This window comes from Podarcis pityusensis (assembly GCF_964106645.2).
Source record: "Podarcis pityusensis genome assembly, chromosome: 3".
Lineage (NCBI taxonomy): Eukaryota > Metazoa > Chordata > Lepidosauria > Squamata > Lacertidae > Podarcis > Podarcis pityusensis.
In genome coordinates, this window is record NC_138026.1 from 115,408,743 (window position 1) to 115,480,831 (window position 72,089).

Here is a 72,089-nt window from a genome sequence, read left to right on the forward strand (position 1 = left end):
GCAAGTTAAAAGATTTCAAAAATATGCCCCCTTTCTGGAGTCATCCTAGGCACTTCTGTTTTTTTTTTTTTAATAGTATTTATTAAGATTTTAAGTTTACAAAAAGGCAAAAGAAAACAGAAAGCAAAAAAAAAAAAAACCAGATTAGACAATAGTAAAACAACACATCACAATAAAAAACAAGGAAATAAGAACACTTAAAAACAACATACAAAAAAAAGACAAAAAAGAAGAAGATAAATCGAGCCTTCCCATAACTTATCTTTCATATGCTTGTTTCCCTGACCGCCTCACACCTCCCTTTTTTGTATTCTAAGTCAATTATCCATTTCAGCAAATCCTTTCCCTCTCTTCAAAATTCTTATCCTGAAAATTTATCTTGATCTTACTATAAGTTTACTTTCCCTCTTTTTACCAATTAACAGTCTATTTTTCTTAAATCTTTGATACATTTTTGCTAAAATCACATAGATTCATTCCAACATCATTCTAACATTCATTAATTTTACAATGTTTCTGTAAATAGTCTTTAAATTTCTTCCAATCTTCGTCCACCGACTCTTCTCCCTGGTCTCGGATTCTGCCAGTCATTTCCGCCAGTTCCATATAGTCTATCAACTTCATCTGCCATTCTTCCAGAGTGGGTAGATCTTGTGTCTTCCAATACTTTGCAATAAGTATTCTTGCTGCTGTTGTGGCATACATAAAGAAAGTTCTGTCCCTCTTTGGCACCAATTGGCCGACCATGCCCAGGAGAAAGGCCTCTGGTTTCTTCAGAAAGGTATATTTAAATACCTTTTTCATTTCATTATAGATCATCTCCCAGAAAGCCTTAATCCTTGGGCATGTCCACCAAAGGTGAAAGAATGTACCTTCCGTCTCTTTACATTTCCAGCATTTATTATCGGGCAAATGATAGATTTTCGCAAGCTTGACTGGTGTCATGTACCACCTGTATATCATTTTCATTATATTCTCTCTTAAGGCATTACATGCCGTGAACTTCATACCTGTGGTCCATAACTGTTCCCAGTCAGCCATCATAATGTTATGTCCAACATCTTGTGCCCATTTAATCATAACAGATTTCACCGTTTCATCCTGAGTGTCATCCTAGGCACTTCTGCACACAAGGCATGTGGGCCAGGTGAACCCACTGTAGGTGTCTTCAGCCCCCTCAATCACATACCCTCCAAAGCTATATATAACCCACCCATCTGGCTGGGTTGCCCCGGCCATTCTGGGCAGATTCTAAAACATATGAAAACATAATAAAACATTAAATATTGAAAAACTTCCCTATAAAGGGCTGCCATCAGATGACTTGAGGTTTGGATAACTCCATACCCTCCAACAGGGGTGCCAAGTTGAATAAAATATTGTGGGGACCCAGGTAAGCTCTGCCCCACATTGATTGATCATGTCTGGTACGCAGGCTGAGACCCTATCTGCCCATGCACTGTCTTGCCAGAGTGGTGCATGCTCTGGTTATCTCCCGCTTGGACTATGTGCAATGTGCTCTATGTGGGGCTACCTTTGAAGGTGACCCAGAAACTACAACTAATCCAGAATGCGGCAGCTAGACTGGTGACTGGGAGCGGCCGCCGAGACCACATAACACCGGTCTTGAAAGACCTACATTGGCTCCCAGTACGTTTCTGAGCACAATTCAAAGTGTTGGTGCTGGCCTTTAAAGCCCTAAATGGCCTCGGTCCAGTATATCTGAAGGAGCGTCTCCACCCCCATCGTTATACCCAGACACTGATGTCCAGGACCGAGGACCTTCTGGCGGTTCCCTCAGTGCGAGAAGCAAAGCTACAGGGAACCAGGCAGAGGGCCTTCTCGGTTGTGGCACCCGCCCTGTGGAACACCCTCCCACCAGATGTCAAACAGAACAACTACCAGACTTCATCTGAAGGCAGCCCTGGTTAGGGAAGCTTTTAATGTTTGATGCATTATTGTATTTTACTGAAACCCAGCCAGATGGGCGGGGTATAAATAAATTATGATGACGATGATGATCATGATACAGTGCACACAAAACATTTGAATGGGAATGATCATTAACTTTTTGGGGGGTGTCATCCCTCAAATATTTTATTGTGGGCAGCGAAGTCCCATCAGCCCTAAGGAGTTGACTCTCATGCCCTACAGCATTTCTCTGATGACAATGCTATAGATACATTCTAAGGAAAAATGGGACATTCTGTTATCAAATAAGATATTGGGACAGCTTCTGAAAATCTGGGACTGTCCCTGGAAAATAGGGGCACTTGGAGGGTCTACAATATTTGTGGGAAGGAGGTTGTGCCTCCTCAGTGTTGAGGGGTGGAGGACGCCAAGCACGGAGCCGAGCATGGCTCAACTTCAGTGACCGGTTCCTTCAGAGCCCTTGACCTTCTACCACACAGTGTGATGTCTCATGCACAAGTTGCACGCCGGGCCCCCTGAATCTTGGGGGCAACTTGGTGCCTCTGATGTGGGCCTGTATAGGTCATCAGCCAAGTGAATCCTGAAGATTCCATCAGGTTAATGCACTGTTCAGTATTTCCTTGCTTTGGTACAATGTGTCTTCTTGAGTGGTTGTAGTCATGGACCACAATACCCAAAGCAGGAAATAATATATAGACAGAAACTTTCAAAACAATAAGTGCTATAGAACCATTGAGCTGAATGGTACTTTCTGTTCTTTGAATATTATGGCTTTCTGAAGAATTATGTTGAACCTATATGGTAATTAATTTTTTTGAGTTCTTCTTGGTGAATAGATTTTGTCATCACGTGTATCATGCCAGGTCATCCATGCAGAGGGCTTCCATGTCAGTATATCACAAATCCCTATAAATAGTTGGGCATTCACAAGACTCTCACCAGAGCATTCTGCCTCACTAATCTGCTCTTGCTGCTCAACTTGAGATCCGAGTCAAGCTTCAACAATGCAATTGCACTGGCTCTTCATGGTTGCCCTTCTGTTTTCTGGGATGATCGTGTTTTCTGAAGGTAAAACATACATTGAAACTAAAAACATTTGGACATAAATGACAAAACAAAAAAAATGGGCTTGGAAGTCATGTAGTATCACCTGGACCATCCATGAGGCAGACTGAGGTAGCTGCATCAGGTGGCATAATTCAACGGGCCCCTCTTTGGGCACCTCCACAGGCGCCTCCTGTGCCACTGGAAAAGCGAGCAGAAATGGCTGAGGAGGCTACTGGTTTCCAAAGAGAACTCATGGGGCTCCCATGAGATCTCACTGGCATGTGGAAGCCACAGCTGCAAATCCCAAGGCTTTGGTGGTGGCACACAGCACGGGATGCCTTCTTCCCTTTTTTGCCTCAGGTGGTGAAACAGTATGGGCCACCACTGTACATAGACACATTTCATAAATACCTGTAACATCAGTTTAAAAGTTATATTGAATATCTAGGACTGCTATTTTCCAATGTTTATATTGAACCTGGGATGTTAAAGCTTGAAGAGAGAAGTTTGTTCTTTAGAAATCCAGACCTCAATGCTCTGGCACTGAGCTATGGCCCTTCTCTGTAATGTGTGTTAAACTTAGGGGATCTGGGTAATTCTTCTTTTTGTCCTTTGCCTGATCACAGTTCTTAAGAGAATTGATGAATTTTTCTACTCCACCACATTCTCCACTTGCTTGTTTTTCACAATCTTATTATTTAACATTTTTAAATCTCAAGAAACAACATATTGTAGTCACACCATATAGGTAAATAGGCACATATTATAAATACCTTTAACACCATTTTAATCAGCATTCCAAATATCTTGTGCTGCCATTATTCAACAGTTATCTTTAATCAAAAATTCCTTGTTCAATCGAATAATTGATTGCAGGATTTTAGCACAACTCTGCTGTCATTCATAGCATTAGAATGCCCTTTGAAACACTAAACCTTGAAATTGTTGGGCCTTACAATATGCTCTACTACACTGAGGAATTTTATTTCTCCTTCCAGCTCTTTTCCATCAGCTTTTTTATTATTCCGCAAAATGTACATATATATTTTTTACAGTTCAGTAATATTTTGTTGATTCCTAGGAGAGCCAGTGTGGTGTAGTGGTTAAGAGCGGTAGACTCGTAATCTGGGGAACCGGGTTCGCGTCTCCGCTCCTCCACATGCAGCTGCTGGGTGACCTTGGGCCAGTCACACTTCTCTGAAGTCTCTCAGCCCCACTCACCTCACAGAGTGTTTGTTGTGGGGGAGGAAGGGAAAGGAGAATGTTAGCCGCTTTGAGACTCCTTTGGGTAGTGATAAAGCAGGGTATCAAATCCAAACTCTTCTTCTTCTTTTCTACTTGATAATTAATATTTCTATCTTGTCAATCAATTCATAAAGGCTCTCTCTGAAAGGCTCCCATAAAGGCTCAAGGTACCTGTGGACCTTGAGATGTTTCTGGAATATAACTCCCTTCATGGGCTTTGCTGACTGTGGGTGACAACAACATCTGGAGCTAGGCCCCATATTTTCCCATCTCCAGAGCTTTTTTCAGCTTGAACCCACCAGGGCTCAGGTCTAGCACCTCTCAGGTGGCCGCCATTCCCGTTATAACTTATAAGAGAACAAGGGAGGCATGCGTGGTGAGTTCCGGCACCTCTTACCCTAGAAAAATAGCACGGCGCATTCCTAAGCTAGATGAATCAGTTAAATATTTTTAATCATATAAGAATGGAGGATTCCACTTCAGAAGTTAGCATTTTTTAATTTGGGAAAAAGTCCTTGAGAATGTTTCCTCTAAGTCTAAGACAATATACTAAGTACATCATATACAGTTAGTGCATGCATGCTGACTTTGAATTTCCTTACAAGCAAATTTATTGAAATCCAATCAATTCTTCGTCTAAAAGTTACACAGTGAATTAAATTTCTTCAATTGGGTGACAATCCTAATTAAAATAATTATAGAAAATAAGGAAAATACTTCCGTCAACTAGTAATAGGCAACTCCAGTGCACTAGGCAGCAGGGTCTGATTTGGTGACAGCCCAATTTAAAATAAATGTGGAAAATAAGGAAAACAATTTACAGCAATAAATCTCTCCATGCTATCTCACTCTGTTAATTTTCTCTCTTCCAGTCACAGCTTCTCTCTTCATTTGATCAGCCTGCCTTGCAAGTCAGTATCTCATTCTCTTATTTATCTGTCTTAATTTCTTGCCATTTACTCCTCTTACAGGATCCAAAGGAAAGGCTTGTAAACAACTGGGAGGCCGTTGCATTCCTGTCAGGAATAAACAAAATTGCCGCACTAAAGAATACATTGAAGGTTCAGACTGTCAGAAGAATCAAGTGTGCTGCATGAAAGGAAAGACGTGTAAACAACAGGGAGGCAATTGCATTTCTCAGACAGGAAAATGCCCCAGCAACAAATACATCAGCAAAACTGACTGTGGTGGTAGTCAAGTGTGCTGTGTGAAAAAATGATGAGTGTTGGTGCTGACCTTTAAAGCCCTAAACGGCCTCGGTCCAGTATACCTGAAGGAGCGTCTCCACCTCCATCGTTCTACCCGGACACTGAGGTCCAGCACCGAGGGCCTTCTGGCGGTTCCCTCACTGCGAGAAGCCAAGTTACAGGGAACCAGGCAGAGGGCCTTCTCGGTAGTGGCGCCCTCCCTGTGGAACGCCCTCCCACCAGATGTCAAAGAGAAGAACAACTACCAGACTTTTAGAAGACATCTGAAGGCAGCCCTGTTTAGGGAAGCTTTTAATGTTTGATGTATCATAGTATTTTAATATTCTTTTGGAAGCCGCCCAGAGTGGCTGGGGAAACCCAGCCAGATGGGCGGGGTATAAATAATAAATTATTATTATTATTATTATTATTATTATTATTATTATAACTCCAGGCCAGTGCATGTTTCTTATCTTCGACTACCTGAAAAAAGAGATGGATCTTCAGTCGGGGAAGCCAAGAAAGCTTATTTCTGCTCAACACAGATAAAGCAGTGCATTTTACTCATTAAGAATATGTAAAAAATGCAGGTGTAAAAGTCATTGCGTGGACAGGCAGAGCCCCCCTAACCCCAGGCGACCCCCAAGCGGAATAATGACTCAAGACAACGTGCTATGGGATTAAAATTCGCCACAACTTTATTAAGTTTCAGATGTAGGGAGACCTTGCCTCAGGCATTGGGTGTTTATCCTTCCCAGTCCCCAGTTGGGGACATGGGAGACTTCAGAGTTATCCAGAATGTGTGGGGATTGGGCTGGCTCTGGAGAACAGAGAGCCCACCCCCCCTGTTTTGCTGCCGTTGGAGGGGAGAGCAATGACGACCTCTCTGCGTATGGCCAGTGCCTCCCCTCCAGACTCCTTAAATTGGGAACCCTGGTATCACCACTGCAAGGGGGGCGTGGGCCACCGCTTCACCCTCACCGCCAATTTAGGAAGATAGACTAAAGGATTCCGCCCAAGGCCTGAAACTGCCAAAGTTGTGACGTTTTGCTACGGGAAAGGCAAAACCTGCCAATGCAGGAAAATTCCTTTCCGGCCCTTCAACAGCAACACTGATGTAGCAGCGCCTGCATACCTGTGGAGAAGAGGTTAATCTGCAAAAGAAGACTTAACTGAGGGAGGGGAGGGTGGGAGAAGCTCTGGAGCCGACTGCCACTTCGCAGTCCCCTGGCAACGCTTCCCCAGACGGGATTGGACGATTGGCTGAGGTAGGCGGAGACCTCCAGGTATCCAGCCTGGGGAGGATGAAGCCAGTCCAAACTACCAAGAGTAGCACTGGTGAGGCATCTGATCAAGGCTTGTATTTTAAAATGAGCTTAAAAGATATATTTGCAGATGCTTGTGTGTTTTATGCCAGGCATAAAGCAGCTGACTGGGTGCTTTGGCAGTTGTTTGTCTCCCTGCTCAGAGGCCCCTCTGATTTATAGCAGTAGCAGGAGACACGCTTCTCAAAGTTGTAAAAGGAAATTACAGGCTGGGAGCAAAAGGTCATATTGACCATACAAATTACAGAATACAATCAAGCTGCAAAAACACAATTAAGAGTTGGTAAATAGTGAGATTTATTGTTTAACAGAAATACCATGTGCCTCCCATCAGACTCGAGCCACATCTTCCTAAGGTTAAAGGGCAAGAGCTAATAGCAACAGCAGCTGGCTTGAAAGGGGGGTGTAAATTTAAGGGGTTGCTTTTGGAAACTGTTTTTACTAAGTTCCTTTCCTTCTAAAAAGCTATATATGTTAATGTATGAAATATACTGGCTTAAATGTAATTATGCAAAGGATTTAGAAAGTAAGAAATGTTAGATTCTTATGTTAGATTCTTATTTCATTGATGGTGTGTGAGAAGGTGAACCCAAGATCTCTGTTTAAGATAAAATTTAATGAGCCATCTGTTTTGGAGTGAATAGGGCAATAGGGCAATAGGGCAAAGATGATCTGGTAATTAAGGTGCCTGGTCGAGGCAAATATAAAATATATGGCTACTTGTCTGCCATTTATGGATAGAAGGAAATATAGCTCTTTGTCTCCCATAAAAGGTAATAGGAAATGGGTGTATCTTTTATGATGGGTTCTAGCAAACAGCCAATAGGAATTTCAACCAGGCTGATTGGACAGAGGCAGCCAAAGGAGGAGCAAGGGGGCTGGGCTGAGGAAATATAAGTGCTGGCCATCGGGGCTGGAGTGGGCAGAGCTTTGGTAACCATATACCACTGTGTCTCTCATTTATTTGTCTGACAAATAAATTATTATTTTAATTTCTCTATTGCTGCGTTGAATATTTCATTCCAGCTAAGCGTTAACCACAAGCAGGGTGCTACACTGGAATCCAGGGGGCTGCCCATGACCACGCAAAAGGCACCCCCATTTGAAGTGGGAGCGGTCATTTTTAAAATATGTCTTGCAAGATATGATTCCATCCCAACTACATTGTAGAATGTTCTTGAGAGCGGAGAGACGTGGAAACAGGAAGTCCGTCTTCCGCCGCCATTGAACTTGAAAAAGCGAATAGCTGGAGGAGTGGAGGCTGAAAAAAGAACCTTTAAACTTTACAGATCTAAGCATCCACTGAACCTGCAATCTAAAGTAAAGATTCTAAGTTAAAGATTTGGAATTATTATTTGTATTTGACTTTCCTCCTTTTATTGGATTACAATTAAAAGGTGAAACCCAGGGTCCGGAGCTGCCTGAGCTTTGAGAGACTGAGCTGTCAGTACTGCAGATTTGGATACTGTATATTGGAACTTGCAACAATCTGAGGGTATTGAGACCTTTTAATTTGAAACATTTCTTTGGAGACAAGTAAGCACTGTTTGTAACAAAGTGATTATTAATATCAACTCTGCTAAATATTTGTATCTGAAGGTTCCTGGATACTAAATTAGACTCAGAAAGACATTTTAAGCTCCCTCTAGAGGATTGGATTAAAACAGTGACTTTACATTTACTTTCGATTCCCTTGTTGTTTGCTTTCTCTGGGCCTTTCTATTCCCATGGGAATAACTCAGTGTGACCTTGACTGATAGATAACGTTGGAATGAGTGGCACAAGAAGAAGAGGAAGAGTTAGACAAACAACTTTGACAACTCTAACCTCAGCCTCACAGACACGCAGATCATCTGTACCTACTTTGCCTTCAGAAGTAGAAGTAGAAGAAGCTGCCTCGTCACAGGCAAAAGAGGGAGAGGGAGAAATAGAGCAGTTACAATTGGAAGATATGGCCTCAGGAGCATCTGCTTCTGTTTTAGACAAAATTTTTGAAAAATTGGAAGCTTTGGACAAGAAAGCAGATGAGCAATCAGCAAAGATTGACAAAAATACAGAATGCCTAAATAAATTAACTGTACAAGTGGCACAGAACACACAGGCAATTGGACAGTTAACGGAGGCCACAGCAGAAAATCGGAAATTGGCTGAGGATACCAGACAAAAATTAGAAAATTTAGAACAAGAGGTAAGACCACTCACCAAACAAGTTGGGGAACATCAGACCTATCTTTCTATGATAGAACTGCGAAATCGTGAGAATAATTTGAGGATTAGGTCGCTACAAGAGGCAGAAGAAGGAAATCTAGCTGAGTTTTTGACCAAAGAATTCTCCAAGTTCTGGAATTTGGAGGAAAAGGACTTTAAAATTGTGTCAGCTTTCAGACTTGGAAGATTTATAAAGAAGGAGAGGCCCAGAGACTGTTTGATAACATTGAGATCAAAGGAAGAAAGGGACAAGATTTTGGGTCTACACTACGGAAAGTCACTGGAGGTTCTGGACAGAAGAATTGAAATTTACAAAGATATTCCAAGACAACTGTTGGACCTTAGAGCCGCCTACTCTGAACTTGCCAAATTATTAAGGAGCAACGCAATTCCATTTAGGTGGGAATTCCCCCAAGGAATATCTTTTACCTTTAGAGGGAGAAAGGTTAAAATCAGAACATCGGAAGAGAGAGACAAATTTCTGTTTACACACGGAGAGGACCTTCAAAAAGGAATTGAACTACCTTCTGGGCCTGGGGCAACGCCAGTACCAACACCAGCACCTGGGGAACCTGAAGATTCTGTGAAGATACCACCCCTGGAGAAATAACCAGATTAATTCAGGATGTCTCTGCAACTGTTGAGCTGGAATATTAATGGTTGTAACATTCCGGAAAAAAGGAAGAAAATATTTCACATATTAAAAAAAGAACAACTGGACATTATTTGTCTACAGGAAACACATGTGACGAGGCTCCATAGAAAAGTGTTAATAAATAAAAGATTGGGCCAGGAATTTATATCGTCGGACAAAGTTAAGAAGAGAGGTGTGGTGATATATGCGAAAGAGAGCCTGTCACCTAAATTCTTATTTAAAGATGAACATGGAAGAATTTTGGCAATTGAGATACAACATCAAGGAGAGAAATTGTTGATATTAGGAATCTATGCACCTAATGAAGGGAAATCGGAATTTTACAAGAAGCTGCAGGAGACAATGCTGGATTATCTGGACTACAACAACATCATAATGATGGGAGATATGAATGGGGTCGTATCAACTAACATGGACAAGTCACAAAGCCAAAATGTTACAAAAGACGGCAGACTACCTAAAACTTTCTTTGAAATGACAGACAATATGGATTTGATTGACATTTGGAGGACAAAGAACCCACTAGGAAGAGAGGGAACATTCTTTTCTGAAGCCCAACTGACCTGGACAAGAATCGACCAAATATGGATATCTAGAGGCCTGGCACCCAAGGTCAGAAAAGTGGAAATCTGCCCAAAGACCTGTTCCGACCATAATGCAGTAAAAATGGACATGACACTACTACCAACCGGATCCTTTAGATGGAAGATGAATGACAACTTGTTCAGAGATCAGGAAATTACCAAGAAGGCCCAAAAAGTTTTGAAGGATTACTTTGAGATAAATATGAATACTACGGTGGAAAAAAGAATCGTCTGGGACGCAAGTAAAGCCGTAATGAGGGGATTCTTGATACAACAGAATGCAGTAAAGAAAAGAACACAAAATGAGAAAAAAGATAAAATCTTGGATAAAATAAAAGAATTAGAGAAGAAGTTAAGAGTGAATCCGAAGTCACAGCCAACTCTGAGAGAAATTAAACTTTATCAAACACAATATTCTAAACTGATAAATCAAGAAATTGAATGGAAGGTTAAACTAATGAAACAAAAAACGTTTGAGTCGGCGAATAAATGTGGAAAACTGCTAGCTTGGCAGTTGAAGAGAAGACAAAGATTAAATACGGTTACAAACTTAGAGGTTGAAGGAAAAAACATTCAGAATCCTGTGGACATTAGAAAGTGTTTCCAGAGATATTTCAAAAAATTATATACCCAAGGGCCGCAAGACAAGGTTGAGATTAAACAATTTTTGGCAAAAAATGGACTATCTAAACTGTCACAAGAAAATAGGACAATCCTGAATTCCAAAATAACACGACAGGAGATTGAACAAGCCATTCAGAACATGCAACTGGGCAAATCTCCAGGGCCAGATGGGCTGACCTCCAAGTACTATAAGACATTAAAAGACTATTTGATACAACCTTTGATGGAGGTCAGCAATGAAATTTTGGAGGGGAATAGGGCACCGGAGTCGTGGAAGGAAGCGTTTATCACATTAATACCAAAGTCGGAAGCGGAAAAGACACAACTTAAGAACTACCGTCCCATATCCCTTCTAAATGTGGATTACAAAATATTTGCAGACATTTTGGCAAGTAGATTTAAAAAAGTTTTAAATGAAGTAATCCATAAGGACCAGGCAGGCTTTCTCCCAGGTAGACATCTGTTTGCCAACACAAGGAACATTATTGACATTTTGGAACTTTTGCAAACAGATATAAACACAAAAGCAGTTTTAATCTTTATAGATGCGGAGAAGGCCTTTGACAACATCTCCTGGAAATTTATGTTGGGAAATTTAAAAGAGATGGGAGTGGGATGGGGTTTTGAGAATGGGATTGAAGCGATATATTCAGAACAGAAAGCTAAACTGATAGTTAATAATGTGGTTACAGAAGAGTTTAAAATTGAAAAAGGAACACGACAAGGTTGCCCTATATCCCCTTTGTTATTTATTTCGGTTCTGGAAGTGCTATTGAATATGATTAGAGGGGATCGGTTGGTGGAAGGAATTCAGGTCGGACAGAAACAATATAAATTAAAAGCTTTTGCAGATGACTTGGTTTTGACCCTGCAGAAGCCAGAGCCTAGTACGAAAAGAGTATTACAACTGATTAATGACTTTGGTCGGGTGGCTGGATTTAAATTAAATAAACAGAAAACTAAGGTTTTGGGAAAAAATTTGACAGATACAGAGTCAGAACGGTTTCAGAAAGAGACGGAACTTAATGTGGTTAAAAAAGTAAAATACCTAGGGGTAAACATAACAGCAAAAAACCTAAGTCTATTTAAGGACAATTATGAAAAATGTTGGGCAGAAATTAAGAGAGACTTAGATAGTTGGTCAAAATTGAAACTTTCTTTGTTAGGCCGAATTGCTGCTATCAAGATGAATGTATTGCCAAGGATGTTATTTTTATTTCAAACACTTCAGGTTTTGGACAAGACGGAGTGCTTTCAGAAGTGGCAGAGAGATATTTCTAAGTTTGTCTGGCAGGGCAAAAAGCCCAGAATTAAGTTTAAGATATTAACTGATGCAAAACAAAGAGGGGGCTTTGCCCTGCCAGATTTAAAGTTGTATTATGAAGCCGCAGCGTTCTGCTGGCTAAAAGATTGGCTACTTCTTGAAAACACTGATGTGTTAGATTTGGAAGGGTTTAACAATGCTTTTGGATGGCATGCATATTTATGGTATGACAAGGTTAAAGCAAATAAGGCCTTTAAGAACCATATTGTCAGAAAATCACTGTTTAATGTCTGGACAAAATATAAAGACTTGCTGGAAAATAAAACCCCAAGGTGGCTTTCACCTTTGGAAGCTAAGGCCCAAAAAAGACCCAATATGGAGGCCAAATGGCCAAAATATTGGGAAATTCTAGAAAAAGATGGAGACAATTGGAAACTGCAGAGTTTGGAGAAAATGAAGGATAAAGTGCGAGACTGGTTACATTACGCTCAGATTAAAGAAGTTTTTAAAAATGACAAGAAATTAGGGTTCCAGGTGGAGAAATCGAAAATAGAAACAGAATTGTTAGAACCTAAGAGTAAGGTACTTTCAAGGATGTATAACTTGCTGTTAAAATGGAACACACAAGATGAAATGGTTAAATCGGCAATGATAAGGTGGGCGCAGGACATTGGGCATAACATTATGTTTGAGGACTGGGAAAGGTTGTGGAGTACTGGATTGAAATTTACTGCATGTAACGCTTTGAAAGAAAATGTAATGAAAATGATATATAGATGGTATATGACCCCAGTCAAACTTGCAAAAATTTACCACCTGACTGACAATAAGTGTTGGAAATGTAAAGAGTGTGAAGGAACATTCTTCCACCTCTGGTGGACTTGCCCTAAAGTGAAGGCGTTCTGGGAAATGATTTATAATGAACTGAAAAAGGTATTTAAATATACCTTCACTAAGAAACCAGAGGCCTTTCTTTTGGGCATTGTCGGCCAAGGGGTGGTAAAGAAGGACCAGACATTTTTTATGTATGCAACAGCAGCAGCAAGGATACTACTCGCAAAGTATTGGAAAGCTCAAGATCTACCCACACTGGAAGAATGGCAGATGCAACTGATAGACTACATGGAATTGGCTGAGATGACCGGCAGAATTCGTGACCTGGGAGAAGAGAGGATTGAGGAGGATTGGAAGAAATTTAAGAACTATTTACAAAAATATTGCAACTTGAGTGAATGTTAAACAGGATACTAGATCAAAATAACTGAGCACCACTAATTTAGATGATTTTAAGAAAATAAGTGAGATTGAGAAAATATAACTCTTTTTGAGAACTTGAAGATTATGAAACATAGAAGGGATATAAGAATGAAAATAAGATAATAAATTGCTGACAAAATGTTATAACGATGAAAGTGGGAGCGGGAGATGTGAGGAAGTCCAAAGAAAATGTGAAATTATGTTAAGATATATGTTACATTGTTTATTATGTTTATTCCTATTGTAAAACCCAATAAATTTCTATATAAAAAAAAAATACATTGTAGAATGTTCTTGATGTTTCCTGCTCAGGTTTGAACTTTCTCTAAATCCAAGTGACAATTGTTATGGTCAATAGCTAATCCAAAATGCAGTTGGAAGCCTGTCTTAGCAAAAATAGTTTTCAAAGGCACCTCTGAGCAACACGCTACTGTAGTCCAATTTGGAGACTCTGTAAGTGTGAATGATCATTGCCAGTGTTTCGATCCAGACAGGACCATGGCTGAAAGATTGTCCCCAACCACATGTTGTCATTTATATCTCCACTGGCACAGCTGGATCCAAGAGGCCCCTTGAGTTGGTCTGAGAGGGTTCAGCCATATCCAGAGATGAACTCCATGACATTGGCTAGAAGAGTACTGAGATAGGTGCAGAAAAGGATCAAAGACTTCTGAGCACCAGAATTGCATAGAACTCATGGTCCTTCCATGCACACAAAACCACTCCTGCTTACAAAACAAGCCTATTTATTTCACCAGTATCACTTGGGAGTAATAATAATAATAATAATAATAATAATAATAATAATAATAATAATTTATTTATACCCAGACCATCTGGCTGGGTTTCCCCAGCCACTCTGGGTGACTGGTCCATCTTGTTGCGGAACGGTATATTAATGCAGAGTCTTCTTCATAAACAGAATAAAGACTTTACTGAAGAAAAAAAACTTGTTCATAAACAGCATAGTTAAAGAGCATACACAGAGTACTCATAACAGCTTTCTTAGTCTTCACAAAGGCACAGATCTCAGTTACTGATTAACTGTAGTCCTGGAGCCTCTCTGTCTTCAACAAGACACACATACTGAGCTGAGACACACACATTCGACAGACAGAGGCCCACAGAAAGGCTTGCTACTTCTATAGGGAACCCAAGATGAGTCACAAGTTACAGGGACACAGCATTTTACTGCTAACAGTTAGGCCTGAAAGATTTGTGTACACCTCATAGGTTGCAATGCCTAGGCCTTGCCTGCTTCTGCTCTCAAGAACCTTTGTCTCATGACACATCTCCTGCAAAGCATCCAGATCCAGTAGATCCATCCTATCTTCTACCCTCCCACTGCTCAATATCTGCAGCTTCACCAGACTGAGTTCCAATTTAAACCCTTATCCAGTTCATTCACAACTCAAGGCACCAGTGTAATACATTCACTGTTTCTCCTCAGGTGCAATAAACGTTGTTAGGCTATGGGCAACCTTCACAAGAGGCTTCTTGTTGAGAAGGCCAGGTGATGTCCTGTCCAGACTGGACATCTAAATGTACTGCAACCATGTTGTGGAAGACATGAATCTTTTAAATCGTTGAAATAATTGGAAAATATATCACAACGTGCCTCCAGGGCTTCACCCCTTGGAGGCCCAACAATAGCACTTGTCACCATTGGGACCTTGGCCAGTTGTGGCATTGCACAACAGCTTTTGCCTAGCCTGCCAAAGATCACCGAATAGTGTGACCAAATTCCCTAAGTTCCATTGCAGCCAAATACTCCCACAGCCCAGTCCAGCTGTTAGGGACAATCTCCTACTGTACCCCAATAACCCTCTGGTTGTACTTATGGCTTCTTGGAAATTTCATCCACCTTAAAAATAAACAAAAACCTTTTGTGTTGCCTCCCTCTTGTTGCAATGCAGATTTGCTCTCTCACTAGTACCATTAACTACTTGTGAGTCGGGTTGAAGAAAGAATCCAGAAAGTTTATTTACTGCAGTAAAGTGTTTCAGCGGGATTGCTCCACAAAGGCTGGAACACCACCCCAAAGCAAGTGTGTGTGTGTTACCGACAGGTATATTCCACAAAGCATTAAGATTTCCTTCAATCATGTGCATCATCACCTCATTCCAGGAAGTATACAAGATGTCGTTAGCAAGAATTTATTTAGTTACATTTCATTTTAGTGCGCCTGCGCTTCTAGCATAAGCATATTCGTATTCAGGTCGTATTCATTTGCTGACATCACTCAACATTTACTGTGCATAAGCATAACCTTCGCATGGATACATTTTGTAGCAAAAGCTCTTGTGCTTTGTATTGTGTATGCTGTGACCCTGCATGTTACATGTATAGTTGTGTGTATGGCTATTGTGTTTTTGCGTTAAGCGTTTTAGCTCTTCTCTTCCCATGGTGGGGGCTACTTGCAAAGTGACATGCTTTCTCAGCAGTTTCTTTAAAGGGATAGGCTACTTTGTCTTTAGTTTCCCATTCCAAAAGTATACCATATGCCTTTTCAATAATTTAGAATTATCATCTATAATATCCCTTTTGAATTTGGAAACCGTGTAAGTAAATCCTCTCTTATTGTCCTCTATAAAGATTTCATTTTGTTGCCTGTGATTCAACCAACCCTTTATCTCATCATAATCTTTAAGTTTTTCCTTTCCTTCTTGATCAGTTAATTGATCTCTATATGTTGGTCATATTCCTTTCTTTGTTGACACTTTGGATGATAATGCTTCAATAGGTGATAGCCCCCACTGGGTTCTAATTTCCAATACAGTGGTACCTCAGTTTACATACACTTCAGGTTACAGACTCCGCTAACCCAGCAATATTACCTTGGGTTAAGAACTTTGCTTCAGGATGACAACAGAAATCATGCTCTGGTGGCGCGGCAGCAGCGGGAGGACCCATTAGCTAAAGTGGTGCTTCAGGTTAAGAACAGTTTCAGGTTAAGAAAGGACCTCCGGAACGAATTAAGTACTTAATCCGAGGTACCACTGTAAATCTTTATATTTTCCCATCCTTTATGTACTTTTGCTTTTCCATACCATCCTTATACAGTGGAGTCTCGGGTAATCTTGCCTCCAGCTTATGTCACCCTCGGCTTGAAACCAGAGCAAACCCAAAGTACTGGAATGTGTTACTTCTGGGTGCATGCCGTTCGCACATGCGTAGAAGCACTAAATTGTGTGTGTGCATGCGCAGAAGGGCTAAATCGCGCCACACGTGTGCGCAGACGCGACACTTGGGTTGCGTCGTTTTCAGGTTAAAGTCGGGCCTCTGAAACGGTTCCCCGCAGTAACCTGAGGTTCCAGTGTATATCACCAAAGCTTTGGTAAAAGATGGCTTCCTTTTTCTGATGTGCCTAGCATTTGGTTCAATAGTTTAGCCAAGCCTTTGTTGCCCCTCAAGCATTTTCTGCAGGGGAAACCTCCCCTTCTTGCTAGTGCTTTGACTTCCTGCTTTGACTTCCTGCACTGTCTCTAGAGCTTGCAGCACAAAGTAGATGGCATACAGAAAGATATCCCAGATGAAATCCAGGAGAATCTTTATATCTCAGCAGACCTTTTGGAAAAGATACCCTACTGGCTAACCAATCTGATGTGCCTAATATTCAGAAGATTAGCCAAGCCTTTGCTGAAACTCAACAACTTTCTGTAAAGGAAATCTCCAGTTTCTTCCAATGCTTTGACCTCCCAGTTTTAATAAAATAATAATAATAATAATAATAATAATAATAATAATAATAATAATAACAACAACAACAAAAAACTGTTGTGCCAATGATTTACTGTGTCATTTTTCATAAATGCAATCAGGAAGGTAGTGGTGGTTTCTTTCTTTCTTTACTCTCTGGAAGGGTTGGGAAAAACCACTAAATTGCTTGTGTGCCCGGGACTTCTTCCCTTCACTCCTTACAACTGTATTTCCCCCATTTCCCCCAAGTAACTAGAAACAGAACAATAGCAAGAATATTAAAAGAACATAACAAATAGATTGTGCATGAATAGATACATTATCAGTCCCATGCTTTCAACCCTGTGCGAACCAGGCAATTCCTTGCAGGAACAACTGCTGGGGAATGGAGGTAGTAGCCGGTATAGCTATATATAACCCACCCATCTGGCTGGGTTGCCCCAGCCACTCTGGGCAGATTCCAAAATATATGAAAACATAATAAAACATTAAATATTGAAAAACTTCCCTATACAGGGCTGCCATCAGATGACCTGAGGTTCGGATAACTCCATACCCTCCAACAGGGGTGCCAAGTTGAATAAAATATTGTGGGGGCCCAGGTAAGCTCTGCCCCACATAAACGATCATATGATACAGTGTACACAGAACATTTGAATGGGAATGATCATCAACTTTGGGGGGGGGGTCACCCCCTCAAATATTTTATTGTGGGGGCCAAAGTCCCATCAGTCCCTAGGAGTTGACTCCCATGCCCTACAGCATTTCTCTGATGAAAATACAGTAGATACATTCTAAGGAAAAATGGGACATTCTGTTATCGAATAAGAAATTGGGACAGCTTCTTAAAATCTGAGACTGTCCCTGGAAAGTAGGGACACTTGGAGGGTCTACAATATTTGTGGGAAGGAGGTTGTGCCCCCTCAGTGTTGAGGGGAGGAGGAAGCTAAGCACGGAGCCGAACATGACCTAACTTCAGTGACCAGCTCCTCCAGAGCCCTTGACCTCCTACCCGACAGTGTGATGTCTCATGCATAAGTCGCATGCCAGGCCCTCTCAATCTTGGGGGCCACTTGGTGCCTCTAATGTGGGCCTGTCAGCCTTCCTAGTTGTGGTCATATTATTCCACTCAACTGTAGTGAAAATGCGGGAGACAATTGTATTTCGAGGAGTTAGGTGGCATGTCCCTTTCCCTTTGTTATGTACTGAGTTGAATAGGATCCAAAATGCAGCAGTCTGATTGGTCCTAGAACAATAGCATCCAAAATGCAGCAGTATGATTGGTCTTAGAACAATAGGATTCAGAATGCAGCAGTATGATTGGTCCTAGAACAATGCAGCAGTATGATTGGTCTGCAGGAGCCACCCAACCCAGCTCCAGATGGAAGTGAATCCACAACCTGATTGGCCTACAGGAGAATTCCGGAATTAGCCAATCACGTGCAGCCCATTGTGTAAATAATGTATATAAAGCAGATACTTTGGGGGAACATTCATTCCTCCTCACCACTATGAGCTGAATAAAGAGCATGAAATCCACTCTTGACTCCGAGTATATGTCACCCTTTAACATCCCCAGTTGGATTCTTGTGTTTCACACACCTGTCGGGAGTTTATTGGGTTCTTCTGTGTTGCAAGTGCTGGCTGGATGCCAGATGCAGGTAGTGGGAGACACTCAGCCACTCTGTATTAATCATGAGTAATGCCAGGTGCACATGATTACATCAATGCAGGCTATAAAAGCCATAGGTGGGAAGGGCCTGGTGAGCTTCCGCCCAGATCAAAGGACCTGATGCTGGGAGACCGATGGTCGGGGTCTTTCTCCTGCTGCTCTACCTGGGGATCCGGGCAGCTGAAGGGGAGACTGGGTGGCCCTTGTCGGGTATGTTTTGTGTTGTGCTTTGTATGTATGTTTGTTTGTTAATAAAACTGTTTTGGTTCCCCTTCCACCTCCTCATTCCTTTTGTTCTGATATTCTTGGAAAGAACTGCCGCATTTGGCAGCACATCAACCAAATAGATTTTACAACCCACTGAATCCTGAAGAGTCCATCATGAATCCCTGTAAATAGTTGGGCATTCAGCCTTCCAGAACTCTCACCAGAGCATTCTGCTTCACTAATCTGCTTTTGCTGCTCAACTTGAGATCGAGTCAAGCTTCAACAATGCAATTGCGCTGGCTCTTCATGGTTGCCCTTCTGTTTTCTGGGATGATCATGTTTTCTGAAGGTAAAACATACATTGAAATTAAAAACATCTGGACATAAACGACCAAACAAAAAAATGGGGTTGGAAGTCATGTAGTACCACCGGTCCCATCCATGAGGTGGACTGAGGTAGGTGCCTCAGGTGGCATAATTCAAGTAGCCCTTCTGTGGATGGAAGAACCATGTTTCCACCCTTGAGGATGTTTCCTCTAAGATAATACATATTAGTACATCATATACAGTTAGTGCATGCATGCTGACTCTGAATTTGCTTACAAGCAAATTTATTGAAATTCAATCAGTTATTCTTCTAAAAATCACACAGTGAATTAATTTCTTCAATTGGGTGACAATCATAACTAAAATAAATATGAAAAATAAGGAAAATACTTTAGTCAACTAAGAATAAGCGACTCCTGTGCACCAGGTATCAGGGTCCGTTTTTGGTGACAGCCCAATTTAAAATAAATGTGAAAAAACAGGAAAATGATTTACATCAATAAATCTCTCCATGCTATTGCACTCTGTACATTTTCTCTTTAAATCACCCCTCTCTCTTTGCTGATCAGACTGCCTTGCAAGTCAGTATCTCATTCTCCTTATTTGTCTAAATTTATTGCCATTTTCCCCTCTTATAGGCGCTTTCGGAAAGAATTGTAATCAACTGGGAGGCATTTGCATTAATCCCGCCTTCTCCTTAAAAATTTGCCTCCCAAAAAGCCATACATATAACGACTGCGCCGTTCAAAAACTGTGCTGCAAGTAAAAATGATGTGCAGCTCCAGGCCAGTGCATGGTTCTTATCCTCGACTACCTGAAAAAAGAGATGGATCTTCAGTCGGGGAAGCCAAGAAATCTTATTTCTGCTCAACACAGATGAAGCAGCATATTCTACTCATTAAAAACATGTCAAAATGCAGGTGTGAAATTCATTTTTAAAATATGTGTTGCAAGATTTGACTGCATCCCAATTACAATATAGAATATTCCAGAGGTTTGCTGCTCAGGTTTGAGCTTTCTCAAAATGCAGGTGACAATTGTTGTGGTCGAGAGGCTTCCAACTGCATTTTGGATTACCTGTTTTAGCAAAATAATTTTCAAAGGCACCTATGAGCAACACACTACTGTAGTCCAATTTGGAGAATATGAGAGTGTGAATGATCATGGCCAGTGTTTTGTTTGAGACGGGATCATGGCTGAAAGATTGTCCCCAACCACCTGATGTCACTTATATCCCCAGTGACACAGCTGGATCCAAGAGACCCCTTGAGCTGGTCTGAGAGGTTTAACCATATCCAGACATGAACTCCATGACCTTGGCTAGATGAGTACTGAGAGAAGTGCAAAAAAGGATCAAAAACTTCTGAGCACCAGAATTGCATGGAACTCATGGTCCTTCCATGCACACAAAACCACTCCTGTTTAATCAAACAAGTCAAATATATTTATTGCACCAGTATCACTTAGGAGTCCGAATCCCTGGTCAATCTCCTGCAAAGCATCCAGATCCAGTAGATCCATCCTATCTTCTCCCCTCCTGCTGCTCAGTATCTCCATCTTCACCAGACTGAGTTCCAATTTAAACCCTTATCCATTTCATTCACAATTCAAGGCACCAGCGTAGCACATTCACTATTTCTCCTCAGTTGAAATGAGCGTTGTCAGGTTATGGGCAACCTTCACCAGAAGCTTCTTGTTGAGAAGGCCAGGTGATGCCCTGTCCAGACTGGACATCTAAATGTACTGAATCCATGTTGTGGAAGACATGAACCCTTTAAATCCTTGAAATAATTGGAAAATATACCACATGCTTCCAGGGCTTCACATGGTCAGGCACCCCTTGTAGGCTCAATAATAGCAGTTGGCACCTTGGTTAGTTGTGGCATGGGACAACAGCTTTTGCCTAGCCCAACAAAGATCACTGAATAGCATGACCAAATTCCCTAATCTCCATTGCAGCCAAATACTCCCACAACCCAGTCCAGTTATTTGGGACAATCGCCCACTGTACCCCAATGTAGCTCTGGTTGTACTTATGACTTCTTGGAATGTTCATCCCCTTAAAACACCCCCCTACACACATTTGTGTTGCTCCTCTTTTGTTGCAATGCAGATCTGCTCTCTCACTAGTACCATTAACTACTTGTGAGTCGGGTTGAAGAAGGAATCCAGAAAGTTTATTTACTGCAGTAAAGTGTTTCAGCGGGATTGCTCCACAAAGGCTGGAACCCCACCCCAGTGTTGGGAATTCCATTCCACCCCTTGCTGCAGATAGGTGGGATTGTTACATGTCACATGTCTGTTTACATTCCAGCACGGATTGCTGGAGTCCCGTGAGCGGAACATCCGCTCTGTATTGCTTTTCTTTTCTCTCTCTCCAAGAACGATGACTAAGAGAGAGGCCGTGTTTTCTTTGTCCTGATTTATGTATAATAAATGCATAGTTTAGTATAGCATCCATGCCTCAAGCCTGATCTGTTGTGTGTTTACTCTGCTGAGTAATGAGTGCTCTTGCATGCACAGCAGCCTGAGTCGCAGGCACATGTCGGAGGAGGATGACTGATGCATCTCTGCAGCGGCAAAGCTGAGAAGGGAGACGCTCCAGCTGGGGCCAAACCAGCTGGCTTTCCATCCCAGGTTCCAACACCCAGAGCCGGGGGGGGGGGGTTATTCCACAATGCATTAAGATTCCCTCCATTCATATGCATCATTAGCTCATTCCAGGAAGTATACAAGCTGTCATTAGCCAGAACTTATTTAGTTACATTTCATTTAAGTGCACCTGTACTTCTAGCATAAGCATATTAATATTCAGATTGGTTCATTTGTTGACAAAACTCAACATCTACTGTGCATAAGCATAACCTTCGCATGGATACATTTTGTAGCAAAAGCTCTTGTGCTTTGAATTCGTGTGCTTTCAACCTGCGTGTATAGCTGTGTGTATGGCTGATTCTGTTCTTGTGATAAGCTTTTTAGGTCCTCTCTTCCCATGGTGGGGGCTACTTGGAAAGTAAAATGCTTTCTCAGCAGTTTCTTAAAGTGATAGGCTACTATATGTTCCTTTTAACAGTCACACTCAGGGGTGCTATTATTACATTTTGGGGGCCCTTGCCCCCCATTTCAAGCTACAGTTGCAGGGGGTGGGGTTTCCCCCGTAACTGTCAGCTTGAAAAACCTGGGACACTAGGTGATACAGCACAAATAATTGCCTCGTTAGCAACTCTATTTTTGCCCAGAGGGGTATAAATGCCGTTGCCCTATTCGGATTGGAGCTGCTGTCCGGTGTGCTTGGGGATTTGGAGGGTGAGGCCAAGGTAATTAAACTCTTTCATCCTCTAGGAGCAAAATCTTTCCACCTCCCTGTATCCTGAGCCTTTTTAAAGCAACCCACGTGGCCACCAGAACACTGCTTGGATGGGGTGATGGTGCCCCTATGGATTAGCACAATGTGGTGGGCGTCCCCTCCCATTCTCTTACACCTGACGACTCCTCAAGCTTCCCCTTCTGCATAGAACAACTAGCTTCTGGTGTGGTTGGGACGTCTCGTTGCCCGTGTCCTGACCCACTCCAGGGTGGGTCCAGACTCAGGGGTTCCACTGGTGAAGTTTTAACCTTAATCAGAGTCCTTAGCACATGTCCAGGTGCCTTCAGACCTTCTTATGCATCCGCCACTAACTGAAGTAGCTCAGGCAGGGAATCCTTGGTGCAGCGGGGAGGTCGTTACACCAAAAGGAATCCTGTACTGCCCCTATTACCCAACTTCCAGAACATGCACTCAGAAAACTGTGTCTTCCCAATAGGATCCTGGTGCAAGCTAATGACTTCCTAAAAATCACTGCAAATCCCCCCCCCCCCGCCCACAAGGTCTGGGTTGCTAAGAGAAACCTGGTGGACAAGAAGCAGCCTTTGACATGCCCATCTGCTTCATCCAACTCTGCTTCATCCAACTAAGTCTCTGTTACACATGCCAGGTCAAGTCCTCCATCCATGATAAAGTCATGGATGGCAGTGATCTTATGAGTAATTGACCTGGCATTGCACATCAGCACCTTCAGGTCATGTGGGTCTCCCTTGCTGATTCCAGTATCCATCCTGTCAAGACCAGACCCGGAGGCAGGGATAGTCCTCAAAGAGCGACTAAATAATGCTTCCTCGGTAATGACATGGTCTGGTCTTAGTGTAACTCCTCCTCCTACCCATGATCACTGAGATCGGGTGTCCCAGTGTATCCCCCCCCCCCCATGGAACCTGCCCCAGCCATTCTGTTGGCTGGGTCCCACTCCCAGGCAGCCCTGACCCCGCCCTTTAAAAGCAAAATACAACCCACACAAAAAACCAATAAAACAATAGAAACAAAAAATTATAATAAAAAGTTACAGTCATACTAAAATTAAACAAATCCCTAACCCCAACTCCAACATTTATCCCACCCCAAAACTAAAAAAGAGTAAAAGAATAATTTAAAAACATTTTTTTTAAAGAACCCTCTCTGTTGTTCAGAGGCCTGTCAGGTCCTGCCCTGGGCCAGGTGGAGAGAGGCAGGAATGGGGCCCCCAGGGAAGGCCAGATGTTGCCCTGTCCAGATGGGATATCTAAACCTATTGCATCCATGTTGAGGAGGATATGAACCTTTTAAATCCTTGAAATAATTGGAAAATATATCACAACATGCTTCCAGGGCTTCACATGGTCAGGCAGCCCTTGGTGGCCCAACAATAGCAGTTGTCATAATTGGGACCTTGGCCAATTGTGACATGGCACTACTGCTGCTTGCTACCACCACTGTTTAAGTCACTTGCTCACCCTGTTTACACCACAGTGGTGCTTGCTATGGGAGCTGAGCTAATGCTTTGCTCCCCTGGCTGCTGGGCCACCACTTTAGACGGAAAGCCACTAGATTCACAGCAGATGGGTGCTGCGTTGCAGATCACAGGCACTCTCTGTGCCTCAGCTCTTGCAGACAATGGTGCTATACTGCAGCAGAGAGTCAGAGCTGAGCTCTAGTTTCATTCAATAGCTGTCAAGAGTGACCTGGCAGTAATTTGCACCATTCAAAGTTGGAGTTAACCCTTTATCAGGAAAAACATGATCTGTGCAGACTTCGCTGAGTGTCAGCCTTAAGGAGAACAGCAGTAGGTCTTGTCCCATGGGCTTTTTTGTTTTTAAAAAACACAATTTTTAACTGGTTTTTAAACGAACACAAATACAACGACCATTAAACAATTTGCACTTACCTTGTTTAAATCCCCACGACTTTCCCCCTAGCAATTGGGTACTGCCCCTGCATGCCACCAATATGATGGGAAATATTACATTACATTATTATATCACACCTTACAAGAAGAAGAAGAGTTTGGATTTGATATCCCACTTTATCACTACCCGAAGGAGTCTCAAAGCGGCTAACATTCTCCTTTCCCTTGCTCCCCCACAACAGACACTCTGTGAGGTGAGTGGGGCTGAGAGACTTCAGAGAAGTGTGACTAGCCCAGGTCACCCAGCAGCTGCATGTGGAGGAGCCGAGACGCGAACCCGGTTCCCCAGATTACGAGTCTACTGCTCTTAACCACAACACAACACTGGCTCTCATGACATATGTCAGAGATGTTCACTTTCTGACAGATGGAATGGAATCCGAAGGGGAGGGGGGAGAGCCAGAGCTGACAGATAAAGAAGAACCCGAATTGGAGTGGGAAGAGCCAGAGAGAAGTCAGAATCTGACTCCTTTACACAGTGACAGTGAGATAAACTTATCTTGCTCAGGAATACAGGCTAGCGATTCAGAAAGTAACGGCTGAAAGAACAGGATGTCAAAGAGAAGCAGGAAGGGCTGGTAGAACTAGATTCCACAAAAGCCGCAGATTGAATGGTTTAGCCAAAAAGTGAATGACAGGAAAAAGGAGGGGGAAGAGGCGGGGAGTACCTTGCTTCCACTGGAAAAAGAGGCTAGATCCGGCAACTGACTCCAAAAGTGATGAATGAGTTAATGAAGCTCAGACTGCTGAGCCCATTAATTGCTGAATAAATCTGAAGTAATAAAACTGTCAGAGACTGTGTCTTGTGTGGGAGAGCCTACCAACCTGACTGCATACATGGTTCCCTTGACCTTTCAAAAATTTTCCTCACCCTGTGAGGTTGGTTAGGCTATGACTGTCCCAAGGTCAATGAATGTTTATTGTTACAGCAAAACAGCCAGCATAAGGTCCGTATAGTTAAAGATATGGTTTTCCCAGTAGTGATGTATGGAAGTGAGAGCTGGACCATCAAGAAGGCTGATTGCCAAAGAATTGATGCTTTTGAGTTATGGAGGAGACTCTTGACAGTCCCATGAACTGCAAGAAGATCAAACCTCTCCATTCTGAAGGAAATCAGCCCTGAGTGCTCAGTGGAAGGACAGATCGTGAAGCTGAGGCTCCAATACTTTGGCCACCTCATGAGAAGAGAAGACTCCCTGGAAAAGACCCTGATGTTGGGAAAGATGGAGGGCACAAGGAGAAGGGGACGACAGAGGACGAGATGGTCGGACAGTGTTCTCAAAGCTACCAGCATGAGTTTGACCAAACTGCGGGAGGCAGTGGAAGACAGAAGTGCCTGGGGTGCTCTGGTCCATGGGGTCACGAAGAGTCGGACATGACTAAATGACTAAACAACAACAACAACAAAACAGCCAGCATACTAAAACCAAAATGTATGCATAATTATTTACATAAACAATCAATATGGAATTTAACAATCAATATTACTAATTAAGTGGACTTGAAATACACGTCCAAGGGAATAAAAACACAATTAAAAGTTTAAATGAACAAGAAAATTTATTATTATGAGTTATGACGGTTTGTACAGCTGTACAATCTTTTGCTTTCTTTGACTAATGGCTATTGCACAAAATCTAGCTACATTTCTAGTAACATATGAATTCCAAACAGACAAGAGGTAATTTAAATAGTAAGGTAAAGGTAAAGGGACCCTGACCATTAGGTCCAGTCATGACCGACCCTGGGGTTGCGGTGCTCATTTCACTTTATTGGCCAAGGGAGCTAGTGTACAGCTTCCGGGTCATGTGGCCAGCATGACTAAGCCACTTCTGGTGAACCAGAGCAGCACACGGAAACGCCATTTACCTTCCTGCCGGAGCGGTACCTATTTATCTACTTGCACTTTGACGTGCTTTTGAACTGCTAGGTTGGCAGGAGCAGGGACCGAGCAATGGGAGCTCACCCTGTCGCGGGGATTCGAACCGCCGACCTTCTGATCGGCAAGTCCTAGGCTCTGTGGTTTAACCCACAGTGCCACCCGTGTATTCATCCATAAAAGCAGAGTTATGAGAGGGGCTCTGAGCTCTGAATAAAATCTACAGAATATGGCCCCCTGTTTCAATTTCACCATTCTTAATTGTCCCAACGTCACCGAGTGAGTTTCTTGGCTATGCCACTTTTTCTCAAATTGACAGGGGGACGGGGAGCATATCTTAAGTCAACTCTCAAGTAAAAAGGTGAAGGGTTTTGATGAGCTGAGTTCCTTCTAAATATGTATAACAGCATCCAGGTTTACCTGTACGGAAAGTAGTCTACTAAAGGAGGCTAAACCAGCCAATAGACTGTCAAAAATAATATATGTATAGAAACTTTTAAAACAATAGATGCTAATGAACTCTTGAGCATTGAGTAAATGTGCTTAATGCCATGACCTTTACTTTCTGTTCCTTGAATAGTATGGCTTCTTTAAGAATAACATGTAATGAATACAATAATTAATTGGGGGGGGGGGACGGCCTTCAGCTTGATGAATATTTTCTGTCATCATATGCCAAGTGGTTACGCATCAGTATATCATGAATTCTAATAAATAGGTGGGCAGTCAGTCTTCCAGAAGACACAGAAGTATCACCAGAGCATTCTGACTCTGAAGTCCACTCTTGCTGTTTGACGTGAGATTCAAGTCGAGGTTTAACCATGCCTTTGCGTTGGCTTCTCATGCTTGTCCTTTCTGTGTTGCTTCCCTTTTCTGGAGGTAAGATATGCACTGGAATTCAAATATTCAGACATAAATGACAGAACAATGAAATGGGGCTGGAAGGCATCTACTACCAGCATGGTTAGCTTGTGTTCTGTAGCTTTGTCTCCTTGCAGCCTGACATATTCTTAACAGAAAGGTTAGGAGTGATGGTTAAGGTGATGAGGATGGAGAATAGACTGTGTTTGCTTCCTTCCCACCAATGCCACCTGTTTGGGATTGGCCCCAGGTGTACTGCACCTGTAAGAATAGGTGACCCCATTTCAACAGGCATCATTTTTAAAATATGGTAGAATGTCCCTTTAAAAGCTGCAAATGGAAAGCAGTACATGTTCACTCTTGAGAAATGTCCCCTCAAAAATGATACACATCAGTGCATCATATCCAGGCAGATTATGAATCTTGCTTATGAACTATGCAAATTTATCAAAATACAATCAATTAATTATTACTCAAAAAACCCACTTTTAAAAAAATTGAGTGACATCTCTAATTAAAATAACTATGTAAAATATGGAAAGCAATTTACTGCATAAAATCTCTCTATGTTATCTCACTCTTTATCTTTCTCTCTTTCACCAGTACATTTTCTCTCTCCCTTCTCTCTGTTTCTCCCTCTCTTTCTGCCACTCTCCTTTTCATTTCCTTCTGTCACTCCTCCCTCTGGGCTAGATACACAGAATGAACTGGAATAAGGTAGCTTTTTAATGTGTTCATATGATTAGGTATTGTTGAACTGAGGGGGGAGGGGGAGAAATAATGATTCGCCTAAGCTCCAGAGGTGTTTGATCAGCCTGTCCTCCAAGTCACAATCTTATTCTCCTTATTCATCTGCCTAAATATGTTGTCATTTCCCTTTCTTCCAGGAGAATCTAAAGGAACTGCTTGTAAGACAATCGGAGGTAGCTGCATTCCTAAAAAAAACTGTCAGAAGATACATACTGATTCTGACTGCGGCAAGCGTGAGGTGTGCTGCCAGCTATAATGAGATTCAACTCCACGTTATTGCATGGTATATCTTAGCCTCAGTTTCTTGAAAAAAAGAGATGGATCTTCCATGGGAAAGCGAAGAGAGCTAAGTTGTGCTCATGTTAACACAGCGCTGTATTCCACTTAATAAATGTATGCCAAAAATACGAATTCGAAACTCATTTGCAGGTCACAAGGCACTGCCTATGGCCAGGTTTTTTACCTCTGCAAGGCAATGATAGTGATACACTGCAGGAGACAGTCCCGGCTGAGTCAGTGACCCCTCTGATTTCATTCACTGGCCTAAAACACAGAAAGAAAAGACGAGCCAGGAAGAATTATACTTGACATTTCTTTTCATAATATTTTTTCTCGGAGTCTGGGACCCTTCTGGCTGTTAGTCTGGTACATCAGCAGTGGTAATTGGTAGCCCCTGGATCTGGTGGGATGGGGTATGGCCAAGGTGGAGCCAAGTTGTTCTGGTTTTCTCCCAATTATCCTCTTTTGCAAAGCTCTAGCCACTAAAGCATGGCAGTTCTGTAAGTAAAGGTAAAGGTAGGTCCAGTCGTGACCGACTCTGGGGTTGCGGTGCTCATCTCACTTTATTGGCCGAGGAAGCTGGCATTTGTCCATAGACAGCTTCTGAGTCCTGTGGCCAGCATGACTAAGCTGCTTCTGGCGAACCAGAGCAGCGCACAGAAATGCCATTTACCTTCCCGCCAGAGTGGTACCTATTTATCTACTTGCACTTTGACGTGCTTTCTAACTGCTAGGTTGGCAGGAGCCAGGGACTGAGCAACGGGAGCTCACCCCGTCGTGGGGATTCGAACTGCCGACCTTCTTCTGATCGGCAAGTCCTAGGCTCTGTGGTTTAACCCACAGCGCCACCCGTGTCCCAGTTCTGTAAGTACTTAGCGCCTAATGAAACAGAAAAAGTATAACCTAGTTTTAGAAGGGGTCCCTGCCATTACAATTTTTAGTGTGGGTTACAATAACCATACAATACTAAGAAGTAACCCCACTAGATTCCACGAGGATGGCTTCTGGATAGGACAGGTTAGTCTTCATGGTATCTCACAGAACTTTTAACAAGCTTAAAATTCCTTACAGAAATAACTTGGGGCAAGAGCAGGGAGGAGGAAATTGGCAGGCAAACCCCAGGGAGAGCTCAATGATGAGAAGAGACCCAACACAGCTATACTAGGATCCTGGGACACCTCAATAGCTATCTGAAGAAAAGAGGAGGTTTTGGTGCTCTGACAGCACTCACAAGCTCTCAACAGGGAGAGATTTCATAATGAGAAGACACTGTCATAAGCTGACTCACAACCGTAGATGGAATAACACAGCAACAGATTTTTATATTTATTTGTTTGCTTGCTTTATTTCATACCTCCACCCTCAACACTAAGGTCCTTGGGTGAATTACAACAATTTAAAATATTGATGGGACCTGGTCGCCCAGAATGGCAGACAGGAGTCTTTCCAATATTTTCCTGGAGGCACTGGCGGAGGAAGAGGAGTGTGGGGGGAGCGCACCGTCCCCGGCAACACAATCCCGGTGGAGTGCCATTGAGGCTGCCCCCCCGCCCGTGCTGGGCGCCACGCCCCCGCAGACAGCATGCCATGTCCCCAGGACGCGTGCCATGCCCCTGCATATCCACCGGGATATGCGCTAGCCCCGCCTCCGCCTGCTCTCTGCCCCCCAGTGCTGGAGCATGAAGAAGAGAAGAAGAAGAGTTTGGATTTGATATCCCGCTTTATCACTGTCCGAAGGAGTCTCAAAGCGGCTAACATTCTCCTTTCCCTTCCTCCCCCACAACAAACATTCTGTGAGGTGAGTGGGGCTGAGAGACTTCAAAAGAAGTGTGACTAGCCCAAGGTCACCCAGCAGCTGCATGTGGAGGAGCAGGGAATCGAACCCGGTTCACCAGATTACGAGTCCACCGCTCTTAACCATTACACCGCACTGGTTCTCTGTCTGGAGGCATCCTGAACACTTCTACACCCAAGGCATGTGGGCCTGTATATGACAGCAGCCTCCTCAGGCTTCTGAGCTTCCCACTCAATTTCCATCCAAAAGGCATGAAACCAAATTTACCATCAACTGGATCCTGTAGATTTCATCAGGTTAATGTGCTGTTCAGCATTTCCTTGCTTTGGTACACTGTGTCTCCTTGTGGGGTAGCAGCCATGGAGCATAACAAACCAAAGCAGGAAATATTTTTTACAGTATGAATGACCTTTTAAAACAGGGGTTAGCAAGCTTTTTTCAGCAGGGGGTCGGTCCACTGTCCCTCAGACCTTGTGGGGGGCTGGGCTGTATTTTGAAGAAAAAATATATGAATGCATTCCTATGCCCCACAAATAACCCAGAGATGCATTTTAAATAAAAGCACACATTCTACTCATGTAAAAACACCAGGCAGGCCCCACAAACAACCCAGAGATGCATTTTAAATAAAAAGACACATTCTTTGTTGTTGTTTAGTCGTTTAGTTGTGTCCGACTCTTCGTGACCCCATGGAGCAGAGCACGCCAGGCACTCCTGTCTTTCACTGCCTCCCGCAGTTTGGTCAGACCCATGTTTGTAGCTTCGAGAACACTGTCCAACCATCTTGTCCTCTGTCGTTCCCTTCTCCTTGTGCCCTCAATCTTTCCTAACATCAGGGTCTTTTCCAGGGAGTCTTCTCTTCTCATGAGGTGGCCAAAGTATTGGAGCCTCAGCTTCAGGATCTGTCCTTCCAGTGAGCACTCAGGGCTAATTTCCTTAAGAATGGATGCGTTTGATCTTCTTGCAGTCCATGGGACTCTCAAGAGTCTCCTCCAGCACCATAATTCAAAAGCATCACTTCTTCGGCAATCAGCCTTCTTGATGGTCCAGCTCTCACTTCCATACATCACTACTGGGAAAACCATGGCTTTAACTATATGGACCTTTGTTGGCAAGGTGATGTCTCTGCTTTTTAAGATGCTGTCTAGGTTTGCCATCGCCTTTCTCCCAAGGAGCAGGCGTCTTTTAATTTCGTGACTGCTGTCACCATCTGCAGTGATCATGGAGCCCAAGAAAGTAAAATCTCTCACTGCCTCCATTTATTCCCTTTCTATTTGCCAGGAGGTGATGGGCCCTGTGGCCATGATCTTCGTTTTTTTGATGTTGAGCTTCAGACCATATTTTGCGCTTTCCTCTTTCACCCTCATTAAAAGGTTCTTTAATTCCTCCTCACTTTCTGCCATCAAGGTTGTGTCATCAGCATATCTGAGGTTGTTGATATTTCTTCCGGCGATCTTAATTCCGGCTTGGGATTCATCCAGCCCAGCCTTTCGCATGATGAATTCTGCATATAAGTTAAATAAGCAGGGAGACAATATACAGCCTTGCCGTACTCCTTTCCCAATTTTGAACCAGTCAGTTGTTCCATATCCAGTTCTAACTGTAGCTTCTTGTCCCACATAGAGATTTCTCAGGAGACAGATGAGGTGATCAGGCACTCCCATTTCTTTAAGAACTTGCCATAGTTTGCTGTGGTCGACACAGTCAAAGGCTTTTGCATAGTCAATGAAGCAGAAGTAGATGTCTTTCTGGAACTCTCTAGCTTTCTCCATAATCCAGAGCACGTTTGCAATTTGGTCTCTGGTTCCTCTGCCCCTTCGAAATCCAGCTTGCACTTCTGGGAGTTCTCGGTCCACATACTGCTTAAGCCTGCCTTGTAGAATATTAAGCATAACCTTGCTAGCGTGTGAAATGAGTGCAATTGTGCGGTAGTTGGCACATTCTTTGGCACTACCCTTCTTTGGGATTGGGATGTAGACTGATCTTCTCCAATCCTCTGGCCACTGCTGAGTTTTCCAAATTTGCTGGCCTATTGAGTGTAGCACCTTAACAGCATCATCGTTTAAAATTTTAAATAGTTCAGTTGGAATATCATCACTTCCACTGGCCTTGTTATTAGCAGTGCTTTCTAAGGCCCATTTGACTTCACTCTCCAGGATGTCTGGCTCAAGGTCAGCAACCACACTACCTGGGGTGTATGAGACATCCATATCTTTCTGGTATAATTCCTCTGTGTATTCTTGCCACCTCTTCTTGATGTCTTCTGCTTCTGTTAGGTCCTTTCCACTTTTGTCTTTTATTATGGTAGTCTTTGTATGAAATGTTCCTTTCATATCTCCAATTTTCTAGAACAGATCTCTGGTTTTTCCCATTCTATTTTTCCCCTCTATTTCTTTGCATTGCTCGTTTAAGAAGGCCTTCTTGTCTCTCCTTGCTATTTTTTGGAAATCTGCATTCAATTTCCTGTATCTTTCACTATCTCCCTCGCATTTTGCTTGCCTTCTCTCCCCCGCTATTTGTAAGGCCTCGTTGGACAGCCACTTTGCTTTCTTGCATTTCCTTTTCATTGGGATGGTTTTAGTTGCTGCCTCCTGTATAATGTTATGAGCCTCCATCCATAGTTCTTCAGGCACTCTGTCTACCAAATCTAAATCCTTAAACCTGTTCCACTGTGTATTCATAAGGGATTTGACTTAGATTGTATCTTACCGGCCCAGTGGTTTTTCCTACTTTCTTCAGTTTAAGCTTGAATTTTGCTATAAGAAGCTGATGATCTGAGCCACAGTCAGCTCCAGGTCTTGTTTTTGCTGGCTGTATTGAGCTTCTCCATCTTTGGCTGCAGAGAATATAATCAATCTGATTTCAGTGCTGCCCATCTGGTGATGTCCATGTGTAGAGTCGTCTCTTATGTTGTTGGGAAAGCGTGTTTGTGATGACTAGCTTGTTCTCTTGGCAGAACTCTATTAGCCTTTGCCCTGCTTCGTTTTGAACTCCAAGGCCAAACTTGCCAGTTGTTCCTTTTATCTCTTGACTCCCTACTTTAGCATTCCATTCCCCTATAATGAGAAGAACATCCTTCTTTGGTGTCATTTCTTTAAGGTGTTGTAAGTCTTCATAGAATTGGTCAATTTCAGTTTCTTCACATTCTACTCATGTAAAAACACCAGGCAGGCCCCACAAATAACCTGGAGATGCATTTTAAATAAAAGCACACATTCTACTCATGTAAAAACACGCTGATTCCCGGACCATCCGCTGGCCGAGGTTAAAAGGCGATTGGGCCAGATCCAAACCCCAGGCCTTAGTTTGCCTACCCGTGTTTTAATACAACCAATGTTACTGAACCCTATAACGATTGTTAAACCTTGTGCCTAATATCATAAGGTTTACTTTATGCTCTTAGAACATAATAGATTCCCGAAGAATAAAGTGCAATGTACCCTGTAATTAACTTGAGGAATATTTTCTGCTATCGCATGCATCACATCAGAATCATTCATGCACAAGGTTTACAGGTCAATGTCTCAGAAACTACTATAAATAGTGGACCTTCAGCCTTCCAGAAGACACAGAGCATTCTGCCTCTATAGTCTGCTCTTGCCGTTCAAGCTTCAACAATGCCTTTGCGCTGGCTTCTCATGCTTGCCATTTCTATGATGCTTTTCTTTTCTGGAGGTAAGACATCTACCCTGAAATAGAAAAACAACAACATTCTGACATAAATGACAGAAGAATAAAATGAGGTTAGAAGGCGTCTGCTACCAGTGTGGCCAGCTTGTGCACTGTGGCTTTGTCCCCTTGCACCCTAAGAAAGTTTAAATGGAAAGGTTATTGAGGGGGGTGAGGGTGGAGACGCTGTATGCCATCTCTTTGGAATTGAGCCAAGACTCCGATTCAGAGTCTTCCAGCAGCTGCCTCGGAGTTACTTCTGGCACTGGTGAAAGAATTGTGGAAGAGGGAAGGTTTCTCCTCATGTGTGACATGGAAGGCAGTCTGAAGGCAGTCCTGTTCAGGGAAGGTTTTAATGTTTGATGTTTTATTGTATTTTTAATATTTTGTTGGAAGCCTCCCCGAGTGGCTGGGAAAACCCAGCCAGATGGGCGGGGTATAAATAATAAGTTGTTGTTGTTGTTGTTGTTGTTACCCCACAACTTGCCGCCTTTCCACAGTTAAAACAATGCTCAAGACGGCTTACAAAGTTAATATCAGTAATATACTACTACTACTACTACTACTACTATATTTTTTGTACCCCGCCCATCTGGCTGGGTTTCCCCAACCACTCTGGGTGGCTTCCAACAAAGATTAAAAATACATTAAAATGTCACACATTTAAAACATCTGCCTTCAGATGTCTTCTAAATGTCAAGTAGTTGTTTATCTCTTTGACATCTGGTGGGAGGGCGTTCCACAGGGCGGGTGCCACTACCGAGAAGGCCCTCTGCCTGGTTCCCTGTGGCTTTGCTTCTCGCAGTAAGGGAACCACCAGAAGGCCCTTGGAGCTGGACCTCAGTGTCCGGGCTGAACGATGGGGGTGGAGACGCTCCTTCAGGTATACTGGGCCGAGGCTGTTTAGTTAGTATCAGTTAATATCAGTAACAACAGCAAAAACTCCCAACAAAACTTTTCCCCAAATACACCAGTCCTTGCTGGGCAGCAGCCGCAGCAGCAGTCCTTATGAGGCCTGTCAGGACTGGGTCCTCAGGCTTCCAACAGGGGAGTCCTCCTGGGTTCCCTCTCTCCTCGCCCCTTCACCAGCCAACTCTTGCCAGCCCCTGACATATTATTATTATTATTATTATTATTATTATTATTATTATTATTTATACCCCTTCTTTTTCATTGGCAGGGTTTCAAGGTAATACACCGAACAAAGGGAAAAAAGGTAATACAAATAAGAACAGTTAACTATGATTCTCTTTTTTTGATATAATATTTTTATTAATTTTCCATCAATAAAAAAATTCATATCTCACCACATTACAACTTTCACAAATTTTCACATTTTTAGACTTCCTTCAGCCTCTCTGACAATCATCCGATTTTTTCCCTGTTTACACATTTCCTAAATTTGCTATTGCCTTTTAACACACCCTACCATATCTATTTTCCTTTTTTACAATATTTCTTAGACCTTTACAGAGCTTCTTTAAATGCCACTAGCGTTATTTCTTTATCACTTATACCTTCCCAATACTCAACAAACTTTCCCCAGTCCTCGATGAATTTTTGATCTCATCGATATCTAATCTTCCCTGTCAGTTTATCAAGTTCTGCATAGTCCATCAGCTTCATTCTCCACTCCTCCAATGTTGGTAATTGTTCCTGTTTCCATTTCTGGGCGAGTAATATTCTTGCCGCTGTTACTGCATATTGAAAAAGTTTACAGTCCTTTCTATTTATCTCTTTATTCTCATCATCCCTAACCACTGGCTATGCTGGTTGAGGCTAACAGCAACATCTGGACCCAGGACCCAGATTCTCTATCCCTAAACTAGACCAATCAGTTCAATGGTTTTAATCAGTTAAAGATAGATGACTGCACTTCCACAGGCAGCATTTTTTTAAAAAAAATATATAATTTAGTATAACATCCTTTAAAAAACTGTAGGTGGGATGAATCCCATTTTCACCCTTGTGGGATGTCTCTACAGAAATGCTACACACCAGTGCATCATGTACAGGCAGCTTGCGCTTCTGGCTTTTGAACTATTGTTCCACGCTTATGAAGGTTTCTCAAAATATAATCAATCAATTCATTCTCTAAAAGTCATACAGTAAATTTGTTTTAATTGGGTGACACCCGTAACGCTGTGGGTTAAACCACAGAGCCTAGGACTTGCTGATCAGAAGGTCAGCGGTTTGAATCCCCACGACGGGGTGAGTTCCCGTTGCTCGGTCCCTGCTCCTGCCCACATAGCAGTTCAAAAGCACCTCAAAGTGCAAGTAGATAAATAGGCACTGCTCCAGCGGGAAGGTAAACAGCGTTACCATGCGCTGCTCTGGTTCGCCAGAAGCGGCTTAGTCATGCTGGCCACATGACCCGGAAGCTGTATGCCGGCTCCCTTGGCCAATAAAGCGAGATGAGCGCCGCAACCCCAGAGTCGGTCACAACTGGACCTAATGGTCAGGGGTCCCTTTACCTTTACCTAATTCACAGCGCTAAATCTATGGTGCCTCATTCTTTTCTTTTGCTCTCTTTGAGAGAGAGCATTCCTTCTCTCTTTTCCTGCCCTCTTTTCCTTCTCTCTTTCATTCACCCTTCCCTTATTCTTCCGTGGCTCTGCTCTATCTCATTCAGTCACCCATTTTTCCTTGGTCTGTTCCTCCTCTTTCTGCCACCCCCTTTCCCTTCTCTCAGTTCCTTCTGTCACCCCCCCCCCCCCGTGCTGGACAGTTAGGCAGTGTGAGCTGTCGTGAAGAAGATTTCACGATCTGCAACTGTAAATCTTGAGGGTGGTCTAACAACACTTCCTTACGTGAATGCTAGTTCCTTTGCGTGGCAGAGTAATGACTGCGCAGCTTAAGCGTTGAAGGTTCAAATTGCACACAGGTGATAGGCAATTTGATAGTAAAACACTCATGGAAGCAATAAAGCTCAGTCAAGCACTGCTTCCTTGAAAGGCAATCACCATCTTGTTGGTAGAAGACTATTTACAACTTTACTACCGCACTGATAGTAAGGCACACTTCAGTCCTAAATGCTGCTTGCACACAGCTCAGCAGTCTCTCCCTTGTGGGAATCACACATGTCCATAGATAAGTGCCTGTGGTGATCACACAGGGTCCCCGGATGTTTAACAGTCTGTTGATCCCTGTGCCACCACTGTGCTCGCTTCCCCGCTGCCACCAACCCGTTACTCTTGGGTAAAACACTGAGTCCAGACCGTTGTTAGAACTGAACCCAATAAACAAGTTTATTTTATAAGCATTAACAAGTTTATGGTTTCTCAGATAATATTCCTGTCAGTTTCTTAACTTTAGTTTCTTTACCAGCCTATACCTTCCTAATACCTTCTGACTGATTATTTCAACTGTTTGACTGACTCCTCTTAACAGATTCTTTCACTCTCTCACATCAGACTAGCCCAACCCACAGACTTATCCTCTCAGTCTCTTCTCTAACTCCAGACTGACTTCTCAACCACCCTAACTCTAACTCCAACTCTAACTCCTCCCCTTGGCTTCCCATTGGTTAGTCATTTTACAATTAGTTAACCCTTTCCTTATGAACCCAGTATGATGTCACACACCTAGGAGGCCAAACGCCACAGTGCCCCATAGCTATTTATAGCTGCTGTAGACTAAACAATCTTGCACCTGAATGCTTGGAGAATCTTCAAGAATCTTCTCACAGTTCCTGGCAACAAATGGTCCTTTCTCACTTGCTCTAACATGTCATAAGGTAGCTTCTTAACCTGGAGTTTTTTATTGTATGGAATTTTTGGAGTCGAAGAGAAAGAATTATAACCTGAGGTTCACCCATGTTTGTGACAATGTTGATAAGCCTGTCAGTCAAATACGAATTTTACCCTTCTTATTCATCTCTTCTAAATGTGTGGCCATTTCCCCCCTTTACAGAAACTGCTAAAGGAACAGGTTGTAAGCTAATCGGAGGTGAATGCATGCCTAAGAAAAAGTGCAAGGGAATACACACTGATTCTGACTGTGGCAAGCATGAAGTGTGCTGCGAGGTAAAATGAGGTTCAGCTCCATGTCAGCGCATATTTCATAATGCCAATTTCCTGGAAAAAGTGATGGCTCTTCAGCTGGGAAAGCCAAGAAAGCTACTGTTATCGTGTCAACGCAGATAAAACACTTTATTCCACTCATTAAAATGTATGTCAAAAAATACAGATTTGAAACTCATTTGCAGATCACGGGCACTCTCTGTGACCAAGCTCCTGTCTCTCTCTGCCAAGCAATGACTGAGTCAATGGCAACATTTATTTCATTCATTGGGTGGGAACATAGAAAGTCATTGTCTCAGAGGCAGGGGCGTCTTACCCATAGAGGCTAGTGGCGCAGGGAGCCAGGGTGCAAAGTTCTGGAGGACACCTGCTGGCATCAGCTCGCCGCCCTTGCCCTTGCCCTCGCCCGCCATGCCGTGCTGAAGCAGCACTGCACCCGGAGACTCTGCCTGCCATGGCCACCATGGCACAAAGCAGTCAGCTGAGCTTGGAGCCACCGCGTCCAGCCTCCACCTCTTCCCCACTGGAGGAGCTGCCATCCAGTCGCTGCCCGCCTCCTCCAGCCCGACAAAGCTGGGCACATCACCCAAAGCGCTGTCCTCCCTAAAAAATGTCTGCAGCTATGGGTATCGGGGGGTGGGGGATGGAGGGATCTTTGCACCACGGCGCTGGATATGCTTAAGACGGTCCTGCTCAGAGGGGTACCTGCACATTTCTTTTTGTAGCCTTTTTTCCCTGGAGGGCTAGAAACTGGTTCTTCTAAAAATGAAAGCTCAGAGTCTGGGGACCCTGATGGCTATAAGCCTGGTACAATGGCAGTGGTAGCTGGTAGCCTCTGACCTGGTAGGGCAGTATGTGTCCAAGGGGGTCATGTCGGTGGGACAACACCTAGGCAGGGAAAAGGCAGGGAAAAGAGAGCCAGTGTGGTGTGGTGGTTAGAAGCAGTGGACTCATAATCTGGTGAACCGGGTTCACTTCCCCGCTCCTCCACATGCAGCTGCTGGGTGACCTTGGGCTAGTCACATTTTTCTGAAGTCTCTCAGCCTCACTCACCTCACAGAGTGTTTGTTGTGGGGGAGGAAGGGAAAGGAGATTGTTCGCCGCTTTGAGACTCCTTAGGGTAGTGATAAAGCAGAATATCAAATCCAAACTCTTCTACTCTTCTTAAGCAAGGGTAGATTGTTCTAGCTTTCTTCCAATCCTCATAGCTTGCAAAGCTGTGGACACTAAAACATTGCTGTTTTATAAGCAGTTAGTGCCTGTTGTTGTTGTTGTTGTTTAGTAGTTTAGTCGTGTCCGACTCTTCGTGACCCCATGGACCAGAGCACGCCAGGCACTTCTGTCTTCCACTGCCTCCCGCAGTTTGATCAAACTCATGCTGGTAGCTTCAAGAACACCATCCAACCATCTCATTCTCTGTCGTCCCCTTCTCCTTGTGCCCTCCATCTTTCCCAACATCAGGGTCTTTTCCAGGGAGTCTTCTCTTCTCATGAGGTGGCCAAAGTATTGGAGCCTCAGCTTCAGGATCTGTCCTTCCAGTGAGCACTCAGGGCTGATTTCCTTCAGAATGGAGAGGTTTGATCTTCTTGCAGTCCATGGGACTCTCAAGAGTCTCCTCCAGCACCATAATTCAAAAAGTTAGTGCCTAACTAAGCCCAAAAAGCCATGTGGAAAAAGATGACCCCTCTTGACTTATTCACTTCTGTGCCTTCTTTCCAGAATGTGGAAAGATATTTAACAGACTAGGGTGTAGGAGACCAGAGTTAAAAGTAGCACTCATCTATGAATAGTTCCCTGGGTGATTTTGGGCTACTTACTGCCTGGCTATGTCTCAGACATAGAACACAAATGAAAGCTTTGCTGAAACCATCATTTTAAAAGTAGCAATACAACTAGATAAGCAATAAGTCGGCTTATTTCATTGTTGCAAACCTACTAGAAATGCCTTCCATATTGTGTCATTATTCATCGCAAATAAGTTGTTCAGATTTTAGGTGATGTAACCTCCCAAGTATTTGAAATATTTGTTTACCAAAGGCATGCCCAAGTCTCTAGATAACATTATTTGAGTTGTGGTAAAGAAATTGTAAAACTTTAAATCATAGAATGGTAGAGTTGGAAGGGACAAAAAGAGTCATCTTGTCCAACCTCCTACAATGTAGAAATCTTGACTAAAGCAACCATGACAGTGGCCATCCAACCTGTGCTTAAAGACCTCCAATGGCGAGAGTCCACAAATGGAAGAGGGAACAAGCTTGTTTTCTCCTGCTCTGTAGGGTAGGACTTGAACAAATGGCTTCAGGTTACAAGAAAGGAGATTCCAACTAAACACCAGGAATAATTTCTGATGGTAAGAGCTGTTTGACAGTGGAATGGTCTCCCTCGGGAGGTTGTGGACTCTCCTTCCTTGGAGGTTTTTAAGTGCAGCTTTGATAGCCTCCTGTCATGGATGCTTTAGCTGAGATTCCTGCATTGCAGGAGGTTGGACGAGATGACCCTTGGGGTCCCTTCAAACTTGCAGTTCTAGCATTCTATTAGATCTTTTAAAATACATTTGAAAGGAACATATTGCAAAGCTGGATTTCGTTTTAGTAATCAAAAAGTTGATGAGCCAGGTCGCTCAAGCAAAAATAGGGCCAATCAAAATCACAGATAACACTTGGTTCTCTAAGTCGGTGAGATGGGCCTCCTCCACTGGGTTGTCCTAGTGTGGAGGTTCAGTCCAACTCTACTATCCACATAGAGTTGCAGACAAATTATTCAGGAGGGTCTGGAACACTGCTTTAGGGAAAACTCAGAGCCCATAATAAGTCCCACACTTTTCCAAGAAGCTATGAAGGCAGTAATCTGTGGCATATATTTAAAAGACTCTGTTGACATTCCAGACTGCTGGAAGTCTCACGGAAGACGGGAGATGGATGTTGATGTTACTGGTTTACTGTTTCTTTGTTCCTGTTGTTCTTTGTCTCTCACAGAGAGCATCTGCATATTCTTTCTCTCCTGAGTAGTTAGAAATAAACCTAGCAATGTAGCACACATTTCTCTCTCTTTCTGCTGCTGTTTGGATACTCTGCGTAATAGGAGCGTGCCTGAAGCCTCATTAAAGGCTTAGGTTGTTAATCACCGTCAGAGCAGAGGTTGATGGATTCCGAAGATACGAGAAGGAGGAGAGCCATTACAGCTCGGTCGTATGCAAACTCCAACAATAAATCCCCAGGCTTCTAGGAGCTTTTTATAAAGAATAAAGAATAGAAGCAACATGCTTCTACCACATCTATTACCATTGCCTAGTGGGTTTTTGGAAGGTGCCTGATGGTTTGGAACGATAGCTTCCTGAACCATAGCTTTTTTGAAACCACAAAAAGAACTATTGGAAATGCATTCATATAGACAGATCTGATTTTTAACCATTGTGTATACAATTTTGACAAAATAGCTTAAATGCTATGTTGGGGAAATTATCCAGCCAGATCAGTTTGGGTTTATTGTACGTAAGTGTATTGTAGACTTCTTAGCATAATGGATTATTTTAGGAATAATAAATCCTCCCTGGATTTATTTAAAGCATTTGATTGTGTTAAATGGATTTTAAAAAATTAAATTCATTATCTTATTTTAAATTTATCAATGTGCTGTTGTCAAATCAGTTCTATTTAGTCTGTTGGGTACAGTCCTAATAAGGAGGAGGAAGAGGAAAATAATTGAGCACCTCTTTTAAGAATGGAGATAATGCAGAAGCAGAAAAGGAAAGGAAAAACCTATCACAGGGAAAGGCCATAGCTCAGTGGCACAACATATGTTTGCATGCAGAAAGTCACAGGTTCAATCATCAGCACATCCTAGTAGACTTGGAGAAAGTCTTGGTCTGAAACTCTGGAATGCTTGAGCTAAATTGACAGATGCTGACAATCCAGACAAAGTTGAGCTAGATGGACCAGTGGTTTGATTCAGTATATGTTCCTATAACCCAATTCATTCACAGTCAGCACAATAATGAGGACCTTAAACTGGACTTTTTATTTCCATTCCACTTTGTTTTGCACAGTAATGAAGACCTTATATTTTCTACTTCCATTCTTTTTTGTCCCGCTTTTAATAGCGTATGCAACAAGGGATCTTGTCATAGCACATCCTTAGTCGTGAGTAACCCGGACGACAAATTTCTCCATCGCAGTAGCCTCCGTCTGTCTCGCATGCTTCTACAGCTGGTTGATGGCGAGGCTTGATTACAGCAGCATCTCCTACACAAAGGAAGCACTCTGGTAATGTTGGTCTGTATGAGAGGTGGCGGAGATGAATACACATCATTGTATGGTTTCAACCATATCTCCTATGAAAGGGAAAGTCTATTAGCAGCGGAGGTGGGGAAAAACAACCATTCTCATTTGTTGAGATGGTCCAAAAGTATACAAGAACCTGGTGTGTTGCATGTATCCCACATTTTTAAAAAAAATTCAGCTCATTCCCCAATACCTTTTAAGCAATGTGTGCCTATCATACCTGCCATCATCTGAACCCCACCACTGTGTTGGCTGAATTACCTGCCACCAAACTCATGCCAAAGTAAGTTGACACAACCTGCCAGCCTCCAGACGTCATCAGACAGTAAATTATGGCTGCCATATTTCAAAAAGTGAAAATCCAGACACAAAAGTTGTTGAGCTGTTCTGGCCCAAAGTTGTTGAAGTTTTTTTAAAGGACATGGGTTGCCATACGTCCAGATTTGCCTGGACATTTCAGCTATTTCTGCCCGGACACTGTTTCTGATGGCTGAATCCCGGTGATGTCTGGGAAATTCCAGACGTATGACAACTCTGCAGTAACTCCCACCATCCCTGAATAGTGGGGTAGGAGAGTTGGGGGAGGGAATCCACATGTGGCAACCAGTGTACCCCTTTGGTTTCAGATAGTACATGGGTAGACCAGTCTAAAAAGCCCGGGACACAATTTTTCATGGCCCTCTACTGACTCCTTTATGCTGGCTCCTTTACCAGAAGTAATGTATTTGGCTTTAACTCTGGAAGTATATACTTGATTCTGACCAAACTAAGGCTCCTAGAGCAAAATAAACATGATGCTGGCCCTTCCCCCTGCACAATTCCCTTCTCAACAAGGTGCTTTCTGAATTCCCAGGAAATTCATTCTCTTAGGCCAAAGGATAATTCATTGACCTCTATTAGTCAATAGTCCTTGGCTGTGTTAGTCCAAATCTATATTCTCAGGGCTTGAAGATTGCGTGCTTTTGTCCACAGGTAACACCATGCAAACCAAATCAACATTTAAAATCAGAGATCTACTAATTGTTATGGAAGGGTTCCTCCCCTCCTCCAGATTGCCATAGTACGCTTGGCAGCATAGGAATGTTTTCAACAGTCATACCTGTTGCTTGCCTCTGTTCAGGATGCTACTCATGGGCAGTGCATCTTCATGTTTACATGAGAATGGGATTGCAGCCCCACCCTATCTGTGCACAAGCTTCTTTAAGGAATCAGCATTCTCAGCCTCCTCTTATGCCAGAGAATAGGGCTTAGAACTGCTTGTGGTCCCTGGCCTTGGACCTAAGAGCCCCCATTCATAATAGGCAAGATTTGGGACAGTCTTCTACTTCTCCCTCCCTCCTACAATCACATCAACCATTCTTCCACTCTTCCATAGATATGTCTTTCTGATTCTCTCTGTCTTCCATCCTCCTCCTCTTTCTTTCTTTCTTTCTTTCTTTCTTTCTTTCTTTCTTTCTTTCTTTCTCTGTGGCTTGTAAAGCAGAATTATAGGTAAAGGTAAAGGGACCCCTGACCATTAGGTCCAGTCGTGGCCGACTCTGGGGTTGCGGCGCTCATCTCACTTTATTGGCCAAGGGAGCCGGCGTACAGCTTCTGGGTAATGTGGCCAGCATGACTAAGCCGCTTCTCGTGAACCAGAGCAGCACACGGAAACGCCGTTTACCTTCCCGCCAGAGCGGCACCTATTTATCTACTTGCACTTTGACGTGCTTTCGAACTGCTAGGTTGGCAGGAGCAGGGACCGAGCAACGGGAGCTCACCCCATCGCGGGGATTCGAACAGCCAACCTTCTGATCGGCAAGTCCTAGGTTCTGTGGTTTAACCCACAGCGCCACCCGCGTCCCATAAAACAGGATTAAGCCCCTCATATTTCTTCCTTCTTCAATCCCACTTTCTTCCCGTACATGTGGGATTGATTCCAAATTGGTGGTGTGAGTGGGGAGGAAACGAACTCAGGATCTCCTCTGTCCTCACCACTATCAATGCCCTTTCAGTTAATAGTTTTTCAGTTTGCAGTTTATAGAACATAAACTGGCCATGCTGGTGCTAGAAGCGCCCTCCCTCCCAGTCCAATTTTATTGTTCTGAATCTGTTAAATTTCAGTGTATATCTTACCTGCAGAAAAGAATAAAACATCACAGAAAGGGAAAGCAAAAACCAGCTCAAAGGCATTGTTGAAACTTTTTCTCAAGTGGAACAGCAAGAGATGACTACTGAAGGAGAAAGCTCTGATGATAGTTGTGTGTCTTCTGAAAGTCTGAACGCCCACCAATTTATAGGAGTTTGTGATATAATGTTCTGTAAGCCCAGTGCATGAATGATCTGGATGCGATGCACGTGGTGACCAACACTATTAATCAAGGAGACAAAAATAAACAAATGCTAATTACCATCTACGTTGCATGTTTTTCATCAGGAAGCCATCATGTTCAAGGAACAGAAAGTAAAGTTCATCACATGACACACAGTATCTCTTTAGAGTTGAATGGTTCAATAGCATGTATTGTTTTAAGGTTTCTCCCTATATATTATTTCCCGCATTAGGTATTGTGCTCCAGGGTTGCTTTCCCTCAAGAAGACACGGTGTACCAAAGCAAGGAAATACTGAATAGTACATTAACCTAATAAAATATTTTGGATTCAGTGGATGGAAAATTTGGTTTCATGACCCTTGGATGACAAGGAGCTGAGTGGAAAAAATATGACCACGCCTGGGAGGGGTGTTGTGGCTGCCCTTGTGCTGGGCCCAGGGGTAAACCCGAACAACGCGGTCCAGGTCTGGTCCTGAATCCAAGGATTCTGCAAGGAGTCAGTCTAACATGGCCAAGGCAAGTCACAAGGCAGGAAACCAGGCTAGGTCAGGCACAGGGTCTCAGGCAGGTTCCAGCAAGCAGCAATGTTGCTCCTGCAACCTGGGGCAGGGTCCGACAGCCTTTTATCTCTGTTGGGGCAACGGCCGGTCCTGATCCCCCGGCGACTCACTTCCCTGTTTTGCCTGAAGGTGAGCACTCCTCCTGCAAGTACTCAGGTCTCTCCTTCTCTCAGACCTGAGTCTCTGCAGCTCGGGAGATGTCGGTGGGTTACTAGACCAGAGGCCACCTCAGCCTCTCCTGACGCAACTGGTAGTGGAGCAGCTGCATGTGATTGCCCAGCAGAGGGTAACGAGGTAATCCCCTGGAGCCAGGGCAGGCTCAGGCCCCTGACTAGGCCCAGCTGGTGCTTGTTGCAGGGGAACCTGTGCAGACTGGGGCTTTTCAGAATCAGACCCCAGACTCGGTTCAGATGCCACCTGAGGCAGAGGATCCGGTGCGGACTGAGACTCCTCCGGTTCCGAGTCCGAGCCTGAGTCCCAGGCCATCACAGCCCTCTCCTAAGAGCTTGCTGGATCAGGCCAGTGGTCCATCTAGTCCAGCATCCTGTTCTCATTGTGGCCAACCAGATGCTCCTTTTGGGAAACCTGCAAGCATGACTCACCTGTGATTTCCAACAACTTGTACTCAGAAGCATTAATGTCTTACTGTCTCTTACTGTGATGGCAGAATATAGCCACCATGGCTAGTAGCTATCAATAGCCCTCTCCTCCATGAAATTGTCTGATCCTCTTTAAAGCCATCCAAATTAGTGGACAGATTGTGAAGCTGAGGCTCCAATACTTTGGCCACCTCATGAGAAGAGAAGACTCCCTGGAAAAGACCCTGATGCTGAGAAAGAGCCCTAAAAAGTCCCTAATGCTGCTTGCTTTCTTCATAGAGGACTCACTCCATCCCATTAATAATGATAATAATAATAATAATAATAATAATAATAATAATAATAATAATAATAATAAATTATTTGTACCCCGCCCATCTGGCTGAAAAATACATTTAAATGTCACACATTAAAAAATTCCCTGAAATTCCCTTAAGATGTCTTCTAAATTTTAGGTAGTTGTTTATCTCTTTGACATCTGATGGGAGGGCGTTCCACAGGGTGGGTGCCACTACTGAGAAGGCCCTCTGCCTGGTTCCCTGTAGCTTTGCTTCTCACAAAGCTTTGATCATTTTCTTTGCCCTTTTCCAGCTTTATAATATCTTTTTCATTGCATCTGCCCTTGCTGGGCCAATTGCAGAAACAGTGGTACCTTGGTGCTGAAACTTAATTCGTTCCGGAAGTCCATTCCAAAACCAAAGCATTCCAAAACCAAGGCATGCTTTCCCCTAGAAAGTAATGCAAAATGGATTAATCTGTTCCAGACTTTTAAAAACAACCCCTAAAATATCAATTTAACACAAATTGTACTACCTAACGAGACCATTGATCCATAAAATGAAAGCAACAAGCAATGTACTGTATTATAAAATAAATAAGACAGTACTGTAGATGAAAAAAAATTAAAATTAATTTCTTTTCTTACCTGCACTGATGATAGTCATTGTTTGGATGGGTTTTTTTTTAATCCATTTCCACAGTTACACAATCAACCAATCAGTCACAAAAACAAATTAACCGAAAAAGCCTCAAAAACAAAAATGCAAAATAGCAAAAACAAAAGCGCCAAACTGAAACCATTCCAGAAGTCCATTTGACTTCCAAAATGTTCAAAAACCAAGGTGTGGCTTCTGATTGGTGCAAGCGCCCTGGAAACAATAGCTAACAGCTGGATCGGATGTTCGGCTTCCGAAAAATATTTGAAAACCGGAACACTTACTTTTGGGTTTTTGGCGTTTGGGAACCAAGACGCTTGAGTACTAAGGTACAAAGGTACTTTTCCTGCAGAAAAGGAAGCACTTGGTAAATTTTAGTCTGTATGAGAGGTGGAGGAGATAAATACACATCATTGTATTACTTCAGCCATATCACCCACAAAAAGGAAACAGCAATGGTTTCATGAGAGGAAATAGCCATTCTCATTTGTTGAGATTGTCAAACAACTGATATGTACCACGTGAATTACATGCTTCTTACATCTCACCTCCTCAACATTGCTTTCCGCTTCCTTGATACTGTTGTGTGGTGAGTTCCCACCTTCCACCAGCAGAAATAAAGACACCGGACAACATCATTTAGATTAATGGGCTAAAATTGGCCACAACTTTATTGGTTACAGGTGATGAGTGGTATTGGCTTAGGCATTGGTCCTAATCAACTATCTGGTTTCAGTCAGTCTGTCTGAGAGGCCGGGAAGGGTTAACACCAGTAGGGGAAGCCCTGCTGATGCACATCAACTAGGCACTCCCCCGGGGTCACCGCTCGGGGGCGTGCCTTGGGCCCTGGCCTCCATAGGCTTCGGATGGGGCCACGCCCCCAGGAGTCCTTCACCAGACTACCCTTCACTATCTGGGGTCATCCCTGACCATTGGCTATTCTAGCTGAGGCTGCTGGGGGTTAGAGTTCAACAATGTCTGGACCTGGGCACCAGATTCCTCATTCCTAGTTCAGATGGGTCAATTAATTTCGTTAGTCAACTAAGAATAGGTGACTCCAGTTAATCAGGAAGCAGTTTTTTATTTGGTGGCAGCCCAGTTTAAATTAAATTTGGAAAATTATTTACAGCAGTGGTTCCCAAGTGGTGGTCTGTGGACCCCAGGGGTGCCACACAATCCACCCAGGGGGCCTGTGGCATCATTCACATAACAAAAAATACCACAGAGGTACCCAAATGTTCAAATGTAGGGGGTCCATGGCTTGGCTTTTGAACCACTAGGGGTCTGCAGAACTTAGCTAATTGGGAACCACTGATTTACAGCATTAAAACTCTTTATACTATCTCAGTCTTCTGCTCTCTGTTTCAGCACCACATTTTCATTCTCTCTCTCTCTGTCACCCGCTTTCCCCTCTCTTCTTTCCTTTTGTCCCTCCTCCCTGGCTTGAGAGCAGTACATGTGAAAAGGATCTAGGAGTCTTGGTTGACCACAAACTTGACATGAGCCAACAGTGTGACGCGGCAGCTAAAAAAGCCAATGCAATTCTGGGCTGCATCAATAGGAGTATAGCATCTAGATCAAGGGAAGTAATAGTGCCACTGTATTCTGCCCTGGTCAGACCTCACCTGGAGTACTGTGTCCAGTTCTGGGCACCACAGTTCAAGAAGGACACTGACAAACTGGAACGTGTCCAGAGGAGGGCAACCAAAATGGTCCAAGGCCTGGAAACGATGCCTTATGAGGAACGGCTAAGGGAGCTGGGCATGTTTAGCCTGGAGAAGAGGAGGTTAAGGGGTGATATGATAGCCATGTTCAAATATATAAAAGGATGTCACATAGAGGAGGGAGAAAGGTTGTTTTCTGCTGCTCCAGAGAAGCGGACACGGAGCAATGGATCCAAACTACAAGAAAGAAGATTCCACCTAAACATTAGGAAGAACTTCCTGACAGTAAGAGCTGTTTGACAGTGGAATTTGCTGCCAAGGAGTGTGGTGGAGTCTCCTTCTTTGGAGGTCTTTAAGCAGAGGCTTGACAACCATATGTCAGGAGTGCTCTGATGGTGTTTCCTGCTTGGCAGGGGGTTGGACTCGATGGCCCTTGTGGTCTCTTCCAACTCTATGATTCTATGATTCCCTTTGTGCTAGGTAGATACATAGTGTAACCGGACACAGGGTAGCTTCTTCACATGCTCCTATGATAAGGCATTGTTGTGGGAGTGGAGAAAGAATGCTCACCTAAGAATTGTCACCTAAGTTCCAGTGAAGTAAATGACTGATCAGCCTGTCAGACAAATCCAGATTTTAGCCTCCTTTACATTTGTGGTCATTCTTCCTCTCTTTGCAGGACAAGCTAAACCCAAGACTTGTAAGGAGGTGGGAGGTTACTGCATTCCTCATAAATCAGACTGCCCTAGGGATTCCATAATTCCAGCCCAATGTAAGCAGAATGAAAAGTGCTGCAAAGATTAATAAGGTTCAGATCCATTTATTTGATGCATCTTCAGTGATAGAAGCCAAGAGAGGTCATTTTGTGCTAATGTCAACACAGATAAAGCAGCATATTCCACTCAATAAATGTATGTCAAAAATACAGATTTAAAATTCATTTCCAAAATGTCTGTTGTCAGATATGATTCTGTCTCAGTTACATTGTGGAATGTTCCTGATATTTCCTGCTCAGGTCTATAGTTTCTGGTGACAATTGTTGTGGTTCAGAAGCTTGCAGCTGCATTTTGGATTAGGTGCCATTGCTAAACAGTATTTAAAGGCAGTCCATGCACAACACATCACAGTAGTCTAATTTGGGGGTTATCAGAAAGTGCATGATCTTGGCCAGGAGTATCAATACAGGCAGGACCACAACTGGCATGCTCAGCTGGTACAAAACACCCCAAGTCCATGATGCCACCAATGCCTCCAGTGACAAAACTGGATCTAATAGGATCCTTCAGTTGGATACCAGATTTGAAGGAGTTCAACCCTATCCAGGCCTGAACTCCCCCTTCCTGGTTAGATGAGCTATTGAGACCGGTGCAAAATACATTTACAAAAGGGTTAAAGACTTTTGAGCACCAGACTTGAATGGAGCTTGTAGTCCTCTCATACACATAAAACTACTCCTGTTTACTGAGCTGGTTGACTTTCTTAATTCCAGCAGTATAATTTAGGAATCTGAAACCTTGGCCACTCTCCTGCAAAGCACCCAGATTCAGTAGGCCCTGATCTATCTTCCCACCCACCTTTTCTCCATCCTATCCAGATGGAATTCCAATTAACTCTCATCCAGTTCATTCATGATTCCAAGCACTGGTTTGCTACATTCACTATCTCACCCCACTCAAATGTAAAGGAAGAATAGAAATGGGTGTGTGGATGATCTTCACTGGTTCTTGTTGGTAAGGCCAGATGATGCCCTGAATGTCTAAACTTATTGAATGGATGTTGTAGAGATGAACAAAAGAGTTCATATATTCTACAACATGGATTGTAGAACATGGATTATTCTACAGCATTATTTCATCCTTGAAATAATTAGCAAACATATTACATTCTTCCAGGGATTGACATGGGCAGACACCCTTTGGGCCCCTGGGGCCCCAGCACTAACATCACCACTCGGACTTCTACCACCGTCAATGTTGTGGTCTGGCACTACTGTTGTTGCCACCAGTCACTCACTCACCCTTCCCTTCCTCTTGTTTACATGGTGGTGGTGAACGATATGGGACTCAGGCTATTGCTCTATTCCATGGCCTTGTGGACCAAGGAGGTCACATAGGTGAGACCAAGCTGTTCTGGTTTTCTTCCCATCCTCCTTCCTTGTGAAGCTGTAGACACCAAAGCATTGCAGTTGTGTAAGGACTTGGTGCCTAACTAAATTCAAAAAGTGTGTAACCTTATTTTACTGCGGGTCGCTACCATCACAATTTCTAGTATGGGCTATTGTCACAGTAACTTTGATGATGATAACTACAATTTATTTCCTGCACGTCATTCTAAGGTCACAGGGTGGGCGACAGCAATTAAAGCAATATTTAAAAAACAGTTTAAAACTGCTTGAAATTACAGAAATAATACAGGTATCCTGAAAAAGATATGCATCTCAAGTGTCAAATGCCAGGATACAGAAGTAATTTTCAGGATTCTCTGAAAGCTTTCCTCCTGGTTCCATGAAACACAACACAAGACTTTAATGTTTTGTATATCGTGGGACATATGCAAATGAAGGCAATTCAGGCAATAGACAAGCTAATCCTATGTGCAGCTACACAAAGGCAAGTGCTCTAACTGGCCAGAAGCCATAGAAGCATAGAAGCCATCTGACACTGACACAGTTCTGGGGCACTTTTATAAAGGCTGTAAGCATTTCTGCAGCCACTTCTTCCTCCTGGTGGACTGAGCCCTCTGTTCCCTTCTCTTTTGACTCCTCTTAGACCTAGGTAATGGGGGAAGGAGTCTCTGGCTCTTGCAAGGTGGCTGGAACCAGTGGAACTTCCCTTCTAGACTGAAAGAGCTACTCCGTGTATCCAATGATGCCAGAGCAGGTGTGTCAAAGAACAGCTCTTCCAAGCCTAGAGAGCAAGGCAGAGACAAAGAGAGGGATGGATCTTGCAGCTGCCATGGCAGGGATGGATAAGGCGAGAGAGCAAGTTGAGGAAGCGCCCTCCCAGGATCTTCACTGGCAGATTCCTCCACTCACAGTGGGGGTTGCTACATCCCACTGGAGCCCTCTCTCAGGTCCTTCATCTGCATCATCCCAACTTGGCCAGCCCATCAGAGCTCTATAATGAAGGTCCAAGACACATCTCCATGAGAAGAGAATTTCACAGCTTAGTGGCTGCTACTGAGATTGCCCTTTCCTTTGAGATTCTGATGACAGTGGTAAAACTCCCTCTGCTGATCTTTCTTATCATTGAGGTCCAGTGCCGAGGGCCTTCTGGTGGTTCCCTCCCTGCGAGAAGCCAAGTTACAGGGAACCAGGCAGAGGGCCTTCTCAGTTTTGGCACCCGCCCTGTGGAACACCCTCCCACCAGATGTCAAAGAGAAAAATAACTACCAAACTTTTAGAAGACATCTGAAGGCAGCCCTGTTTAGGGAAGCTTTTAATGTTTAATAGGTTATTGTATTTTAGTGTTTTGTTGGAAGCCACCCAGAGTGGCTGAGGAAACCCAGATGGGTGGGGTATAAATAATAAATTATTATATATCACCTGTGAGGGTCTGTAGGGCAGGCGGCAGTCTTTTATGTATATGGGGCCTGAGACATCTAGGGCTTTAAAAAGTAATGTGAGCACCTTGAATTGGACCCAGAAATGAACCGTCAAATAGCAAAGCTGTTTTAAAACAGGATTTATATGAGATCTGGATGAACCCCAGCCAGTAATCTGATCAATGCATTTTCGACCATTTGAAGTTTCTGTGTCCTCTTCAAGGGCAGGACACATAGTCTGCATTCAGAAGGCACCAGATTCAGGATTGGGGGAGTCCATTGATTGGAACCTTGGAGTTTCTGTGCAAAACAGAACATTCATAAGCAGCCAGCATAATTATGAAGGCATTAAACTGGGTGTTTTTATTTCCATTTCATTCTGTCTTGCTATTTGGTGGGTTCGCAGCAAGGTGACAGGTAATAGCAAACTTTTATTTCCACGGATCCCTCAGGACAGCGGGTGTCAGCGCAGCGCCCTCCTTTAGCCTCACATGCTTGTATGCCTCTCAACTTTTCATTCTCAGTTTCTCCTGCACAAAGGAAGCACATTAACCAAAGGTATAGAACTCCATACAGACTCAGTAATACACATACACACAGACACAGTGGTACCTCGAGTTAAGAACTTAATTCGTTCTGGAGGTCCGTTCTTATCCTGAAACTGTTCTTAACCTGAGGTACCACTTTAGCTAATGGGGCCTCCTGCTGCCGCCACCTTGTGATTTCTGCTCTCATCCTGAAGCAAAGTTCTTAACCTGAGGTACTATTTCTGGGTTAGCGGAGTCTGTAACCTGAAGTGCCTGTAACCTGAGGTACCACTGTAAATATATATATGCTAGCTGCAGTGAGAAGTGCTGGAGATGTGGACACTCAAGGACATATATGAAACAAATTTGGTGGACTTGTCCAATAATTTAAATCTTTAGTTCAGTAGTGGTAAGTGTAGTATCGTTAATAGCACCTAACATTTTGTTCCCTCCCTCCCAGTAGAATTGGGAGGGGTGGGGTAGCCAACATTCATTCACAGCCATTGTAATGATGATTACATTAAACTGGGCTTTCCATCACATTTTGTCTTGCTATTAGGAGGATATGCAGGAAGGTGATGTCCAGGGGCACCAGATCCTAGGGGCCCAGCCCTTTTGGCTTCCCAATAATTTTTTTTGGGGGGAAGCCTGGTCCCCCACTATGTTCCAAAATAATCATCAGGCAGAGTAGACCAAGCATGGAACCAAAGCATGCCCTGGCTTTAGTGGCTGGCTGGCTCTCTCTCCCTCTGCTGCTGCCATGGAGGGGAAGGAAGCAGCCTCTGGCTGATGATGGCAGCAGAAAGGAGGAAGAGGGAGAGGAGGAGGCTGACTGCCAGAGAGGAGGAACTGCCAGCCACTGAAGCTGTGCTGCTGCTGCATTCAGCTCTGCCCTGGCTCCTCCCGATGTCATGACTAAAGTTTTATTTGGAGATTATCCTCCACAAAAGAAGCATTCTACTGATGATGGATTCCATGAGTGGAGGACAAAACAAATATAAATCAGTCATCCTACTTCAGCCATATCTTCTGCAAAAAAAGAAACACTATTAGTAATGCATTTTACTAATATGGATGGATGGCGGCTAACAGGTTGAGGCTGAATACTGACAAGACAAACTGTTTTGAGGGGACAGTGGACAGGCAGGTGTGGAGGACTCGCTGGTCCTGAATGGAGCAACTGTGTCCTTGAAGGAGCAGGTGCGCATTCTGAGAGTCATTTTGGACTCACAGCTGTCCATGGAGGCACAGGTCAATTCTGTGTCCAGGGCAGTTGTCTACCAGCTCCATCTGGTACACAGGATGAGACCCTACCTGCCTGCAGACCCTCTTGCCAGAGTGGTGCATGCTCTGGTTCTGCCTGGACACTGAGGTCCAGCTCCGAAGACCTTCCTTCGGTTGCCTCACTGCGAGAAGTGAGCTTACAGGGAACCAGGCAGAGGGCCTTCTCGGTAGTGGCAGCCACCCTGTGGAACTCCCTCCCACCAGATGTCAAGGAAATAAACAGCTATCTGACTCTTAGAAGACATCTGAAGGCAGCTCTGTTTAAGGAAGTTTTTAATGTTTGATGTTTTATTGTGTTTTTAATATTCTGTTGGGAGCTGCCCAGAGTGGCTGGGGAGGCCTAGCTAGATGTGCAGTAAGAGGTGGGATTAATAACCATTCTCATTTGTTGAGATTGCCCAACAATGTATGAGAAACAGATGTGTTCCATGATTCTTACATGTTACCATCTTAAATATGTATACATTCAGCTGCTTCGTCAATAGTTTTTTACCTGTCTATGCCTATTACATTCACCATCATGTGAACCCCACCTCTCGTTGGCCGACGCTTCCCACAAAACTCATGTTAGTCTTTCATGCAGATGTCCACAACCCGGCATCCTCCAGATGTTGTTGGATAATATCTCCTATTATCCCAGATTGGCCCTGTTGGATGAAGCTGATGGGGAAACTATAGGAGAATTTTACTCTCCCCACAGCACTGGATATTTGGCAAAATGTTCCCTCTCATTTTGCCATCCACAAATAGCTTGGAGAGTATTGTGGCGGGGCAAAGTTTTGCTCATCCCAAAGATAGATGACGATAGATGATTGCTAGGTGACAGATGATAGATTATATGCATGGCAGATGGCAAACAACAAGTGTCAGGTGCTAAATGATAGTTAAATAGTTAGATATAGGACTCAGCTATACAGCTGCAAATAAAACGTTTTAAGTGTGTTGTAAAGTGCATTATACAAATGTGATGGTAGATGGCAATGGTGAGCTATGGCAAATTAAATATATTTTTCAAAACTTTTTTTTTTTTTAAAAAAAGCATTTTCACAGTGTGTTTTTAAATATGTGTCTAGATTCCACCATAGAGGAAAACTGTGGTGTATCAAGATATGATACTAGTTATTTCTGCTTAACATATCTGCTGAGTTGCTTTTGCTTAACTAGATAGCTTGCAAATTTGTAGTAATGGTTAGTTGATGTTGCTGAAACCCGCACTGTGGAATTCCCTCACCATGTGGGTACTTTCCCAATTCCAAGGAAATACACTCTTTTAGCCCATAGGTGACACCAGTTCCTCTATGTCCTTAATCTCTGTTCTGGTTTGTGTTACTAAAAGTCTATATTTTCATATCCTGAGTACCTGTGCATTTCTGTCTACAAATAAAAACGTATAAACCATATTCATAATCAGAGATCAAGTAACTATTGCAGAAGGATGCTTATTTTTCTCCCACCTTTACCCTCCTGTAGTACAGCTGGGCAGTACACATGGGTTTGGTTCCAACTCAATAACTTTTCAACAGGGGGTCAAAGCCATAGAAGGAGAAGAGTTTGGATTTGATATCCCACTTTATCACAACCCTAAGGAGTCTCAAAGCGGCTAACAATCTCCTTTCCCCTCCTCCCCCACAACAAACACTCTGTGAGGTGAGTGAGGTTAAGAGACTTCAGAGAAGTGTGACTAGCCCAAGGTCACCCAGCAGCTGCATGTGGAGGAGCGGGGAAGCGAACCTGGTTCACCAGATTACGAGTCCACTGCTGTTAACCACTATACTCTCATAGAACAAAAGCTGGCCATGCTGGTAACAGATGACTTCCAACCCCATTTTATTCTTCTCTTTAGGTCGGAATGTTTTTAATTTCAATGCATATCTTACCTACAGAAAACAGAAGCATCTCAGAAAACAGAAGGGTAACCATGAAAAGCCAGTGTAAATGCATTGTTGAAGCTTGACTCAGATGGATCTCAACTTGAACGGCAAGAGAAGTCAACTGAGGGAGAATGTCTTCTTGAAGGCTGAATGCTTGCCTATTTATAGGGTTCTTGATATACAGACACGTAATGATCTTTATGCAATGCATGTGATGACAGAAGTAGTAAAAAAAGAGAGATTATTATCTTATACGTTGCATGTTATTACTCAGGAAGACATAATCTTCAAGGAACATAAACTTCCTGACATTACCCCTGATATTTATTCTTAGTTCAGGAACGAAATAATTGTTTTTAGAACTCTCTGTCTATATTTTATTTCCTGCTTTAGGTGCTGAGATACACAACTGCTATCCCTCATGAAGACAAGGCGTACCAAAGCAAGGAAATACTGAACAGTCCATTGAGCTGCTGAATGACTGAAGGTTCAGCAGATTGGAAAGCTGATTAACAACTGAGTGGAAAAATATAGTCAAAGAATTGTAGAACTGTAGAGTTGGAAGGGATGCAAGGGTTATTACATCCATCCTCCTGCAATGCAGGAATCACAGTTAGAATTCCTGAGAAATGAGGAAGTCTGTTCCACTGTTGAACAGCTCTGTCAGAAAGTTCTTCCTAATGTTTAGCTGGAATCTCATTCCTTGTGAATTTGAATTCATTGGTTCTACCCTCTGGAACAGAGGGAAACAAGCCTACTCCATTTCCCATATGACAGCAGTTCAGATATTTGAAGATGGCTACGTATCACCTCTAGGGACGCAGGTGGCGCTGTGGGTTAAATCACAGAGCCTAGGACTTGCCGATCAGAAGGTCGGCGGTTCGAATCCCCGCGATGGGGTGAGCTCCCGTTGCTCGGTCCCTGCTCCTGCCAACCTAGCAGTTTGAAAGCACACCAAAGTGCAAGTAGATAAATAGGTACCGCTCCGGCAGGAAGGTAAACGGCATTTCTGTGTGCTGCTCTGGTTCACCAGAAGTGGCTTAGTCATGCTGGCCACATGACCCGGAAGCTGTACGCCGGCTCCCTCGGCCAATAAAGCGAGATGAGCGCCGCAACCCCAGAGTTGGTCACGACTGGACCTAATGGTCAGGGGTCCCTTTACCTTTACCTTAAGTATCACCTCTCAGTCTTCTGTCCTTCACTCTAAACATAGCCAACTCCCCCATAAGGCTTGGTTTCCGGGCCCTTGGCCATCTTGGTTGATGTCCCATTGTGTCAATATCCTTCTTAAATGTTAATTTTAGTTTACTCCAGGTTACAAAGTTTTTTCTAATCTCTAACCAAGTTTTGGTGTAATTATCCTGAAATAAGTTTATGTTCTTGGGGGTGATCCAAATACCCAGGTATTTCGCTTTTGAGGAGATTTTCAGGCCCAATATTTTTTCTAAAATGTCAATATCCTTCTTAAACTGTGGTGCCCCAAACTGGACACAGCCAGGGCTTGACTAAGGCAGTATAGAGTTGTAGTAATATCAGGGCTCACCCAGACTTGGATTTTTCCTGTGCCTAGAAAGCATGCATCTGAGCAGTTTTGCCTTTGCCCCCTGCTTCCCCCCCAGGGAAAACCCATTCTCCCCCCCCCCACCGGGAATAATGTGCACATCTCTATCCCCCTGCCCCTCAGTAATTTTTCACAAAACGAGTTGTCTGGCTTGCTAGTGGGTTGTAATCCAGAAAAGACTCCTCCTTTAACCATTCTCCATCTGAGAAAGGATAGTGTGTGGCAGATGAGGTTATCTATTCCTGTTGTTTAGCCTGGGGAAAACAGGGAATGAATAATATTGTAACAAGTAAAGGGAAGGAGTTTTGGGCAGCCTTGACAACCATTGCCAAGGGGGTCAGAATGTAGGGAGAGTGACACTTGGAGGGCAGTTAAGCCAGAAACAGAGGAGATGAGAAGCAACGTTGGACTACTGAGAAACTGTTGCTGTTAGTTTTTGGAGGACAGTTGATAATAAGGTGAGGTGACCATGCTCAGGATTGTGGAGTGGCTGTTGTGGAGTGTGACAAAACAGCTCATACTACATCTGGTGGAAGAAGAAGAAGAAGAAGAAGAAGAAGAAGAAGAAGAAGAAGAAGAAGAAGAGGAGGAGTTTGGATTTGATATCCCGCTTTATCACTACCTGAAGGAGTCTCAAAGAGGCTAACAATCTCCTTTTCCCTTCCTCCCCCACAACAAACACTCGGTGAGGTGAGTGGGGCTGAGAGACTTCAGAGAAGTGTGACTACCCCAAGGTCACCCAGCAGCTGCATGTGGAGGAGCGGGGAAGTGAACCCGGTTCACCAGATTACGAGTCCACCGTTCTTAACCACTACACCATGCTGGCTCACAAGCATGGAAATGAGGCCTTGATCTGACAACTCTGAGACTGTACTATTTTGCTTGCTGAAGTAATACAGGTATTACACAAGACAAGGAAGTTCCATGGATAACAATGGGCCTTTGCTCTGAATCACCTTTGACTAGTCCTTTCACTATACTCTGCCCTGATTAAGAATATGAGTAACCCTCTTCCGGAGGTGGAGCCAACGGTAATGGCTGCTTCTCTCTAATTTGGAGAGAACTAGCTCTACGTAATTTGGGTCCTGTCGCTACGGCGCAGCGGGGACCCCCAAATAAATCACAGGCGGGTGAAGCCTGTGAACGTGGGACTCAGCGGGCACCGTTTGCACCCCGCCAATTGCTAAAGGAGCTCGGCAACGGGCTCCGGAGCGGAGCGGGGGTGGCGTGGTGCTGTGAGCAAATTGCTTCTTCCGTGGAGTGAAGCCGCGAAGCTGTTACCGGAGAGCTCTGCCTTTTTTCCTGGGATAATTGGCACTGAAAACAACTACCCGTGAGTAGGAGTAAATTGGATTTAAAGGGAAAAAAAAGTTAATTTGGCACGAGTGGGGAACGTACAAGCAGGAAGTCTACCTCCCCTGAATTGTAAATAGATCAAAGCAAAGAGACTTCAAAGCAGAAACTCGGAAAGTCATTTAAATGTGCTAAATTCCAACATCTTGAAAGTGGTTCCCCCTCCGGATTGCAGGAGAGGAGGGGGAAAAAGACTGAGCTGAATTTCCCTGCAGTAAAGAAGGGGAGAGGAAGGAAGAATTTACAATTTAAGATTCAGAACGGACTGCCTTAAGATAGAGGTTTATAGTGAAAGTTTGTTTCTGACAGCCAATTCTGCAAAAGTGATACAGTGTTTCCGAACCTCTTTTGGCTTAAAAGTAACTGTTTAAATGTATTGAGACTGTGGACTTCGAAAGTAAATTGGGGGATTTATAAAGACTATTTTTGTTTCTAAAAAGTTACAAGTTCTGGCTGTTACTGTGTCCCCCTAGAGGAGATTGGACATTGTTGCAACAATAGTTACAAAGAGGAAAATTCCACTCTATGTCAAAACAATTGGTTGACTGTGGGAGCGACCTTGAATGTCTATGAGACTGTTATGGCAGAGGATAAGAAGGCGGAATCGCAGGAAAAAATTACTAGATCTGGCAGACATTATCGGATAGATACTGCGTTGCCGCGAAGGGGCTCAACATCTGGAGCATCCGGAGCATTAGGGGCCCCACTCCCACAGTCTAAATCAAAAGTTATGATGTCAGAAGAAGTTTTGGCACAGGCTCTGGCAAAAATTAATGAATCTTTGGAAAGCCTAAGTAAACAGGTAATTGAGACAAATAGACAAGTAGCAGAAACAAATAGGCAAGTAGTTGAGACAAATAGACAAGTTGTGGAAGCATCAAATAAAATTGATTTAAATACTGCAAGTATAAATACCTTGGGACAGAAGGTGAATGCCAACACAGAGACTATCGAAAAATTACTACAGGAATCTGCCTTGATTCGACAAACTGCACAGGAAGCAAAAGATATTGCAATTGCTACTCAGGAGAAAATTCCACCTGTATATAAGAAATTGGAGGACCATGATGTGACATTTTCCATGTTTGAATTAAAAGATAGACAGAGAAATCTGAGAATTAGGGCTGTTCCAGAGCGGGAGAAAGATAATTTGGCTGATTTTCTTACACAGGAATTTACAGATTTTTGGCAATTGGACCCGGGGAAGGAAGAATTTAAGATAGTGAATGCATTTAGGCTCGGAAGAAGACAAGGCAAGGGCAAGGTCAGAGACTGTTTGATTACCTTTCGAACAAAAGAAGAGAGAGATAAAATTCTGAATTTGCACTATCAAAAAACTTTGGAAATTGATGACTCAAGACTAGTGATTTTTAAGGACATCCCAAAGCATTTGCTGGACTTAAGGTCCAATTACGGAGACCTAGTGACCTTATTGAAAAGAAACAGAATTCTTTTCAGGTGGGAATTTCCGCAAGGCCTGTCCTTCAAATATAAAGGGAGAAAGATAAAAATAAAATCAACTGAGGAAAAAGACAGATTCTTGAAAGACCACGAGGAAGATCTACTGAAAGAAGGGGAATCTGAAGAAGAACCAAAAGGCATACTAGACATATCAAATTTATCTTTTGGACTGCACGGTCCAGAAAAAGTGATACTACCCACAGAACAAGAAGCGGCACTTGGGGCAGTTGGAGGTAAAGTGAAGTAGCCCCCACCATGGCTCTGCAACTATTAAGCTGGAATTGTAACGGTTTGAATTCTCCGCGAAAAAGAAAAAGTGTGTTTCATTTATTTAAAAAAAGAACAATTGGACTTGATTTGTCTACAAGAGACACATATAACAAGGGCACATAGGAAGTTATTGATTAATAAAAGATTAGGACAGGAGTTTGTCTCATCTGACAAAGTTAAAAAAAGAGGAGTCGTGATTTATGCAAAGGAGAGACTTTTACCGAAATTTATCTTTAAAGATGATCAAGGAAGATTTTTGGCAATTGAAATTCAACTACAAGGAGAGAAATTCTTAATCGTGGAAATTTATGCACCGAACGAGGGGAAATCTGAATTCTATAAAAAGTTGCATGAGACTTTATTGGATCATTTGGACTATAATTTGATTTTGATGGGGGACATGAATGGAGTAGTATCTACAAATATGGACAAGGCTCAAAGACAGGTAGTCACCAAGGATGGTAGACTACCGAAAACATTTTTTGAGATGACAGACAATATGGACTTAGTGGACATCTGGAGGGTAAAGAACCCCCTGGGAAGAGAAGGAACCTTTTTTTCTGAAGCCAAGATGACATGGACTAGAATTGACCAAATATGGATAACTAGAGGAATGGCACCAAAGATAAAGAAGGTAGAAATCTGCCCAAAAACTTGTTCCGACCATAACGCTGTAAGGATGGAGATGAAACAAACAACAACCGGATCCTTTAGATGGAGGATGAATGACACCTTATTTAGAGATGAAGAAGTGTACAAAAAGGCCCAAAAGACTTTGAGAGACTATTTTGAAATAAATATGAATACCAATGTAGAAAAAAGAGTAATCTGGGACGCAAGCAAAGCTGTGATGAGAGGGGTTTTGATACAACAGAATGCAATAAAGAAGAGAAGTCAAAATGAAAAGAAAGATAAAATTTTGGAAAAAATAAAAGAAGGAGAGAAGAAATTGAGAGCAAAACCAAAGTCCCAGGAGATTTTGAGAGAAATAAAATTATATCAAGTACAATATATGGAAATGATGAATCAGGAAATAGAATGGAAAATCAAACAAATGAGACAAAAAACATTTGAATCAGCTAATAAATGTGGAAAACTGTTGGCCTGGCAAATGAAAAAAAGACAAAAATTAAATACTATTATAAATTTAGAAGTGGAAGGAAAGAGTATACATAATCCAAATGAGATTAGAAATTGCTTCCAGAAGTACTTTAAACAATTATACACACAAGGGCCACAGAAGGAAATGGACATAGACCAATTTTTGAAGACAAATGGCCTACAAAAAATCTCTCAAGAAAGTAAATTAATGCTGAACTATAAAATATCTGAACAGGAAGTAGAAGGTGCCATACAAAATATGCAATTGGGCAAATCTCCAGGACCGGACGGGCTGACTTCCAGATACTATAGATCTTTGAAAGAGTGGTTACTGCAACCTTTGAAGGAAGTCTGCAATGAAATACTGGAGGGGAAAAGGGCACCAGAATCGTGGAAAGAGGCGTATATCACACTTATACCGAAAACAGAGACTGAAAAGACTCAGCTTAAGAACTATCGCCCTATATCGTTACTTAATGTGGATTACAAAATTTTTGCAGACATTTTGGCCAAGAGATTGAAAAAAATATTGATGAAAGAGATTCATAAAGACCAAGCGGGCTTTCTCCCGGGAAGACACCTGTCTGATAATTTGAGGAATATAATTGATATTTTGGAAAAATTAGAAGTGAATATAAACACCAAAGCAGTATTGATATTTGTTGACGCGGAGAAAGCTTTTGATAATATCTCTTGGAGTTTTATGAAGAAGAATCTGCATGGGATGGGGGTAGGCCAAGGTTTTGAAAATGGTATAGGTGCAATATACTCTGAACAAAAGGCTAAATTAATTGTAAATAATGTGGTTACGGAAGAATTTAAGATAGAAAAAGGGACACGACAGGGGTGCCCAATTTCCCCACTGCTTTTTATATCGGTCCTGGAGGTTTTGCTAAATATGATTAGAAAGGACCGGTTGGTTAAGGGCATACAGGTCGGAGCTAAACAGTACAAATTGAGAGCATTTGCAGATGACCTAGTATTGACGTTACAGGAGCCAGAATCTAGTACTAAAAGAGTTTTAGAATTAATTCAGGAATTTGGTCGGGTGGCAGGTTTTAAATTGAACAAGTTAAAAACTAAGGTTTTAGAGAAAAACTTAACACCGATTGAAAGAGAGAGGTTTCAGAATGAGACAGGATTGAATGTGGTAAAGAAAGTGAAATACTTGGGGATTAATATGACAGCCAAAAATGGGAACTTATTTAAAGATAATTACGAAAAATGTTGGACGGAAGTGAAAAAAGATTTAGAAATTTGGTCAAATTTGAAACTCTCGTTGCTGGGCCGTATTGCTGTGATAAAGATGAATGTATTGCCTAGAATGTTGTTTTTGTTTCAGACATTACAAATTGTAGATAAGATGGATTGTTTCAAGAAGTGGCAGAGAGATATTTCTAGATTTGTCTGGCAGGGCAAGAAGCCCAGAATAAAATTTAAGATATTAACTGACGCCAAGGAAAGAGGTGGATTTGCCCTGCCAGACCTTAAACTTTATTATGAATCAGCAGCTTTTTGCTGGCTGAAAGAATGGCTACTTCTTGAAAACACAGACATTTTGGATTTAGAAGGTTTTAACAATGTATTTGGATGGCATGCATACTTATGGTATGATAAGGTCAAAGCACACAAAGCATTTAAAAATCATATTGTTAGGAAAGCATTGTTTAATGCCTGGATAAGATACAAATACTTATTGGAAAATAAAACCCCAAGGTGGCTATCACCAATGGAAGCAAAAGCTCTGAAAAGGCTCAATATGGAGGCCAAATGGCCGACATATTGGGAAATTTTGGAGCAAGAAGGAGATAAATTGAGACTGCAGAGTTTTGAAAAATTAAAAAATAAAGTGAGAGATTGGCTCCACTACTATCAGATAATGGAGGCATATAATTTGGATAAGAAAATAGGCTTCCAAGTGGAAAAGTCAAAATTAGAAACAGAATTGTTAGAACCCAAAACTAAAAATTTGTCAAGAATGTATAACTTGCTGTTGAAATGGAATACTCAGGATGAAACGGTGAAATCTGCTATGATTAAATGGGCACAAGATGTTGGACATAATATTATGTTCACTGACTGGGAACAGTTATGGACCACAGGTATGAAGTTTACGGCATGTAATGCCTTAAGAGAGAATATTATGAAAATGATATACAGGTGGTACATGACCCCAGTCAAGCTTGCAAAAATTTATCATTTGCCCGATAATAAATGTTGGAAATGTAAAGAAACTGAAGGTACATTCTTTCACCTTTGGTGGACGTGCCCAAAGATTAAGGCTTTCTGGGAAATGATATATAATGAACTGAAAAAGGTATTTAAATATACCTTTCTGAAGAAACCAGAGGCCTTTCTCTTGGGCATTGTCGGCCAACTGGTGCCAAAGAAGGACAGAACCTTTTTCATGTATGCTACAACAGCAGCAAGAATACTTATCGCAAAGTATTGGAAGACACAAGATCTACCCACTTTGGAAGAATGGCAGATGAAGGTGATTGACTACATGGAATTGGCGGAAATGACTGGCAGAATCCGAGACCAGGGAGAAGAGTCGGTGAAAGAAGACTGGAAAAAATTTAAGGACTATTTACAGAAATATTGCAAAATTAAGGAACTTTAGAAGGATGCTGGATAGAAATTAAGAGGTTTTTAGCTGTAATGCTTTAAGAGACATGGAAAAAAAAAAGGTTAACAATTGGGTAAAAGATTAATGATAAGGATTTGCTGAACCAACAAACTGAACTGGAATACAAAGAAGGGAGGTATGAGGAGGTCTGGGGAAATAAGAGTAAGGAAGATAGGTTATGGAACATTATTGTGTTTTTAACTGTTTTATTTTGTATGTTTTTTCTTACTTTTTGCTTTTTTGTTGTAATTTACACTTTTTTCTTTGTTTTCTGTATTTTAGTGAAACTTTAATAAATATCATTAAAAAAAAAAAAAAGAATATGAGTAACCCTTTCCATGCAGCCATTTTTGCTGTATGCCACAGGTAGGCATGGAGACGACCCATGCAGTCATTACTCTTATTCCCCTTCCCAGATCACCTTCAGATCAGACACCTGGACAAATAAACACAATTTACCCAGTTAAAGGGCTTCACACAAGCAAGGTTCCGTTTGGCTTAGGACAGCCTATAATTCAGAATACGTTCTAAATCCAGTTTCAAGATGTGAACGTGCTACGGTTCAAAACAATGTCGGTGACTTCCACTGCTTGGGCCATAATACAAACATATGGAACATATGGAGAGTGTGTGCACTTAAGACTAGTTTGACTGCCTTTTTTAAAAAGAGGGGTATGTGTCAAAAAGTCACTTCGTTATAAGGAATTGGTACTTGAATTGTTGGGTGATTCATGCTTGGAAATAGTTTGCAATGTTTACAGAACAGTTCCAGTAACATCTGTTCGGATTACACCGGACAAGAGTGTACACAGAGACTGAACATGGAGCCCGGCACCACTTCCGTTGCGAAACTCTGCAAGCTATCCGTGCCTCCTGCAAAAATCCTCCTCAGGCCTCTTTCTCTTGCCGGTAGCAGAGCGAAACACAGCGGTGAGAAGCAAGGTGCAGCACGTGTGGAATAAATCAGAGCAGACACAAGGCAGTCCTTATCTACTCTTGCCTTTTAATCATGAAGAATAACATCATAAATTCAGACCTGGCGAGAACTGACACATTCTCCCTTTCGCATGGCGTCCGAGAGTCAGACTGAAACACACGGAGTCAAACCCCTCCCTTAAGTGTTTCTAACCACGCCTCAGGAAAGAGACGTCACCAGAACTCTTTAACTCTGTGAGTTCTGAAACCATTAACACCCCCTCTCGTCACGAATCCTGAGGGAAACTGTGAACCCCTATTTACAGACCTCTTTGAGTTCAACTCACCTCCCATTGCCTTTTGCCTCCCACTGGCATCTATCCCAGGCAATTGTTGAATCCCTTCCACACTCCCAGAATCACACTGTGCGAAACCAACCCACGCACTGGTGACCTGAAACCTCTCCGGTGGAATCCCCTTTGTGGTCCGAGTTGACCGCCGAAGCACAACCTCGGGCACTCCTCCTGACCCACTGGGGTCAGCAAGTGTGTCTCCAGCAAGCTCAGAAGACTCCCCCTCTGACTTGCTGCGTCTTCGGGCCTCCCGCACTTGGCTAACAGGAGATGAAGGCTCACTCTTGGGTTCCCTCTTAACCTGTGGAGAAACCCACCCCTGTGCTTGACCATCATCAGCAACCTGGTCTTCAGCAACAGGCTCCGCCTCTGCCTCTCCTTCCTCCCTTTCTTCCTCCCTTTCCTCCCCCTCAGAATCGGACAAGCATTCTGAGAGAAAATCAGAACCATACCTAGGCTGTGACCAACCATCCTGCTCAAAGAACTCAGCATGCTTGCTGACCAGCAGCGTGGTCTGATCACCCTCTGGGTATGCAAACTTCCACCCATTTGTTGCAGGATCATACCCACAGAAGATCATGTCCTGGTACCTAGTACCACCCTCCTTCCGTTGCGCTGTTGGTATTGGCACTGAAGCCTTGGAACCAAACGAACGGAAGAAATGCACCTGTGGCTTCCTCTTGTGCAACAGAAAATACGGTGTGTCACCTACATCGTGATTGTAGGACCTGTTAAAAACAAAGCTGGCAAACTTCGAAGCCTCACTCCAAAAGCTCTGAGGCAGCCCAGAGTCACACAGTAAAACCCTGACAACTTCAGCCAGTGCTTCACTCCTGTGCTCTGCCACGCCTCTCTCTTGAGGAGACTTTGCACCCGTCACCTGGTGACGAATTCCCTTTTCCTTGAAGAACTCCTTCAGAGCAGACCCAGTGAACTGTGACCCACGGTCGCTCCTGAACTCTTGCACCTTGGTGGAGAACCTTAGTTCCACCTCCGCAACCCAATCCTGGATGAGTTGCGCCGCCTCTCTCTGCGACCTGAGAGAAAAAGACCATGAATTCTGAGTAAAATCATCCGATATCAATAGCAGAAACCTGGCCCCACCCAGACTCTCACACTCCATTGGTCCTGTAAGGTCTGTGTGAATCAACTCAAAAGGTTTTGTGGTTACCCTCTTTACCCCGGGAAACCTGCACCTTTTGACCTTGCTGCATGCCCTGCACACTAGGGATCCCTCACATGGCGTGATTTTACAACCTTTGGTGCAGCCTGGCAACCTCTTAACATCCTCCAGACAAGCATGAGACATTCTCTTGTGCCATACATGAACACATGAATCATGGCTGGGAACACTAGCACACTGCGCCTGTGCTTTCCCTGCATTCCCACCACCCTCCAGAGGTGTTTCCAGAACAAAGAGATTGTCCTTGCTCTCCACGTTTACAAGTTGCCTCCCCCCTCTGAAAATGGAACAGGTATTATTTTCAAAACAAATTTTGTATCCCTGCTTCGCCAGAGCAGAAACCGATAACAGGCAACACTTCATCCCTGGTACAATGAAGCACTCCAGCTCAGCCTGCAAAACAGAAACATATACATTTGCTACTTTAGATACATTTCGTTTTTTCCCGTCAGCAAATTTACAAGTCATTCCAGTCGAAAAAGCCCTGCAATTCTGCAGCTCCCCAGCAGATGGCGTTATCAGGTGATGACTCGCTCCTGAGTCCAGCACCCACTTCACAGTTGTGTCCCTGCTGGCATTGTTGTTCAAAGTTGCCATGCCAACAAACGTCTGGCTGCACCTGTCCTTGGCAACTTCCGTAACCGCAACTTCCTGCGTTCCTCTGAAGACTGGACTTATCTTAGAGTTCCCAGACAGCTCTGCAGCACGTATCTCCCTCTGCAGCAGATGGCTGGCCTTGAAACTTTCAGCACTGTCATGTTTCCCAGGCTTCGACTCACGACGCAAACAACTCTTGGCAGCCTTTGGAAAAAGAGGCTTCTCTGAGCTTTTACTGCTCACCGCCCCCCCACTGCTCCCAGGGCTCCCAGGACGCCTTCCTGCACCCCCAGTGATGGGTAAAGGGCCCCCAGCAGCTTGCTTCTCTCCAAGCTCCTCACGCAGACATGTTGCATCACCCACGCAGCTTTTAGACTCTGCTAAACCAGCAGCACCAGCAGCAGTGGCAACAGTCCCTTCGCCCCCCTCAGGGGTCCCACAGCCTTTCCCAGCTGTGCACCGGCTTTCCGTGCTTTCTTGCCTTTTTTTCTGTCCTGATGCAGCCATCTCCAGGCCCTTGCCTGTGCCCCCAGCTTTACACGCTTCCTGGAGAGCCACCCAAGCGACCTCAGGCTTCCTTGCATCCAGAACAATAGGCCTCAAATCAGCACTGACGTTCTCAGCCAGAAAAGTAAGCACACGCTCCTCAGCTTCACGTTGGCTTGTGACCGCCCCAGCTGACGTAGACATCGGCGTGACTGTTTCCCAGAGCTTGGCTCCAACTAGGGACAACTCTGCTAAATAACTCCACTCTAGCCACGAGTTAAGAGTTAGTTTCGCACACGGCAGCTTAAGCTCAAAGCCGTGTTCCTGGGACTGAGCCATCTCCTCCTCCCCGGGGGCTGAGCTTACTCACGTCTCCCGGCTCCGGCAGATCGGCTTCTCCTCCCAGCGAGCTCCTTCCAGCTTCAAAGACACAGCTCCAGAGCTCCAGCTGGCCCCAGCAACTTTCCTGCTGGCTTCCCCCACACGTGGGACGTTCCTGCAATGCTTCAAAGCTTTGGCGAGCACCCATAACCTGTTCGGATTACACCGGACAAGAGTGTACACAGAGACTGAACATGGAGCCCGGCACCACTTCCGTTGCGAAACTCTGCAAGCTATCCGTGCCTCCTGCAAAAATCCTCCTCAGGCCTCTTTCTCTTGCCGGTAGCAGAGCGAAACACAGCGGTGAGAAGCAAGGTGCAGCACGTGTGGAATAAATCAGAGCAGACACAAGGCAGTCCTTATCTACTCTTGCCTTTTAATCATGAAGAATAACATCATAAATTCAGACCTGGCGAGAACTGACACATTCTCCCTTTCGCATGGCGTCCGAGAGTCAGACTGAAACACACGGAGTCAAACCCCTCCCTTAAGTGTTTCTAACCACGCCTCAGGAAAGAGACGTCACCAGAACTCTTTAACTCTGTGAGTTCTGAAACCATTAACAACATCTGTATAACATCATTTGTTCATCTGTTATATGACGACACGTAACATGTTTAGGTGATCTTAGTGGTTAGGAGTGTCTTTGGTCCAGTTAGCAAATGGCGATTGTTGTTTCTAGACTGTGATAACTTGACCACTGATGTTATTGTGATGGTAGCTGTTTTCTTGGGGCAACTTTGGGGAAAGGTTTGGGCCCCCCATTACTTGCAAAAATAAGGCCTAAATCAGGGCATCTCCCAATGAGACCACAGAGGGGTTGGAAGTTGTAACCCCCCAGACATAACTGAATGGCATCAACAACTGGTGGGCCAAAGATTCCTCACCTGTGCATTAGACATTTTTGTTCGAACTGGTTTTCTGGATAAAAGTACGATATTCTATGCCCACCTCTTTCAAATAAAAAGAGAGAGTGTTTTGCATTAATAATAATAATAATAATAATAATAATAATAATAATAATTTATTATTTGTACCCTGCCCATCTCGCTCGGTTTCCCCAGCCACTCTGGGCGGCTTCCATAGAAACAAAAAATACAGTAAAATATCACAGATTAAAAGCTTCCCTGAACAGCACAACTACATTGCATTTATTACTTTGCAAATACTCCATTGAGTTCCTTCAGATGGTGAAAAGTCCTTGAGGCAGTCCGGCTGGCCTTAATATATAAGGTGAAGGTTTTCTGGCAAGGAGCTGTCTGGCCTAAAAGTTAGAGGTTTTGACATTCTGAGTTAACATCCACATGTACAATTCACCCACCCCGTCCTAATTTCAAAACTCTCAGTCATTGTGTAGGTATCGGTAATACAAGTAGCAAATTCATTCTCAGATCACTAAGTTGACAAAACAGCAGCACCGCCACACAGGAGATAGGTATCAGCAGGATCCCCACATTTTGCTGAGCAGAAATGTGTTCATAGTTTTCGCATTTGGAAAGCACGATTTAGGTAAGCTCACTTTAAATGTGAACTGAATTAAATTCACCCCCATCCTTAACTCCAGGCAAGGGTATGTGAATCATTCCACCTTCAACTCAATTAATTTTTATTTTGTGGGGAGTGAGCCTTTGTACTCACCTTTTACAGCAAACACCTCTTGGGATGCAGTGTCCGAGTGGTATATAACGAAGACTCCAGCACTTCCCAGGGTTGTAGGTATTCAAATGGCAGACCCCTCCAACAATGACACATTCGTCTTTACTATTAAATATTTCGGAACCTTTAGACAGGTACACAGGGGTGGAAACTGAGCACAGGTCTTGCATCTGTAAATGCAGTACCAGCTAATCTAACTCTAACATTTGGGATTCCTTAGGTTTCTGTGTAGGAGCTGCTTTTCACTGGTTTCAGACCTGTGGTCGGCTGCAGGCTATTTTGAAGAAAGCTTGTGCTGGCAATATCTTAGCTTCACACTGACAGATGGACGGATCTAAATATGACCTAGTCTACCTGCAACAGCTGTTGTGAAAGTTGAGTCTGTTAACAACCATTAAAGCACTCTGAGCACTGAAAAGCACAATACTGAGTAACATTTCTAAGCTGTACAGGCAGAGGGACTCAGAGATCTGTTTCATAGGCTGCTTTATCTTCCTTCGTTTATTTGTTTGCAGATGCATCAGCCTGGGAAAATACGGTAACTTCTTGCATGGATCAATAAACCAGTCTTTGCCAACTGCTGGCTGGGTCTAATGGGAATTGTTAGTCCCAAATATTTGGAAGACACCAGGTTGGGGAGGAAGGCTGACGTAAACAAACCTTTCCAATCCTGAAACAAACATTACCTTCAAGCTCTCCCTGGTTCAGAATACAAAAATGCTCTATCCTTTTAACAGACCCCTATGATGTCCCCTATTGGTACAGCTGAGACATTAGCTTTGAATATAATAATCTTTATTCCCCACCCACCAAATCTCTCGAGGATTACAGGCAAGGCTTGTGTTAGGGATGTTCATTGTCAGGCAACTACAATGTAGTAATATGCACTCTCTGTGGGGCATGGCTGTAGATGCAGCACCCCCGTTCCATCACTAGCTGTGGATGGGCCCCCCTGCCTGAGCATTAGTGGCAAGCTCTTCCCATTTCCCACTCCTCAGAAAAGGCAGAAGAACAAAGCAGAAGCACATTCCCACCCCCTAAAGCCATCAAAGCAGGTTTGGGAAGAAATCAGGCTTACTGGAACTGCTTTCATTTTTACTAGAACCCCACAATCCACAAACCAAAGTCAGATGCCAAGATCCTAAGCCAGGGCTCAGCAAGGCTTACCAGGCATGGGCCAGATCACTCCCGCAGAGATCCTCCATGGGCCGGACCAGCGCAGCGCAATGCCAGAAATCGCGTCTGCGCATGTCCCCGGCACCAGAAATTGCTTCTGCACATGCCCAGACTCCGAAAACCGTGACTGCGCAGGCACGATTTTCGGAGTCTAGGCATGTGCAGAAGTGATTTCCAGAGCCGCAGAAGAGAGTCCCTGCACTGCACTGCACTAAACTGGCACAGCGTGGTGTCGGGACTTGCTGAGCGGGCAGCTCGGTTCGGGGGCGGCTCGGGGGCTGGTTAAATGGCCTCTGCGGGCCGCTTCTGGCCCATGGGCCTTAGGCTGCCAACCCCTAAGCCCAGAAACCTCATTTCAGCAGAGAGCCGTTTTTGTTGCTGCCATTGTCAAATACTTGGAAGTCATAACTTCTTGCTGGTTTTCATGTTCTTGAGTGTGCTTGATTTAAGCATGAGTGGTTGGTTGGTTGGTCAAAATATTGCACAAGGTGCTTAATAGCTCTGATTGTGTGAATGGATGGTGAGGGTGATACTGTGGAAGTGATTGTGTTAACAGTGCATTTTATTTTCATTTGGGAGTTTGTATCATGTTGCCTAGTGTCTATCCCCACCCTCCAATCTTCTCTCTCTCTCTCTCTCTCTCTCTCTCTTATGGATATGGATATTATGGATTTATGTATTTGGAACTTTCTGCTTGTAAACAATTTGAAACTGTGTCCAATGTATATTTATGTATTCCAGTTATGCATCTGGATTTGCCTTATAGAAAACTGCTCTCAATCAGACTCCACCCTACGTTCAGTTTAGGATCATTGCCACTCCCACTACATGTATACACAGATTCATTATACCTGGAATGACTTCGACTTCGATGTCATCTTTTCTAGAAGAAGAAGAAAAATACAGGGAGAAATAGTGAGACCAGATGGAGACAACAAGAAAAGGGTTGCTTCAGAATTTGGGAGAAGGGTGGCGATGGACCGCATAGAAAATAGATGGCTTTGTCTCCTTTTCACCTTCTTTTCACCTTCTCCCTAGAAACCCAAAGCAGGAGGCCAACAGTGCTATGATTTGCCTACTTTCCCAGGTATTTACATTTGATGGGACTTAACTTCTTGGCGCCATCAGACATGTGCCAAACCCTAGAGATTAGACCTGATTAGTTACTGACCTTAAAAAAATATGGATTAACTTTTAGACATCCAAGTCATTATCTCATTAACAAATTGGACCAGATTTACTGTACTCTTCTCTTGTGTCTAGCAGCATTCTGGATCTTCTCACTAGGCCACCCCAAACTATGCTTACACTCCCACTTTTGGTTCCTTGGGTTGGAGATATCTCCCCTTTCCCCTGGTATCAAGGACATTTTACTTCCTTCTAAAAAGTTTCCTCTCGTGCCCATTCTGCTTATTTTTACATTTAGCCAACTTCAGTAAAATCCCCACGGCACAAATTGTTCCCGGGGACATGTTTTGCAATGACAGCGTGGGGACCTGCTGAGATGGAAGAAGATAAGCATAACACACAGCAGGTGTTTCAGGGAAAGGAGGGGTACCCTTATAAACAGGTGGATATTAAGAACACAGACTTGTTAACTCTTTAGAGTGGCCAGCACACAGTGCTGAGAACCTCAACTGCACAAA

The 72,089-nt window shown here is 43.4% G+C and overlaps 1 protein-coding gene and 2 long non-coding RNA genes across 4 annotated transcripts in view; 1 reads left to right on the forward strand and 2 right to left on the reverse strand.

Moving 5' to 3' along the window:
- Positions 1-17,131: 17,131 nt before the first annotated feature.
- On the reverse strand, positions 17,132-25,296 carry LOC308473057. The gene is made up of 3 exons (XR_013983880.1): positions 25,160-25,296; positions 19,128-19,249; positions 17,132-17,279 (listed from the first exon to the last, which is right to left on the reverse strand). It is a non-coding gene; the product is annotated as an uncharacterized lncRNA (long non-coding RNA).
- An 8,321-nt stretch (positions 25,297-33,617) lies between these two features.
- Positions 33,618-37,856, forward strand: LOC308472580. The gene is made up of 3 exons (XR_013983591.1): positions 33,618-33,730; positions 34,905-34,940; positions 37,637-37,856. It is a non-coding gene; the product is annotated as an uncharacterized lncRNA (long non-coding RNA).
- Positions 37,857-68,744: 30,888 nt separating this feature from the next.
- The window catches only part of LOC308474660 (uncharacterized protein), a 10,148-nt gene continuing 6,803 nt past the window's right edge, over positions 68,745-72,089 (reverse strand). For both annotated transcript variants that reach the window (XM_081001235.1, XM_081001236.1), the window contains exons 3-5: positions 71,295-71,326; positions 69,250-69,391; positions 68,745-68,875 (exon numbers count right to left, since the gene is read on the reverse strand). In XM_081001235.1, coding sequence (XP_080857361.1) covers positions 68,833-68,875; positions 69,250-69,391; positions 71,295-71,326 — 217 coding nt within the window. In that variant the 3' untranslated portion in view covers positions 68,745-68,832. The remainder of the gene's footprint in view (positions 68,876-69,249; positions 69,392-71,294; positions 71,327-72,089) is intronic.